Genomic DNA, 72,089 nt, shown 5'->3' on the forward strand with positions numbered 1-72,089 from the left:
GCTGCACTTTCTTTTGTGCTGGGTGGCTCTCCTTATGGGCGCACTCCTTGCGCGTGGGGCTCCCCTACGCGGGGGACACCCCTGCGTGGGGCGGGACTCCTTGCGCGCATCAGCACTGCGCAGGGCCAGCTCCACACGGGTCAAGGAGGCCCGGGGTTTGAACCACGGACCTCCCATGTGGTAGACGGACGCCCTAACCACTGGGCCAAGTCCATTTCCCGAAAAACGATATATTTTATATGATACAATTTATTTAAATTTGAAAACATATAAATCATTAAGATGAATATGTATAGCAACATAAATATATAGTAAAGGTTTAAACATATGAGTGGGAATGGAATACACCAAATTCAGGATAATTGGTCTCTCCATAATGGAATTGGAGAAAGATGCATATTAGAATTCCATATCTGTAACATTTTATCTTTCAAAAAAAAAGATCTTGAGAAAATATGACAAATATTAAATTTTACAAAGCTTAGTGTTAGGATACCAGAATTTATTAAGTTATCCTTGAAACTTTTGGCATTTTGAAATGTTCCATAATAAGAGTAGAATAGAAATCAGATGAACTTTGAAATCAAGGTGAGGTGAGTTAAAAAAAAAAAAAAAAAAAACAACAACAATAACGATGTATAAGGAATTTTGAATGCCAAGAAGTTGCAAAGTTTAAAATCAAACATCCAAACAAACAAAAAATTTAGGAATCTTCATAGTGTTCTACTGTGACCTCTAGTTCTAATCTAAATGCTGCATTTTGATTATATTCTTCTTTTCAGAATATGACCCGTCATTACTGGATTCTGGATCCCCATGCATTTTTTTTCCTCTAGGAGGCAATGGGAACTGAACAGGACTTCCCATGTGGGAGGCGGATGCTCAAATGCTTGAGCCACATCCACTCTCTTCCATGCATTTTTTTTTAATGTGCACAATTTTGTTTTTAAAAAAATCAACTGTACCATCCCTCAAATGACTGCAATGTGGTGATATGCCCCTCAATAGCTTACATTTAAACTTTCAAATGTAGTTTAAAAATATAATATCTATCAAGTGAATAAAGAAATTCAAAGGGCTATCCTTTGAAAAAAACATTGACTCAGACAATTCAGGGGAAATGTTTTGTTCTCTGTTGGAATGAAAATATACTAAACAAATTGGTGTTTGGAAAAGCATCATTATAAGTGATAAGAAAAATGAACTTTGGCATACTGAACTGGATGAAGAGACTGTGTATTTGTGCACCTGGCAAGAACCATTTGTGTGAAACTGTTCTTTGAATGCCATTTGGGATGAGACTTAGCTCTGAAGTTTTCCAAATTAAAAACAAATAAATAAATTTTAAAAAACCCGATGCCTTCTATTACTTACTAGGGAAACTTTCATTTTTGATTACATAAGTATTTTACGTTTCTTAAAGTGATTGGTTACTTGGAAAGTCAATAAATGAAGTGAATGAGGCATAAGACAAATTTAATAAGAAGTAAATTAAGTTAAAGAATACATTAAGTAGGAAATAGTTGGACTTTGTTGTTTCCAAAGATGGATTAAATTCAAGAGAAAAAGGACAGACAATCTAAATGATGCCAAAATCAGAAAACTAACAAGACAAGGGGCATGTACCAGGTACAATTAACTTCCTGTCAGATGTTTAATTCCATAGCCCTTCTGAGCTCGGTACTCAAAAACAAAACAAAACAAAACAAAACAAAAAAACATTGAGCAAATCTCAATTCATATGCAATAAGCACCCTAAAATATAGAAATACAGGGTTATCAACTGTAACTACTTCTTTTATTGTAAAAGACTGGATAAAATTATTAGCGACAGAAGGTTTGCCCCACATCCCCAGAAAATAACTCTTTAATTTTGCAGTAGGAATGCTGGAATGGAGGAATGGCAATGAGAAAACCTAAAATCTGTTCTAAGTCCCCTCTTATATTTACGCTTCGTCACTTGCTGTGAAATATATATAAAACAGTATAATCCCCTTGTATGGTATTATGAAGCTTAGATTTTAAGTGCATAAAAGGCTTTGAATAAATTCTCAATATAACTGCAACGTAATTTATTCCTTTAACAAACACTTTCACAGCACTAAAATGTGCCAGATTATGATGTAAATGATTTAAAAATATTAGTTCATTTAATTCTCATTATAATCCCTATTATGTAGGTATTGCTATCCTCATTTTAAAGAGGGGAAACCAAGGCACAATAAGGTTAAAGTAACTTGTTCATGGTCACACAACAGAACAGGCCATCTGATCCCAAGGTCCATGATCTTAACTGCTAAACTAATTGCTATCTCCTATAACAGTAATCTAAATAGCAAACCTACTGCTTGTCACTAGAATTCTGGGAAGGAGAGAGTACATGGAAGAGTGAAGGATGAAATGGGTAGAGATGTGCTAGAGAAAAGGAAAACAAAAGATAGAGACCACAGAAAGTAAAAGAAATAAGGTTTTCTTCCCTTCTGGAATTTTATTTATGGTTCAGAATAAGTAAGACAAGGGAGTAAGATATAGTTCTTGCCCAAAAGGAGTTTATGTCATAGTACATCAGAACTAATGCATAAATAAACTAGGGGAAAATTCAAGAGCAAGTAAGACATGGCCAAGTGTAAACTGTATCCATAAAGGCTGACAGAATCAGATAAATTTAGAATGAATAGGATATCTTCTTAAATCTGGGCATTGGAGGAAATTTTGGATTTGGATTGGAAGGGATATGAGGGAAGCCCATTCTAAGTAGATAGAAAGCGTGAATATGTAGACAGTTATTTGGGGTGTGACCACTGGAATTAGCCTTTCTGAGTTATAACAATACATATGTGAACTTGAATAGGTAACTTAACTACTGTTTCTCATCTTTCAAATGGAGGTAACAGTATGTACTTTAAAAGTTATTTTTATAAGTATTAAGAGATTAATTTAAAATAGAGAGCCATGAACAGTGATGGGCAAGGAAGCCATTAGCATTATTATTATTTTTTAGAGAGGAATAAACATGAAAGGAAGAAAATTATGAGATGAATTTACAAATTATTACCCCTTGATTCATGATCATTAATTTCAGTGATAGAAAACTGTATGAAGCTAGAAGAAATACAGTGATTTTAACAATGAGTAAACCTAAAATAAATCAAACAGGCCACTGAACACCCATTTAGTTCTATCCTTCATCTCCACTCCAGTTCTTTTTCTTTCAGATGGGCTGAGAATCTCAGCTCCAAGATACAGAGGAAGGAAGAGGGGGCGGATAGATAGTAAAGTCTAAATAGCTAGTAAACTTGAAGAGTGCTGAAGTGGAATATCCAAACAACTGTCAAAAGTATAAGAAGTCCTTTTTATTAACCAGATGCTACCAAGTCTGAGCAAGCACAGAACACTTGTACCCAGCACGAGGCAGGGATTTGCTTTGACAAGTCTGATTTATTAAACAGATGATTTGTTATTTATTGATCAGGGACTGATTCTATTCACGAAGTTAAGAAGAAGCCTGATAAAAGGCAATCATGCATCTCATTTGGTAACGAGTAAAAAATGCTGTCTATTGGCTTGCTGTGTCAATTGACTTTGAAGCTATGATATCCAGATGTTCAACATGTGCAAACTTCAGAAAGAAAACAAAACAAAACAAATCAAAACAGGCCTCTCTTGCCATAAAAGAGAGCAAAACATTCAAAACATGGCCCAAGGAAAAAATAATACATCAGAAATACACTATGTAGCCTGAAATATATTTTTAACTAGAAAGCAAGAAAGGTTCATTGAAATAATTGTTTAGTTTTTCATTCTCTCTTTTATTTATTTATTAATTCTATATGAAGAGTGCTTTGTGTTTAAGGTATTGTACTAAGCACTGTATTGACTTTTAAAATGTTCTTTATGCAAATGCCACTTATGTTAGCAGAGTTTCCAGGAAATAGCAAGTTCAAATAAAGTTTCATCATTATACTCAAAGCAAGTCTGATACTTTATCATCTTCTACAATATCAAAGCTCCTATTAAAAGAATTACTTTTTTACTTTTAGTATCATAACATAGTTGCCATTTACTCCTCTTATTCAGGAAATTCCTTCAGCTTTGTTGTTCTTCTCAATCATTCCAGCGGAAAGCTACATGTAACTGGGTTTTGAGATAAGATACACGACTACTTAATCAGGGAGCATGGAAGCTTTTATGTTCTGGTTTACTGTATTTTATGTATGATGAAGTTTGTACAATATCAATCATGCCTCATGGTGATTTTATATTTTTCCAGGAGCTACTAATGATCAAAAGCACTAATGTCTGCTTTGTCGCTTGCAGGATGTATGGATTTTTCCTCCTTGCCTAAATACGTTATAAAAACAGGAAAAAGAATTATCTTATCATCTGAGGTCTGGTGATTGTTTCTTTTCCAACAATTCTTCTGGGAACTACCTCATCCAAGATGGAGTGGTAAATATATTTGTTTAGCCTCTCCTAATTCATCTGGACTTGTACTGAAGCAGTTTTTCTTTTTCTTCTCACAGTTGTCTCAGAAACAGATGACATTAAGTTATCACCCTTGGCCTTTCAGTTTCACAAAACTACTTAAACTAACTTCACATCAGAGATAAATACAGTCATTATCACTATAAGAACACTAAGTTGTAAAGTTGATAGCCAGAATTTTATGCAGTTGCAATGAGCTGGCACATTTGCAATACTGTCACAATGGGGGTTGTCATCAAAAGCGAAAAATCCTGGAAACCAGAAATTCACTGGCTTGTTTGTTTTGGTTATAAAAAGCAATGTGTCTTTGTGTGTGTGTGTGTATGTGTGTGTGTGTTTGAAGTGCATGGGCTATGGAATTAGACAGACTTGGACTCTATTCTCAGTTCTGCCCCTTAACATAACATAGATGTTCTTTTCTCTCCATTTCCTATCTGTAATATTGACTGAATTGTTTTGGGTTTAGATCAGGTAATCTGACAATTTTATAACATGACTCGTACCATGTTGGCCCCTAGTACACACACACACACACACACATATATATATACACATATATACTTTCTTTTTCTCTAGTGACTTTTATATTTGTAAGATTAAGCAGATAATTCGGTAAAGTTAAAGCCATGAGAAGTTTTGGGGTGCTGTATTAAACAGCACCAGCTTTCTGGAGGAGAATACTTCCCTTTACTAGTTTACAAATTGATTGGATACAACGTGATCCACATTTCAAAATTTGATCATTTCATTGTTGGAGAGTAGGATAACACAAACAACTTTATGTCCTATGAGAAATTATTTTCTTTTATAATTTGAAATTAATTTGCTGATAAAGGTCACACTGTTGAAGACTTTTTCTTTAGTTGTTGCCACCCACTTACTCATACTTTTGTTTTAAAAACTTGAGTAACTACTTTGTGTCCAAAAATTGCATCATTTTTTGAACACCGTGAAATATTGTTTAAATTGGATGATGAACTCCAATCTCTTAATTCATTTTAATATTATTATAGCCCAAGCCTTGGAGGAAATTTTCACCCATCATGGGAAGATATTCTGTTTGCTTCTCATGTTATCTCGCTTAACCTTCACAACCCTGTAAGGCCAGTGTTACTGCTCACATTTTGCAGATAAAGACGTTAAAGCTCAGTGAGTTGGGTTGACATGACCAAGATCATAAATTTAATAAATGGCAAAGCTGACTTTGAACTCAGGTTAGGTTAAGGAATTAAATAGGATCTTGTTTTTCACCAAGCCAAGAACAGCAGTGCTTTTGCTAATGTGAGAGGAAAGTGCAGGAGGCATTGCTACTTTTTTTAGGCAGTGAGTGCCTGCATATCAGGGAATATAAAGGTAAAATAAATTAGAAAATTAGAAAATGTTTTAAACTCATTTGAAATGTTAATTCAATGAAATATATCAGTCTGCATTTTATACTCACAATTTTGCTTCTCATAATTCTCTACAGAAATGATCTTTGAAAATATGACCTTTAGTAGAGTATATCAATTTAATTATCAAATCTTCACTGACCATCTATTATCTGGAAATTCAATAAAATAAACTTCCAAGGTTTTACTAGTTGTAAATGACCGAAAAGAACTTTGGTGAAAATAAAAAGGTACACTTTTTCAGTATTGTGGATTTGAAATTTTTTTTCATTTGGAGAGCTAGTATATGGGAGTGAGTTAGAGTATAGAGTACGCTTGCAATTGTTGTTACTCCCAGTGACAGTGTATTTCATGGAGGATATTTCCAAATTTGGAATTGTTGAATTTATCTCAAATCATCCATTGTAGATGTTAAGGAAGGCTGTATATAGTAAAACACTGATTTAGGTCTAACGGAGGATTCAAAGATAGGATGGGGTGAAGGCCCTGCCCTCAGTAAGTTTATCATGTAAATGAACATTTTTATATAATGTAGACAAATGTTATTTGAACAGATATATCTTTCACTTTTCTACTTAATTTTTGGTATGGTCCCTTCTTTCTCATGTCAGTCATCTTTTTCTTCTAATGCAATCATATGTTACATGGTTATTTACCTCTTTGACTAGACTTATATTACTTTGAGGGCAGAAGTCTATCCTACCCTACCTCACCCTTCCCTGCATCCTTAATCTTCAGCATAGTGTCTAGCATCCCACAAACCTTTGTTTTGTTCCTTACATGGAGTAACAACTGTGTATATCTTCCTTTACCCTTTGATTTATGGTTTTATTGAAAATAGAGACCACCTGAATTCCATTGTATTTCATTCTAAACTTCAGATTTTAGAATAATTTACTATAAATACAGAGTGTTTAATAAATGTAATCCATTAATCACAGTTTAGGATTATTAGACTCCTAAGAACATACGATTGCCATTCTTGCTTCCCTGTGTGACCTTGAATTAATCATCTGCTATCGGTTTCTACACTCTAGTCTACTTTCTCCTGAAGGATAAAGGAGTACAAAACTGACAATTGTTTAAATTAGTAATAATTTTTAAACTTCTTATAACGAAATGATGCCTTTGACTGACCTGGGCAGTATTTTTGTGTTCCTGACATCTGAAGGAACAAAATCTGTGCCTTTGGAAAAAAAGTACCTGGAAAGATAAGTTTAGTTTTAACTCAATCGTGAATAATTGAAAGCAAATGAGAATAAAAGTCAAAAAGCCCAGAAATTTCCATTTTCCATGCCATAATGTTCTACTCACAGATAAAATGTCACAAAATGAAGCATCACATTTATATTCCTGAGAATATTACCATACAAAAAGTGATCTATTTTTAAAGTATTTGTGCATTTGATCAAAGGTAAAATTTGAAAATATCTTTCACTAAGGAAAAGGACAGAGACTGCCTCCAGTCAAAATACTCATTTTTTAAAGAACAAATTAGCAAATACTGAAGGAGTAAATAACATTTTTTGTGACACAAATTGGCATCTCTAGCAACTATTCTATATATGACTGGTGGAAAAACTTTCAAATTCCCAGGTTATTATTAAATATTACCTTAAGTGAGAATCAAGCTAATCTAAAACATACATTAGATGTCAGATTAAATCAAAACAATGCCATCACAAATTCAAAACATGGCCAGAAAAGCTTATGGCTTGGAAAGCACAATAAACCTTCATAGGGGAAAGTTTATACATAAAGCAGATCGCCAAATCTAAGGGAATAATACAAAGTACAGAGGCAGCTCGCTGACAGGTTTCTCCCATTTTAATGAAACAAGTTTCAGTTGAAAAGTTAAAAGATTAAAAACTCACAACAAAATAACTCCCATACATTTTTCTTAAGGCTCTCTCTACAGCCCAAAATGAAGCAAGGATTTGGCAAGTTTCCCATAATAGGATCAGTGGAGACACTTGAGCTAAAAGGGACACAATAGAACCTGCGTTTTCTAGATTAATTGTTTAGCTTAATCAAATAAACCATATATTAGATAAGCTTCCAGTTCATGTTATATTCAGTACACATATCCAAATCCCAACTATATTTAAGTCTGGAGTAATAATCAATTTCCAGAAACAATATACTCAGCTCCACCAACTCTTTGGCAATAAATTCCATCTTATTATATTGGAGTTATGCTGTTATTCATGGATTAAGAAAATCTATGAAGGTTATTAAAACAGTTTTTTTAATGTTGAAAATTATTCTCTTTATTGCACCCAATTCATTGATTAGCTCATTATGAAACAGTTACAATAAAATAGGACTAGGATATAAATATAGAGAGATGTTTTGCTGTGTAAAATTGTCACTGGTTAAAAAAACAACACTGATATCTTCATCACTTACTTTGTGCAGATGATAAAAAGTGAGCTTTTCAAATTTGAGAATTTTGAGTGTAAAATTTCACAATTTTTATTTAATATAATTTTTGTTTAAAAAGTAAATTAATTTTGCTCTTAAGAATTTTAATATTCCTAAGAACTTCACTTTTAAAAATGCAAATGACTCTAAAGTATTGCCCTTTTTTCTCCTTACTATAAATTTTATTTATAGAGAAGCTTTAGATTGCATAAAAGTTATGTAGAAAATATAGGGAATTCCCATATACTGCACTCCCTCCCCTTCCCACATTTTCCCCTATTAATAGCATCTTATATCATTCTGGTACATTTGTTACACTTGATGAACAAATGTTTTTCTTTTGTGGGGAGAATGGGAGAAGTCCATCATCCTTTTCTAGTTGTCTTGGTTGAGTCTGATGAACTGGATGTTATATATTGGCTGCAACTCTGCTGACATTCAAGGCTCAGCTGGCATACGAACACACTGTAGATTTAAGACTATGGGACACATATTTAGTGGCTATACTGCTAACCATAGGTTCAAATAAAAGGGACAGAAGAATCATGTGTAGGGAAATTATAAATGAGTCTAACTTGGTTACATCGAGGTAATAGATTATCATAAATTCCAAGGTAAGGCCAATAACAGGGTGCTGATTTCATGGGGTTGTGTGCCTTGCTATACTGTCCAAATGTCTCTAGAGCCATCAGGAACTCTGAGTTTTGTTTGCTGTGGCAGTTATCAAGATCTGCCTGAGATGTGCATAAGCATAACCTGTAAAAAACCCTCCTCTCTCACTTTGAAATATTGTGCATAAAAACTCTTGTGTTTAATGTTTCCCCCTTCTGCCAATGTTTTTTTCCAAATATTTTATTGGGTGGTATTTGGTATGAATCTCTCAGTGCCAGGGAGGCTCATCCCTGGGAGTCATGTCCCATGCCAGGGGTGGTGGTGGGGAAGGTACTTAATTTATTCATTGAGTTTATCTTAGAGAAAGGCCACATTTGAAAAACAAGGAGGTTTTTAGGAGATAACTCTTGGGCAATAGTTATTATCAGGCTAACGTGCTTTTTTTTTTTTTTTTTTTTTAAGATTTTTAAAAAATTTCCTAACTTTCAGTTTTACAAGATTGAGGTTCATTAATACAAGTCTTAATATAGAAGCTTGGCATATTTGCTTGTTTTCCTTTTATTCGGCACTGCCTATGTTCTGTAGAGATTCTTGCAACTCTGTTTGAGAATGTAGCATGACACCCCAGGGAGTTTAATATTTTGTTGTTTATTGTGTGGGTTTCCACGCAATGAGATAACACCCTATGACAATTTAAACACATTCATATTCCACAGAGGCAATGCCCCACATATACCCTTCCCCACACATCCCTTATCACTGACACCCCGCACTAGTGACCCTACCCTGGCTTAGATACCAAAAGAACATTTCCACAATTGTATTCTCTACCACAGTCCATGCCTCCCCAGAGTTCACCTGTCCTTCTTTCAGTTCTTCCCCCAGCTCTTTGGATGGCCCAAACACCGCCCCTGCTTACATTCATACTCCATCACACATTAACCCCACATATACCACTGCACCTCCATCATCCCTGTTCACTGCCAAAGCACCACCATCCACCTTATCATAGATTCTACCCTGAATGAGCATAAATTCAGCACTCTCTGCTCCTAATCTCCTGGTAACCTATCTTCCAGCTCTACCTTTGTAATTCTGCTCAGTATCCTTAGTTCATATCAGTGAGATCATGCAGTATTTTTCCTTTAGTGACTGACTGACTTCACTCAACCTAAGGTCTTTGAGGTTCACCCATGTTGTCACATATGTCAGTATTTCAATCCTTCTTACAGCTAAGTAATACTCCATCATATGTATATAACACATTTTGTTTATCCTCTCCTCTGTTGATGGACATTTGGGATGCTTCCAACTTTTGTCAATTATGAATAATGCCACAATGAACATTGGTGTGCATATATCTGTTTGTGTTCCTGCTTTCAATTCTCCTTGGTGTGTACCTAGGACTGGGATTGCCAGATCATATGACAATTCTATACTTAGCTTCCTGAGGAACTACCAAACTGTTCTCCACAATGACTGCGTCATTCTACATTCCCACCAGCAGTGGATGAGTGTTCCTATTCATCCACATCTTCTCCAACACTTGCAGTTTTCTGTTTTTTAAAATACCTACCAGTCTAATAGGTGTAAGATGGTATCTCATTGTAGTTTTGATTTGCATTTCCTTAATTGTTAGTGGTGTTGAGCATATCTTCATATGCTTTTTAACCTTTTCTATTTCCTCTTTGGAAAACTGTCTATTCATCTTTCTTGCCCATTTTTTTAAATGGGCTGCTTGTCTTTTTATTATTGAGATGTAAGATTTCTTTATATATGCTGGATATATTAGACCATTATCAGATAAATGGCTCCCAAATATTTTCTCTGATTGAGTAGGCTTCCTTTTCATTTTCCTGAAGAAGTCTTTTAAGAGCATTCCAAGGGTCATTTATAATTTATATTTTCATTAGTAAATACTAAATTATACAAATCAAAAGTCAATTGTGCCTATAAGGCAAAGAAAAGATACAGTGAAAAAACGGAAAAATCATTTTTGCAGAAGTTATTTCCATAAAATTTATGAAACTGGTCTTGTTACAATCACATACTTTCAACTGATCATGGACAGTGACACACATTTTAATGGCTTGCTAGAAATGAAATAAAACCCACTTAGTTAATTCTATGCTTGAACAATATATTTTCAAAACCATTTCCTTTCATTTGTCATGTGATTTCTTATCTAAAAGTGTCCATTTAGACCTATTTATGTTAATCAGTTGTGTATATGTGAGCCCTATTCATGAACAAAATACTCCAAACAGACTGTTTGTGACTTTTTGACTCAGGCTGACAAACTGAATGGCAGATAACTCATTTTATTGAATTAGAAAGGATTAAGAAATATATTTAGTGGCATGGAATGCCAGAAAGAAGAGATAGTTAAACAGAACTATGGGCTTAGGCTGTGTCATAGTCTCATCTGTTCCACAAAATAAAATTAACCTAGTCCTAAATCATTTATATCATCCTCATCATATATGATTGAATAAGTCTGTTGATAAAGCCATGAAAAACACTGGAGGCTCCAACACATACCCATTTTGAGAGGCTGGTAAATATTGATGCTACTGCTCTGTTTACACATAAAAATGCCAAATACATGTGTACACTATCCCCAAGGACATTGTTGAATCTTTCCCAAAATGATCAGGAAAATAAAGGAAACTATAGGAGAAGATGAGACAGAGAGTTTTATATAATCCCTAGAACTGTCAGCCCACTTTTTCCTCCCATTCTTTAAGGTATGTTAGAGTAAACCTGAGTAAGACTTGTGTAGGGATAAACCCATTCTTCCCACTGTTCATTAAAAATGGAGCAATTTGTTTAGAAACAAATTATGTTTAGTACATGTTCTAATTGAATTTATCTGATTTGTACAAAGCAATGTCTTGGCTGACAACTCAGAAAAAGAAATGCCTTCTAGGAAGATGCTATTGATACTGCTGAAATACAGTAGAGTGTGAAGGAGTTGTGACTAGTCATTGAGATCCCGTATGGAATCCTCTGCCCAAGTGATGGAAGGAGTTGGGAGTCACTTCAATTTTGAAAAAGAAAAGGAAGATTAGAAGTGGCATAGGGGTCAAAATGGAAGAAATATTTTGAGAGAAGGAAGAAAGAGGAATCCAACATGTCAAATCATGCAAGAAATTTCATCAGGATCAGAATCAAAAGGAATTCATGGATTTATTATCTCGACAGTCAAGAAGTATCTGTTTTAATCAATGCCACTATTCTCTTGTTATTCACACTTCATTTTGACACCCTACAATGCATAAACTTTTTCCTTCTGCAAATTTCCAGTAAAAATTAAGCAGAAGTCTCCTCTGCACTCATATTATTTATATATTCTGCAATGTCTTTCAAAGTCTGGCATGATATAAGGATTGAAAATAGTATGAGAATTTTAATTACATTTCCTGAGGAACTGCCAAACTGTCCTCCACAACGGCTGCACCATTTTCCATTCCCACCAGCAAGGAATTAGTGCTTCTATTTCTCCATATCCTCTCCAACACTTGTAGTTTTCTGATTTTTTGATAGTGGCCATCCCAGTAGGTGTAAAATGATATTGCATTGTAGTTTTGTGTTTCCCTAATAGCTAGTGATATCGAGCATCTTCGCATGTGTTTTTTAGTCATTTGTATTTCCTCTTTGGAGAAATGTTTATTCAAGTCTTTTGCCTATTTTTAAATTGTGTTTTTTGTCTTTATATTAGTTGAGTTGTAGGAATTCTTTATATATCCTGGACATTAAACCCTTATTGGATGTGTAGTTTCCAAAAATTCTCTCCCACTGAGTAAGTCACTTTTTAGCTTTCTTGACAAAGTCCTTCAGTAAACAAACGTTTTTAATTTTGAGGAGTTCCTATTTATTTTTTATTCTTTTGTTGCTTGTGCTTTGTTGTAAAGTCTAAGAAACCATTGCCTAGCGCAGTATCTTGAAGATGCTTCCTTACATTTTTTTCTAGGAGTTTTATGGTCCTGGCTCTTATTTAATATTTTGGGTTAATTTTTGTGAGGTGTTAGATAGGGATCCTCTTTCATTCTTGCATATGAATAACCAACCAGTTCTCCCAACTCAGTTTAGTGTACTTGGTAGCCTTATCAGATATCAATTGACCATATATGTGTGGATCTATCTCTGAATTCTTGATTTGATTCCGTCGTTCAATATATCTGTCTTAATGCCAGTACCAAGCTGTTTTCACCACTTAGCTTTGTAATATGCTTTAAAGTAAGAAAATGTGAGTCTTCCAACTTTGCTCCTTTTCAAGGTATTTTGGCTATTCAGGGCCCCTTAGCCTTTCAAATAAATTTGGTTATTGTTTTTTCCATTTCTGGAAGTAGGCAGTCTTTCACCATTAAGTACCATATTAACTGTGGGTTTTTCATATATGCCCTTTATCATGTTGAGTATTTTTCCTTCTTTTCCTATTTTTCAAAGTGTTTTTTAAGTCAATAAATGATGCTGAATTTTGTCAAATGCCTTTTCTGCATCAATCAAGATGATCATGTGGTTCTTCCCCTTCATTTGTTACTGTGGTATATTACATTAATTGATTTTCTTGTGCTGAACTGCTCTTGCACACTGGGAATAAAACCCAATTGATCATCTGTTTATTTATTTAATGTACTATTGGATTCAATTTGCAAGTATTTTCTTGAGGATTTTTACATCTATAGTCATAAGAGAAATTGGTGTGTTAATATCTTTTCTTGTAGTGTCTTTATCAGGCTTTGGTATTAGAGTGATGTTGGCCTCATAAAATGAGTTAGGTATTGTTTCTTTCTCTTCAATTTTTAAAAATAGTTTGAGCAAGATTGGTATTAATTCTCAGAAAGATTGATAGAATTCAGCTGTGAATTTATGTGGTAATGGGATTTTCTTTTTTGGAAGGTTTTTAATGAATGATTCCATTTCTCTACTTATAATTGTTTTGTTGAGGTCTTCTATTTCTTCTAGAGTCAGTTTAGGAATTTGTCCACTTCATCTAGGTTGTCTAACTTGCTGCCATATAGTTGTTCATAGTAGCCTTGTATGATTCTTTTATTTCAGAAGTGTCACTAGTAATGTCTCCCCTCTCATTGCTGATTTTATTTATTTGCATATTCTCTCTTTTTTTCTTTGTCTGTCAAGTAAGAGTTTGTCACTTATTTTGGTGTTCTCAAATACACAAGTTTTCATTTTTTTAATTGTCTCAATTTTTCTATTCTCAATTTTATTTATATCTGTTCAAATTTTTATTAATTCTTTTTTTCTGCTTGATTTGGGAGAAGTTTGCTGTTTTTTTCTAGTTCATCCAAATGTGTAGTTAGGTCTTTGACCTTGGCTTATTCTTCTTTCTAAATTTAAGGGTGTAGTGCTATCAATTTCCCTCACAACATTGCCTTTGCTGCATCCCATAAGTTTTGATACGTGTTATATTTTCATTTGTCTCAAGACATTTACTAATTTCCATTGCAATTTCTTCTTTAACCTACTGATTATTTAAGAGTATGTTAATTTCCATATATTTGTGAATTTTCCTGTTCCCAACTGCTATTGATTTCCAGTTTCATCCCTATGTTCAGAGAAAGTGCTCTGTATCATTTCAATCCTTTTAAATTAATTGAGACAGATTTTGTGACCCAATATGTAGACTCTACTGGAGAGTGATCCATGTGCACTTGAGAAGAATATATATTCTGCTGTTTTGTGGTGAAATATTCAGTATATGTCTGTTAGGTTGAGGTCATTTTATCATATTACTCAAGTTCTGTGTTTCCTTATCAATCCTCTGACTAGATGTTGAATCTATTGGTGAGAGTGATTTATTGAAGTCTCCATCTATTATTGTAGAGGCATCTATTTCTCCTGTCAGTTTTGCCAGTGTGTGCCTGATGTACTTTGGGTCATTCTGGTTACTTATATTTGTTATTTCTTCTTTGTGGATTGCCCCTTTTATTTATATATGGTGTCCTCTTCTGTCTCTTATAATAGTTTTGCATTTAAATTCTATTTTGTACAATAATTGTATAGCTACTGTAGCTCTTCTTTGGTTACTACTTGCATGTAATATTTTCTTCCAGTATTTACTTCAACCTATTTTTGTCTTTGGGTCTAAGGTGAGTCTCTTATAAACAGCATATAGTTGGATCATGCTTTTTTATCCTTTCTGCCAATTGGTGTCTTCCAAAAGCTGTGTTTTCCTGGCTTGCCCAGAAAATACAGCCCTTGAGCTAACGGATCCCCACAGTGTGAGGGAGCCGCTGTGTCTTTATATCTCTACTGCCAGTGCCTTTGTCTAGCACATTGAAACAATAGCCTAGAGCCAAGTCCCAGTGATCCTAATTCACTAATCAAAAGCCATGATCAATGATTAACTGTGTCCACCCTTTTCTTGAGGAAAATACCGGTGTCGGGATCCCAACATGATCTACCACAAGATTGGGTGATGAGCTCCAGTAGCTGCCATGCTGTAAGAGCAACTCACTGTTTTGCCATCACAGTTTAACAGTCTCTTCCTTCCATTCTTTCCTGGTCGCCGTATAACATTCTTCTGGCCTCCAGAGCCCCAGACCTGTCGTCTCATTCAGATCCTGCCTGTTCAACAGCTGTTTTGGTGGAAGGACTGAGTCCCAGTGCTCCCATCTCTGCCATCTTCCTTGGAAGTCTATCTCAGTTACTGAAATTTAAATAAGAAAATGAATGAGTTTTGCCAGGGGTATGGTAGAGAAGATTTTTGTGTTGAGCAAATATGTATCTTTCAGATCACTTTCTTACTCTAAGACACTATAAGAAATTTATTGTAGTAAAATTCACCATAGTATTTTTAGGAAACTCTAGGGAAAATTTTGAGAAATTACAAGTTATAGTGATTTGAGAAATGAATTTTTTTACTAACTTACAATTTATTAATTCGTTCATTTAACAATTATATAGTTAGCACCTACTATAAAAAAGGTCTTGTTTTATTACCTGGGAACACAACAATATACAAAATAGAGAGAGTTCCTATCCTCAAGAAACTCATAGTTAAGAAGAAAAAAAACATGTCCTTTGCATTTTACCAGTAGCCCTTATAAGAAATAAATCTTTGGAAATATATAAGTTATGCTGTGTGCCAGATACATACTGCCCAATTATTTACTGACCAGTTGGAAAATCCTGTGTGTATCAAAACATGAGGATGCAAAAAGCAAAACTAGAAATTGCAAAATGATTATTGCCTTTTTGAAGAGACACATAGAAATGATGTGCGTCAGTCATAGTGCCTTCATTGTTCTAGATAAAAACTAAAATTTTATTATCTTACTTTGTTCTGTTTTGTTTCTTTTTTTATCTTACAAACAACTATGTGAAGTGTGCAGTGATATTAAGTGACTCGACTAACGTTTTATCCCTACCAAATTTTGGAGTCAGAAAATATAATTCAGATTTTTTTCCTTCAGACACAATATACTCTACCAACTTTTATTTGGATTTATGCACAGATTTTTTTTGTTGTTAAGTCCACAGATTGTAAAAAACAACAGGGCCAATATGCAAAAAAATTTCTCATCCTTATATTTAATTCTTATGTTTAAAATAATAGGATAATCATATATTGGGAACTAAAAATAAATCAGATGTCTGGAAGGACCTTTGAGATCATCAAGTTTAATGGTTCTTAGAGTATGTTATGGAATACTTGGGGATATGATTGACTGTTTCAGAACACTGACAAAACTATTTTAATAATAGTGCCAAATTGTTATTTTTACTCTCATTCCCTAATATGTGTGCAGTCAATTTTCCAGAGGCTACATATGTGTGATAGCACAACAGAGTGAATGCAAAATGTATCAGAACACAGCTGTCTTCTATTAAGTCAGATATTCAAGAGATTTGCAAAAATATGAAACAATGTCATTCTCACTAAGTTTAAAAATTATAAATATTTTTGAAGAATCTTTTATTTATTATTTTTATGTTTAAATGAATTTATAAGTAAAATATTAAAAATTTTCCATTTTATTTTGCAATGGGGTAAATATCAATAGATATAACCCACATAAGCAAAAGGTTTTTGGGATCTTCAATTATATTTATTATAAACTTGAAAAAGCTTGAGAACTCCTGTCCTAGTAAAATATCTTTATCTGATGAATTCTGAGTATCATTCCTTAAGTGGTTTTCTCTTCCATATGGGAATATCATCTTTCCCTAAAGCAGAGCTATCCTATTTTCAGGTACAATAATTTATATTTTCTCATTTTGAATAAAATTCTGTTCCTTATAGTTTCAACAAATGTTTCATGCCTTAGTTTGGGAAGCAAAGAGGGTTAGTTTAATTATTAATAAATATTAACTGAATGAAACTTTTTTTGTACTTGTGTACAAGTACATTACTATCTACTATTAAGCCATTTGGTCACTTTCCTTCACTTCATTCATTCATTTATGCAATTAGATTTTTGAAATCACAAGTAAGATTCTGTATTTTGTTTTCCAATATCCTTTTATTGAGTAAACTCCTTCATTCTAGCATGAAGTCACGATATCTAAATGTGCAGTAACCATGATTTGAACTTATATTTCCTCTCAATGCCACTAAAAAAAAGTTCAAATAATTTTGCCAAGAAATAAATTTAAAGTAGTTTGACCATCTCAATGAGATTGAGACTGGCCAAAGGCCAAGTAGTTATCAAATGGATATTGGTGCTAGATAAAACTTTAAATCTCTTGTTATTTTTGTTCTAGCCGTGACATAAATATTATATGTATTTTCTCTGCTAAATGCAAAGATTTTAAGAACGAATCATTATTTGTAGGTTGAAAATAATGGGTCATCAAAACTAAAACAATTCTTCATTATCAAACAACTATTTTCCAATTTAAATTAGTCTTATTATTAATTATTAATGGATTAGATAGCTAACTCCTTCTCTACTGACTAAAACAATGTTTTTAAAAAATGAAAGAATTTTCTTAATCTGTACTGTTTTCACTTATTTTTCTTACATTAGATATCTGTAAATGTTATGGTGAGCTTAAGAAATACATGGCTTTCAGGGCTAAAAATTAGAGAAAGTACATATAGCATGACATTACTTTCCTGTTTCAGTGAGACTCCTGAAATTCAAAGTAGAAACCTCACAGGGCAACCACAGGAGGGAACACCTTCCTGGATCAATATTTGTGCATCAGATGTTATAAAGAATATTTTGTAAGATTCGTAAATAAAGAGCTTTCTTTTTTTTCCCTCAGACTTAGAAAACGAAATTAAGAGGAATTTGGCTGTCAAGTGACTTTATTTTCTAGAGCAAATAACCAACGAAGGTAAGGCTTTTAAATTAGTCAATTAAAGACAAATGTGCAGTGGAAAAGAATATCAGAAATATTCCTTTTTTGAGGGGATTTTTCCCAGTCAATTGGTGATTTCATAAAGATGTGTCAGGCCAAATAAAATAAAATCCTCAGACATTTATCGACTATCAAGTTCAGTTCTATTCCATTTAACAACATTTATTAAACACTTACTGTTTATAACCAGGATTGCACAAGGACCTGGATTTAAAACCATAAATCAAATATATGCCTGTCCCTCTAGGAGCTTACAGTCTTGTGAGGAAGCCAAATAACAGCAAAAAAAAGTCTTCATAATTCGATAATTTGTAGGCCTACTAGAGGCAACAATGCCTGGACTGAGTGTTGCAGAATAAGAAAGGATCAAGGTGAGTGAAGCACAGAGGGAAGAGCATTTTAGATAGAGGAAATAACTTAAAATACAATGTTTTTGATCACGTGATGCTCTCCGAGGACAATAAGAACCTAAAACTAGCCATGATAGGAAGATATACTGAGGAGCTAGTAAAGGGCCAATTACAGATAGCCAAATTCAGTAAGGATTGTGAGCTACAGCACAGTTTTGAGCAGGTAGTCATACAATCAGGCTAAATATTTAATATAAAGATTGCCTCTAGCGCACTCACCTGGTCTCTAGATAAGATTTCAGGCCTGCCATATCAGGTAACTTAAGGAAAGATTGAGTTCCCCAATGAAGAGAGCTTGACAATTGGACTGGGCCTCATTTATTTGCTTCTAGCATATTCTAAACTGCTTTGTTAAGTGGTTTTTCAGATTATATCATGTTAAATAATAGAATTATAATACTTTATAATGAGATGGGAATGACTTTGAAAATCTATTGAATTCAAAAAAGCTTTATTATCTCATTGCAAAGTACCTCAAAGGACCTGTTGAATATGACCAAGTGAAATTTATTTCAAGAGTGCAAAGGTTGTTCAACATTAGGATATCAGTTAATATCAATCATAGTTTAACAGGACAAAGGCAAAATATTACCATCACAAAAGATGCCAAAATTGCGTTTAACAAAATTCAACACCAATTTATTTAAACACCCACTAAAGCCAGAATTGAAGAATTCAGGTACACCTCAACTACAAAGCCAAATTCTTACTTAGTGAGCAAACACTAGAAGCTTTCTCACTAAAATAAAAAAAGTGACCTGGATGCTCACTCTTTCCCATTAGCATTGGAAATTAACTTTGTATTAGCTAGTAACTTTGTATTGGGGTTACTAGCCAATGAGAGTTGACAAGAGAAAGCATTTAGAACCATAAGATTTGGAAGGGAAAATTTAACTTTATTTTCTGACTTTATATATATATACACATGTATTCATGTTTATTTTTAGGAAAGTCAAAGAATCAATGGAAAAACTCTTACGAACAATAAAATAATTTAGTAAAGTGGCATGATACTTCCCTTCACAGAACTCAGAGTTTAATAGTGAGAAAAGTAAATAAGCAATAATAGCCATGCATTTCTTTTCATGGTTTCTTTATCTGCTTAAATAGAGGGACATTTTACTCTGCTCTACTTAATTCACTCAAACTCAGGACCATCCTATTAGATCCAGAAATTGTTCTTCTGTACAAATTTTAACATTCTTTTCCAATTCTTTGACATTCACTAACCTTTTGCATTCTTTCATGCCAATTAACATTCTCTTAGATCCATGGAAACATTCAGTTTGTTGACTGCCTCATTTCCTCCCAGTTTCTCTGCTTCCTCTTGGCTTTTCTTACTTCTCTATCCATCCTGGACTGCATGGATTATCAATTAAATCACACTCTCATTAGCATGAATCATGAATCCTTAAGCCTACTTACCTTGAGAAAAAACAACAAAAAAGCTGGAATTCTAATTCATCGTGAACTCTGCTATCTCTATGCATGAAGCTCTGTGCTGTAACAAGACTTCACACCACTATGCTAATTTTTGTTGGGGCAAATCAAGCTATTTAATTTTAGCTGGCCTGGCTGCACACCTCACCAATCACAGTGTGGTGACATCATATTTGTATATTAGTGTTCTTTCTATAGTTCCTTTACCTTGTCTTTTTCCATAATAAGCCAGAGCACAAAAAAGGAAGCCACCATGTTTGATCCTGACATGTAAGAGAGGACTGCAGGATCACTTAAGCACAAAGCTCCAAGAGGCTGGGCCAATGGAGCAGCTCAGGAAGAGAGGGTGGGCCTTGGGCAGAAGGCTGAGACCTCAGCAGAGATCAGAGGCCATCTTGCTTTACCATGGGGCAACACGCTGGAATCACCAGTAGCTGACTTTGGTGAGAAAGCATCTCTGATGGTGTCCGTTTGGACTTTTCATGGCCCTGGAACTGGAACTGTAAGCTTAAATACTGTTGTAAAATCCATCCCATTTCTGGTACTTTACATCGTCAGCTCAGTGGCAAACTAAAACAAACACCAAGACTTATGATTTGTAAAAGTTTTAGTGTAAGAGTTTTAGTAAGATGACAACCACCAAAAATAATTTGCAAATAAAAAAGAAAATTCAGTCAAAGCCTGTCAAATTACTTTAGCATACTTAGTTGATCAGGAAGAAAACAGGTGAAGAGTTTTGTTTACCCAGTCACAACAGTGTGCAGTGTGAGGATGGCTGTGGCTTGTGCTGAGGAGATATGGTAGCTATCCTATTGTGCTCTAGTGAAGACACCATATCAATTGCCTACTGCCTATCTCCTCTCTGGTGTGTCACAGGCATCTGCGCTGCAAGGCTTCCTCAGTTCACCCAAATACTGTGTGTATGGAAAACCCCCTCTTTCAATCTCATAATGATGTGGGCTATGGGTGGGAGGCTGTTCATCTCTTCGTAGATAACCTGAGCTGTATGTGTCCTGAGTTGTGCCTGTGGGACAGTGAGAAACTGCAGCCCAGCCCTTGGTGACCATGGCAATGACTCCAGTCCTGGAAAAACAATTTAGCAAGGCAAACTCTATAAACTTTAAATATTCAGGGAAACAGATTTGGCCCAAGGGATAGGGCATCCGCCTACCACATGAGAGGTCCACGGTTCAAACCCAGGTCCTCCTGACCCATGTGATGAGCTGGCCCATGAGCAGTGCTGATGCATGCAAGGAGTACCGTGCCACACAGGGATGTCCCCCATGTGCAGGGGGAGCCCCATGCACAAGGAGTGCACCCCGTAAGGAGAGGTGCCCAGCGCCAAAAAAGTGCAGCCTGCCCAGGAATGGTGCCGCACACGCGGAGAGCTGACTCAGCAAGATGACACAACAAAAAGAGACACAGATTCTGGGTTCCACTGACAAGAATAGAAGCGGGCACAGAAGAACACACAGTGACTGGACACAGAGAGCAGACAACTGGGGCAGGGCGGGGGAGTGGGATGAGGAAGGGGAGAGAAATTTTTTTAAAAACTCAGGGCAAATGCAAACCAAATGTGCTAATTGCTTACATGGAATGCTTGGTGTCCATGCTAAAAGCTTACATGGAATGTAAAAATACATGTTAATTTGGCCCTTCCTCTGTATTAAAAAAAAAAAACTTGAAAATCTTATTTGAGGCTAAGATTTTGAATGAGAAGCTCCAAGCCCAGCCAGTTGTAAATAAATCCTTTCCTCCTTCCCAAAATTATGCCTGAGTCTTGGCCTTTCTATACACAAATAGTTGAACCTCTCTCAACTTCTACAATAGTAACACCTATTTGTAACAAGACTCAGTAAGAGGGTCTTTAGACAGCCAGGCCCAGCAGAGTAACATAAAAGGGAAAGCCTCTAGCACTTTGTCACTGTATGGAATAAATGTAACCAGTTCAAAATTTCCTTTTTGGTCCAGGAGGGGGGGCAGGAAAATCCAGATTATAACTACTCTATCATAAGTCTTGGCACATCATAAGCAGCCAACAAATATCTGTTCAATGAATGCAAATATTAGAAGACATGAAAATATAATGGATGGTTAGTTTTAGAACACAATATTGAAGGGAACAGACAGATTTTCGGGAGATGAACAGGATGAAGAGGGTTGCAAGGACTAAAACTGTAGAGCACAAAGTGAAAGGGGAAGGGTTGTATCCAATAATGGAGGAATAAGTGCTTTGGAATTAATAACTGTCAGTCAGTTAATGATATAGAGTGAACATATATAATAGCTATCTCTAGGTAACACCAAGGGATCATTAATTGGTCCAACAGTTGTGGGTGGAGGGAAGGTAATGAAGAAAGAAGAGGGCATGAAGTACGTATTTGTTTTTGTTTTTGTTTTAAAGATTTATTTATTTATTTCTCTCTCCTCCCCCCTGCCACTCCAGCTGTCTGTTCTCTGTGTCTATTTGCTGTGTCTTCTTTGTCCACTTCTGTTGTTGTAGGCAGCACGGGAATCTGTATTTCTTTTTGTTGCATCATCTTGCTGTGTCAGCTCTCTGTGTGTGTGGCGCCATTCCTGGGCAGGCTGCACTTTCTTTGGCACTGGGCAGCTCTCCTTATGGGGTGCACTCCCTGCGTGTGGGGCTCCCCTACGCGGGGACACCCCTGTGTGGCACAGCACTCCTTGCGCACATAAGCACTGCCCATGGGCCGGCTCCACAGAGGTCAAGGAGGCCCGGGATTTGAACTGCCGACCTCCCATGTGGTAGACAGACGCCCTAACTGCTGGGCCAAGTCTGCTTCCCTGAAGTATGTATTTGTTCATTCTATAAACATATATTGGATACTTAATTCACTGCAGGCATTGCGTTAGGCTCTGGGAAATGGCAATAAACCAAAGAGGTGTGGTTTCTGCCCTCTTGGGATTTGCCATCTGTTGGGGAAAACTAATATTAAATGAATAAGGACAATTTATATATGTGCATAATATAAATTGTGAAAGCCTTGGTAAAGAAGGGGAACAGAAAGCTATTTGAAAGAATCGTAAGGAACTCAAGGAAGAAATCTTTAAACAAAGGGCCTATAAGCTCAAGCTAAAGGAAGGGAAAGGAGTTAACTAGGCAAAGATAGTTCAGTATTCTTTTGATTTTTCTGTATCAAGTTTAAAAAGATAATGTGCTGGCAAGTAGAAAACAAGCTGAAGGCACCTGTATCAAAGTACATATATGTGTGTGTGCATGTGTGTGAGTGTACATATATAGGTATATGTATAAATATATGCACACATACATAAATATACATAACTGGATATATGTGCACATGTACATACATATATGTGTGTACATGCATATGTGTATTTAAACTCATATATAGGTATGGATATGTGAATTTTCTATGAGGATTTGTTCTTATGCAATTGTGGGATCTGATTTAACAGTTTATGAGACATTGTTGTCTTCGTGTCTCATGCAGGGCATGCATAAGTGAACAGCAGCAAGGACAAACTGTAAGCCATAAAAATGAGCTCACGATTTTTGAAAAGAGCCTATGTCAGTCTCTCACTTCTTGCATGCCTCCACCTTGTGTGATGTGGGTGTCCTTTAGAATTTAGTTCACATACACATGGAGATAAACATGAACTTGACCCAGGAGTCAGATAAACTGAGGATGATCAGATGGGAGGGGGAAGAGAAATAGGCATGGCTGCTGCCCACACCAAAAAGGTAAGCAAGAAGATGAGTGAGAATGTGCTTGAGTTACAACAGAGTTTAATGCCCTTACAAATGTACAATGAATATGGCTGCAGCTTTACATGTCCACTTCTAAAACCTCTGCATATCCACAGATATTCAGGGAAGGGAATTCTATAAAATATAATAATTGTAGGTTCGTTAAGTTGACACAGTACAAATCCACCACAGTACTGGGTCCTTATTATTTTTTTTTAAATCTTTTCCTGGAGGTCTTTAAGTGTAGGAGAGATAACTGAAAGCCTTTGATTATTTTTGAACTGAAGGCAGAAAGATGAAAGACCTGGCTTCATGTCCTGGTGTTGTACCGAGGATGGGTTCAGGTACAAGACAAACAGGGAAAGAACATTGAAGGTTCAGGAACAAACGAGAAGGGAGGAGAGCTCTGCAGTCCAAATTCTTGTTGGTATGGGGTATTCAGTTAATAGAGTCATGGCCAGGCTGTTCCCCAAAGAAAATGGGAAGGCAGGGCAATAAAACAACCATAATCACACCAACTTAATAAAGAGTTCATTTGGGGAATATAGCAAAGTTGTGGAAGATGGTTTTACAACCAGATACTGGTTCCCATAGCCAAGCCAAAAGAATTCATGCATTCATGAAACTATCTGCAAATTAACCCCATCTGGCTTCCTTTAGCGTCAATCTCCCAAAATTTCTTCCTGTCTACTTCCCTGAATACTGACCACTTACATAAATGTCTCTTTACACTTGTGGGCTTCCACCTGGCAGATGTTTCTGTCACTTGAGTTTAAAATTTTATAAGTCCATTTTCTCAGCTTAGTGGGACTGTAAGTTCTTTAAGAGGAGCACTGAGTTTCTTGCTCCCTTTGTAATACTCTTGGGCATTGCCCATACCCTCCACATGTGGGTCACTCAGTAAATGCTGCTGACGTACTCAGTGACTGACTACAATATTGTCCTACTTTGATGACTGCTCATACAACTTGAGCAATCTAAAGAGGTCTGACTTACAAACATCTGAACAATGAAATCATAGTTATTCCCCAGAATTCAAAAATTTCTATGTGAGAAATCCATTAGTTCCAAACTGACTTTTTAAAAGTCCACATTTTCATTATCATATTCTCTTCTTCAGAGTTTACCAAAAAGTTTTTTGTAAGCTTTATAAGAAGAAAACTGCCTGAAGTACTTCCACAAAGTCTTAATTTTGGTTTAATGCTGGATTCTAGGCCAACCGCAACTTTCTGTAAAATCTTCCTCCCTTCCCAATCAGAAATTACCTTCCCTTTCTTTGACCTCACAGAATATTTTATAAATATATCTCCACTGAACTTATTGTCTTCCACTCTGCATTAAGATTCTTGCTGATAACTTTTCCATATGGTAAACAGGGCCACCATATTTGAGATCCCATTTGTTGAATGAAGGTATATTGTCAACCACCAACAATCTAAGATATATACACTTACCTCTGTATACAGAGCCATGAAATAACGTAGTGCTTGCACATAGTGGACCATCAATCATTCTTTTATTTTTTCTTTTTTTCTTTTCTTCCTTTCCTTGCTTTCTCCATTCCTTTTCTTTCTTTAGTGAATAACAATGAATGGACAATAAAATAAACTGGATCCTGGGAAAACAAATGTACTCAGACTTTTGCACACCAAGATTTAAATGGTGTTTCATCAACATTTAATTGGTATACCAACATTTAATTGGTATATCACCTTGTACATATTAATTTGACTCACTGAGCTTCATTTTCTTTCTGTTTAAAATAGTGATGTTGATAACAAGATCATAATGGTGTTGTAATGAATATATAAACTATCATATGAAATATCCAGAACAGCACAAAGCACTTATGCACCAAATGTATAAATATTATTTCTACTGATGATGCCCTTTTATTTTCTGTTTTCAGACAAGCAAGTGTTATTTATTTCTTTTTTTTTTTCAGCCTTAGTGAATTTTATTCAAAGCATTTATTCAAAATATCAAGAAAGGGAAATTTTGGCAATACCAAGCATAAGGATAGATTTATTTATTTATTTTTCCACTCTAATCCATGTTTTATTCCTCCATCCTGAGGACCCTGGGATGGTGATGTCCACTCCACCTCTACATTGAGAAGGGGCTTAGATCCCACATGCCTGGTGGATGGGATTCTCCTGCTTGCAGCTGTAGACTCTCTCAGTTCCTTGGTGTGGAGATTGACCATCCTCACCTCCTTGTTAGCTGACCTGGCTAAGTTAAATGAACTGGAGAGTAGGTGTTTCAACTCTGCTGAGGCTCAGGGCCCAGCTGGCACATGGACAGTTTGAAATTCAAGTCTCCTGGACATACAGTAATCACAGCACCAACCACAAGTTCAGTAAAAGTGACAGAAGAGGCATGTGTAGAGAAGCCACATCTGATTCCAACTCCATCACACTCAGGAGCACAAATTCCAATGTATGGCCCACTGGTGAGGCACTGAACTCCAGAGTCATTTGCCATGACTGTAGGACCTGGGTGTCTCTGTAGCCTTCAGGAGCACCACTATCTAGGGTTGTATCTCCTTTGACTGTCTCTAGGATCCTGCTGAGACATGTGTAACCATGACCCATCTGATGACCTCCTGATCCATTTTGAAGTCTCTTAGCCATATAAACTCATTTGTCTTTACCATTCCCCCTTTTATTCAAGGTCTTTTTCTGGTTGCATCACCCACTGGTGCTTGGTAGTAATCCTTTGGCACCAGGGAGGCTCATCCCTAGGAGTCATGTCCCATGCTGGGGGGAAGGCAATGCATTTACATGCTGAGTTTGGCTTAGAGTGTGGCCACATTTGAACAACATGGAGGGTCTCAGGAGGTAACTCTTAGGCACCCTGCAGCTCTAGGCCTAGTTGAAATTTCAAGCACACAGACTCATAAGCATAGTCATCAGTGTTAAGGGCCCATCATTGTACCATCCTTCTTCACTGGTCTTTGCCCTTAAATGCTATTTCTAACAGCCCAGCTCAAATTCCACTTTGTCCTGGAATTCATCCTCATAAACACTCATGATTTCTCTTTTCTTTATATTTTGCATGTACTTATTGTGTATCTCAATGTGTTTCAATTTTTTTATGTTGAAAGTTGTATTAATTGCCATGCAGTATTTGCATTAATAATCCATTGATTGTGTCAATGTATATTGATCAAAAACCAATTAACATTATCATTAATTATAAAACATCATTATAATAAAAGAAAAAGCTCTTTGTATACATATAGAATTGTGTACATAATCTGTAGGCATGCCTAGAGCAAATGAGGATTTATTGACTCACGAATAACTCTAAGTATTTGTCTTACTGTGCCAAGGCTGCAGAAACAAAAATACAACAAACTGGTTGGCTTAAACAAAATGATTTACTGGCTACCAGTTTGAAGGCTAGAACTACAAAATCAAGGTATCAACAAGCTATACCTTCTCCAAAGTCTATAGTGCCTGGTGGTGACTTGCTGGTGATCAGTCTGTCTCTGTCTCATGAGAATCTGTCGCTTTCTGTCTCCTCCTGTGGTTTTTGTTCCTTTGTCCAAATTTCCTTTGCTTATAAGTTTTCCAGTCATACTTGATTAAGGCTCATCCTGATTCAATTTCACCTCATCAAAATAGTATCTTTGAAGATCCCATCTACAAAAGTGTTCATATCCACAGGCCTGGGGATTAAGACTTGAACGTGTCTTTACGGGGAACATGATTCAATTGATCACAGCAACCTTTAGACTGCCCCATTTCTTCATCTCAACCTCCCTTTTACCACTCTTCAGTCCTGCATTTGTGCTTATGCTATTGGACCCACGATTTGTTAGGACCTGGACTATAGTATACCATCAATTTGTATCTACAAGCTGTATCTATTATATATGCTCCGTTTGTTCCAACAATATTTAAAGGACACTGAATAAAGGATCTTAAGATAACATTGAATTTGTATAGTTTACTTCATCTATTCACCATTACCCACATGCTGTAGAAGCATTTAATAAATATTTATTAAATGACGAATGAATGTCAAATGTGCATAATTCTAAGTACAGGAAATAGAAGGTTTCATTAATTATTGCTCTTGGCATCAAGAAGGTTATATTCTAGTTTAGAGGAGGTGGATGGGAGTTGGGAAGTATGTTAATTTTGGCACTTTGAGAAAAAAATGCCAAGATGGGATTACTTGTACAAAGCTTTTATTAGGGGAAGTGTGAAATATCTATCAAAGAAAATAAGGGACTCACAAAAGGCTAGGAAAGCTGTCAGATTAGAGTGCTCTTCCAAAAGAAGGAGCAAGGGAAGGAAAGTTATGTGGAAACATTTTAGATTGCTATGCAGAATAAGAAAGGTTCTGCAAGGCAATTTGGAGGGGTCCTCAAGTGCAAGCTGGATGTCAGTGGAGTCCCATGTCTCCCAGGAGTGGGCCTGCCTTAGTATATCTGGTACATGCAATCACTGACTGGGAGCAGGCTGAGGGAAACGTGGCTTTGGCACAAATGTGGCAATACATTTCTGAGTGTAGTCTCTGGGGTCCCCTCATGTCTACCACAGGTGGTTTATAGAGGAACACAAACTCAATAAAACCATATAATTCATTTCCATAAAAGTAGTTTACGTAATAAGTTCTTTTATTTTCTTTGTATTTGCACCTGTTTCAAAAATCAAATTGACATGCATTTTGGGTTGTAGATATGGGCGGTTGTCAATTTTTTGCGTCACCTTCCCATTATTATTTTCATTTTCAATTCTAACTGGTCTGCTCATGCTTCCAGTCATAAAATTTTCTCTGAGCCCAAGTTCCTCCATGTGCAAAATTAGAAATAAGTCTGATTATCTTCAAAATTCCTCCTCACTTCTAATGAAAGAAAGGGACTAACATTTTTGAGTACAGGTTCTGTACTGTGATGTTTCTCATACATTATCTCATTTAATTCTTAAAAAAAACATTCATGTACATGTTGCCAGTATTGTAATCTTCATTTGCCCATCTGAGAATTCAAACTGGCCCAACGTCATAAGGTAGTGCAGGATCTGAGGTTCAAACCAAAGTCTGAATGAATCATTTTCATTCACGGTTTGAGTTAAAAAGAGAAAAACAAAATTACATCCCAGACCCATTCTATTAATCAAGAATATTCACAGCTACAGTAGTAGTTCACAGATTTAAGGTTACATAAGAACATTCAGGGTGCTTATAGAAAATGCATTACTGACCTGACCTTCCAGTAAATTTCAGGTGGACCTATGAATCAGCATTTGAAGAAATCATGGATATGCTAATTCTAGCTAACAACCTATATTTCATATGTTAAAAAATGCATCAATTTTTTAACGGTGGTTACTCATGAATGACAGCATTCTAGGATTTTTTATTTCTTTGTTTGAAACTTGCTGTGATTTCAAAATACTCAATAATGTACACATATTACCTTTGTATTCCAAAAAATTTTCTTTGAAAAAATTGCTTAACTTAAATTCAACAATTTCTCTGAGAATTTGAAATGTACAATATCCGAACTTTAAAGCAGCAAACTTGATAGAAAATTTCACTGACACACATATAGTAAGACAAAGGCATTACTCCAATTTATGAAATAAATAAATCAAACAGTGACATTGATTTCTACAATGCTTTTGAAAATGAATCCATTTTTCTTCTATGATATACTCGGATTTAATGAATATTTAACTATGTGTTACAAATACAACTAATTATAGGAATTTTCCTATAAAGTTATTAAAATACTAACTGAAGTATCTTGAGAGACTTCTCAATATCCATTTCTGCATCAAATACCTTTTTCTATCATTGTTTTCCAAAAAGCCAGGCTTGTTTTGAGATATGGTAAAAAATTTTCTCAGTGGGGAAAAAAATGGCAGATATCATTATTTTGATGCTTCCTTTTTAATTTGCATCCTTAAAGAAGTGTTACTTTATCCCAATTCATGAGTTTACTCGTTTGCATTTAGTTCAATGTGTCTAGAATTTCATGACAGTCCATTTAAACTATTCAGTCACATCTACCTCTTCTGGGAAATTTTGACATCTTTCTGTAGTGTGCTTGTAAATTTTTTGTGGTTTTCCCTTTCAAATTCAGTGGTAGATCATCAAGCCTTTGAATATGGTAGCTCTGGCAGTTGTCAAAGTAAAAACCCATATATATTTTCAAATATAATTGATGTTCTTCCAGTGAAGTGAAAACTTCTATATAATGAAGAGTAAAGTAATCAAATTATTTTTTCTATATTCTAGAGAAGTAAATTACTACAATTAAATTATTCATGTAGATTAGGTTTAAACAGCAACAACTATAATATTCAGAAATATGTATGAAAACTTAAAGTCCTAGAGATAGAATCGAGAAGCATCTTCCCACAAGAAAACACATGAGCACTATATGAGATAAGAGTACTTCTAAATGACAGAATTCTAACCTGAACATTTCCAGCATATGAATAGTAATGCATTGGAAAGTGAGTTAATGATTTTTATTTCTTATCCACTCATGAGAGTTTTCCTTCATTACTTAATATTTTTACTAAATTAGGTCTATATCAATTGTATGTACTATTATTATAACCATTTTGGAGCACCTGGGGATTAGTGCAAACAACCCTGAAACATAGAATTACAAACTGGAAATATTATACGGTTTTTTAGTTGTTTTAACATTTTTAGTCTCCCCACACCCTCCCCTACCTTTTTTTCTTGTTTTCAGAAAGAGGAGCGCTTTCTGTTTTAGAATAAGATAGACTTAGACCTAGATGGTGTTTTCTTTCCTTTTATTTAGCATATGGATTTGGACATGCTACTTAACTAAGTCTAATTTCCTCATCTACAAAAGATGGCTAAGAGTATCTATTTACTGAGTTATTGAGAGGATTAAATTTAAAAACTGTTACCCATGCATGTAAAATGTTATGCAAAAGGATCATGGATTATTTAGTGTATCATCTTTTGTATTAGTAAAGATTATGCATAGCCCAAATATCCATTAGTAGAAAATCAGTAAAGTAAAAAAAGGAAGTATTATGCAGCCACAAAAATGAAAGGATAAATTCTTTATGTATTGCTAAGAAATGATCTCCAATATATCATATTCAATGAAAATAATGTGTTAGAAAAGTGTATATGGTATACTAAAACAGAAATCTTTATACAAGAAATCTGTTCTTATTCTATTTTTCTTGGGTAAAATTTACATTATATTAAAATGTATTCATTTCTCTAAGGCTTTTTCTAAGAGTTTTTAAAAATTAGAAATGTATCACAAGTCCATATTGCATTAAAATATAGACTTTACATAAATAGTGCTTATCCTCTTTCACAATCATTTCAGTTTATTGTCTGTATATTCTTATGCAAATATGTGTCTTGGGACTTTTGAAAATTAGCATTATCATATAACTGCAAATTTGGGAATGTATAAAATATAATTGTACATTGCTTATGTAGAGACTTCTACAAATTGTTTACTTGATAGAGTGAAACCATTCTTATCTGTCATGTAAAAGCAAACTTAAGATCCTTTTAGAGAATACATTAAGAAGAATGGCAATTTAAGAGGTAATTTTGGGAATCGTGGAGGTTAGTTGTTCATATTAGTTAAGTATATACACTTAAAGTATATTTAAATTGGTTAGATAATTAGAAAAATCTAGCTACATTTCAAAATTTTCAGATCTCAACCTATTCAATATATAAAGTGAATTCTAGGGGATTATTTCATGGCAAAACAAACAAACAAATGAGCAAACAAAAGACCATGAATAATGCAGGGAAGAATAGAGTTGAGGGTGTTGCTGATTTAAGGTGGAAATGGAATATTTCCTAGTAGTTTAGCATTTAACACAAACTTTTAAATTAAACCCTGCAAATGTACTAACATACATTTACCTTCCCATTTTTGGAAAATTTAAAGATTTCATATTTTAAACACAACTGTAACTTCTAACTTTACTTGCCATATTAAAAAAGAAAGGAAAACTATCTTTTCTTATACTTTAATTTTCTCTTTTTATCTCATATATCAGCTTTTTGGGTAGTTCAGGAAATTAAACTTCTTGTGAACAAAATTGGAATTATATATGTGTATTTTCAAACTCAAGTAGCACCTTTATTAAATGAAATTATTTTACCACGTTTTAGACAGACATGCCTCACTTAAAAAATGTTCTAGACATAAAATGCCAAATGTGCACAAGAAATAATCCAGATATGATTTAGTCATTACACAGCAGGAGTTAATTTTATAATATAATGTTCAACATACGATGACTTTGGCTATTGTGCTGCTTCAGCATATTTGAAATAAAATTTATGACGCAAATTTTACATACTTACCTTTACTAAACACATAAATAAATGATCATGGCGTTTATTTTAAGAAGGAAAATGCTATTGTTTTACCTAACATATTAATCAAACTTATGTATTAATATTATATATGCATATGTACACTTTCATTTTACATATGCCTGGACATTTGAGGTAGAATTTATTAATCAGTTACAAAAACAGGTACTGGCCACTCTACCCGAAGACATCATTCAAATCAAATAAAAATCAGGTAATGGTTCTAATGAGCATTTTAATTCAGTCTGTGTTCTGTTTAATCTTTTTGCATGTGTGTTTTTGAGTGTGTGTATGAATTTCCTGGATATCTAAGTGGACTCGATATTCACAGTATATATTGAAGTTGTAACTAAAGAAGTATTTCAGGTAATTCTTTGGGAAAATTTCTTACTTTTTATAAGCAAAAATAATTTTACTAAAAATATCTCTGCAAAATTCTCAATTTTAAAATTCATTTTGATAGAGAATGAACATTGAGAAAGACATTTACCCATAGGAAAACCAGTTCTACTGAGAAGCCTACACATGTTTTCTGCACTTATAAATAAAACTAATAAGTAATTTGAAAAATGGGTATTGGTAGATGGTCTGCACTAGGATTGAGGAAGGAAATAAACATTTCGAGGCCAACTGACCTTTTGAAAGACTCTGCAAAACTGGATAAACCTTTCATCGATTTTAAATATATAATTTATATAGAGATAAATTGTGATCACAGTCCCTTAAAATTAGGAGATGCTTTTTTAGGAATACTCGTTCATGTTAATATTAATCTAATAAAAAACATAATGAAAATCATGTACTAGACTTCAAATTATCTGTAACTCCACAGCAGACAACTGAAAAGTTATGGTGCAGTTGGGTATCTCAGAGTAATCACAACTATCCTAGCTCTCCTAATTGAGGTATCCAGGCGATTCCCTTGAGAAATTGTTAATTGTGAAGGATGTATAGACTGGAGGGTGCATTTTACAAACTCATCCTTAGAGACCATCTACGGTATTTTACAATATAATTGATTGTAATAAACTATATTTCAAACATGTTGCAAAATCCAAGGGAATGCTTTAGTAGTCATAACAGAAACATTATTTCAAGAAAAACTAATCCTCAGACATGTTTCATATGAAGGCACTATAAAACAGATCCGTCTAATTTCTCAAATATCTAGAAATTCAAAATCCCATAAGGCTTCTTAAGAGTTGCAAAGAAAAGCCATCAGCTTTCATTTCTTTTCAAGACTACATATTTGTGTAGGTCACGTTTTAATTTAAACTGCTTACCTAACCTATAAAATGCAGTTAAACCAAGCAATTGTTATCAATCCTGACTCTACAAATGTAAACTTTAATTGTATTTTTAGGATTTGTTCAAAATCTAAAATTTTATTAAAATGTCACATTTTCCCAGCACTCCTTTTCATAAAAAGAAAAGCTGTTTACTAAATTGTATGAAAATGGTCCATTAATGCTCATTATTGTTGAAACTGTGGAAAGCTTTACCCTAAATTTCAAAATGCTTGGTAGGTAGGTTTCTCTTGTCTGTTTATCCACAACATGAGACCAATCCATGTTATTTTCCTTCAGTGGAAACCATTGTCATAATAACTTATGACTTAATTTTAAAATAGTAATTAATAAAATATTTGCAGAATATATGTTAATGCCATAATACTGCACTGTTTTCCTGAGGCATATGCATAAATGTGATAGAGATATGTTTTTACTTTATGAGTACATATTTTTCAAATATCATGACTGTAAAAGCCTGATATTATAGAAATAATATATTTCTATAAAGAAAGCATAATTACATATGTAAATCCAGAATTATTCACATGCTTAATCTAATAAAATATTTCAGAACTTAAAGAAATACTCAAACAGCATAAATATCGATTACAAGGTGGAAAGAAACACAAACAGAATATTCTAAGAGATTAAAAAAAGAAAACAACTCTCAAAATTATTTTTATGTGCCACAACCAGATAGAGGAAAGTGAAATTTCAGAAAATATGTGACATTGAGTGAAGAGATTTTAAGAAATATAGAGTATGCTGAAGATACCTAAAACTAGTAAAAAGGATGTTCTCCTTAGAATATACAATTTGAAATTTCTTGTCAAGACTGACAACTTCACTACAATATACATTTTAAAATCAAATCAAAAGGTTCATTTTTGGTCATCTTTCCTAACTTTTTATAAAAATCCATTTGATTTTTTAAAAAATCTTATAGTTCCACCATGGAGACTCTATCTACACTGAAGGAAAAAAAGGTTTAATTTCTTCAAAATAAGTACAAAAAGATTTACCAATTATGGGCTATTAGTTGAGGAAATTCTCTGTTGTTCAGTTTATAGATTATTCAGAAATCTTCCCCCTCTGACTAAGCTCCTTTTCTTTTAACACATTTTTATTAAAAGCCTACAGTGGTCCAGATACTTCCTTGGTATTTCAAAGTCCACAATGAATGAATAAAATTCCTACTTTAAGGTATTCTATCAGGGAAAAGGCATGGGAAATGTTGGGGGTGAGTTGGTCTTTAGGACTTGCCTCATGAGAAAATCATATATATTTGAGTAAAGATCTGCCAGAAGGAGGGACCTGAAAGGCATCTGGTCAGATGGAACAGCTAGTGCAAAGGCCCTGGAGCAGAGGTTGACTAGTGTTGGGAGAAAAGCAATGAGGTCAGTGTGGCTGGAGCTGAGTAAGAGAGAGAGAGAGAACTGTAGGAGGCAAAGTCGAGGGGGCCGCTTTGCCGAGTGCTTCACGGGCTCTTGGAAGCCTTGTGCTTTTACTCTGAGACAAGAAGCTACTGAAGAGTATTGAGCAGAGGAGTAAGAAAATACACCTTCATTTTGGAAGGATTGCTTGGGGTGCTGGGTTGAGAATAGATGGGCAAGGGACAAAGTGTTGAGCAGAAAGATAATTTAGGAAATGTGAACTAATCCAGGTAAGAGCCAACAGAAACTTGGACCTGGATAAATAGCAGAAGAATATTGTAAAGTAGTTGAATTCTTGACATCTTTTGAAGATGGGACCAATAGGATCTCAGATGGTACTCATGTGTAAAAGAGAGGAGTAAAGAAAAGCAGCATGGTTTTAGAGTGGGACAAATGAAATAATGGTGCCAACATTTACTAAGAGAAAAGACTGGGGAAGCAGATGTGGCTCAACTGATAGAGCGCCCGCCTACCATATGGGAGAGTCCTGGGTTCCATACCCAGGGCCTCTGACCTGTGTGATGAGCTGGCCCATGCGCAGAGCTGCTGTGCCAGGCAGGGGCGCCGCTGCATGCGCAAGGAGTGCATCCTGCAAGGAGAGCTACCCCGAGTGGAAAAAAAAAGTGCAGCCCGCCTAGGAGTGGTGCCACACAGAAGGAGAGTTGATCCAGCAAGATGACATAAAAAAGAGAAGCAGTTTCCTGGTGCCACTGAGGGTAGAATTGGACACAGTAGAACACACAGCGAGTAGACACAGGGAGCAGACAACTGGGGGGGGGGGGGGGGGTAGGAAGGGAGAAAAATAAAATAAATTTTTAAAATAAAAAAAGAAAGAACTATTTTTCAAAAAGAGAAAAGACTGGAGAATGAGCTGGTTTGGGAGGAAATATCATTTGATAAATACGTAACATACTAGGTTTAAAATACCTATAACACATGCAAGTAGAATGTCAATTAGACAGTACAATACACAGATCTGGAATCCAAGCAAGAGATTTTTTTCTGGGGGGAGGGAATCATTTGTATACAGATTATATGTAAATTCATGAGAATTGATGAAATAACCAAATGAGTTAATGTAAGAGAAAAGAGAAGTTGTTCAAAAGACTAAGACTTGCTTATTTCTTTGTAGGTTCAAGAAGGTAAGGTGGAAAGAAAAAGGATAAAATTACTTGATCATTTTGACTCCTGATGAGAGTATAGTTCATAATTTAGTTTATCTAAGGAATAATTGATGAATCATTTTTTTAGTTCAGTTATTTATTTGAATAAGTTAACCAAATGGGAAACTTATACTTTTTGATGAGAAGCAATGCTAGTTTATTGGGGGATAGACAAGTAAATTTATAATATGATTTCAGTATGGTGTAGAGAGAGCTCTGCTTTAAGTTTGAACAATGTGTGGGTAAATAGAAAGGTGTTTACCTTAGTCAGATTAGAGATTTATAGTAAGCTATATTTGATGAAGTTGATTTCGACTGTTTTAAAAGAGTTACCTGGAAGCGGATGTGACTCAAGCAATTGAGTGCCTGCCTCCCACATGGGAGGTCCTGGGTTTGGTTCCCTGTCCTTCCTAAAGAAAACAAACAAGCAAAGAACTAGCAAAACAATGAGCAAAGAGTTGAGGGAGCCAATTCAGGGGAGCCAATGTGGCTCACTGGCTGAGTGCCAGCCTCCACATATGAGGTCTTGGGTTCAATGCCTGGTCCTGGTACCTCAAGAAAAAAATAACAAATAGAGAGTTATCTGTGTAGAACGGGAACATCATATTTCAGGAGACAGTAACACCATGTGTGGAAGATCAGAAGCCCAAGACTGTTGATCTATATTTTGCTGCAACATATGCCTATAAGGGAAGATGGGGAAATGAGACTAAAAGGTACAATAGTCTGGCATGTGGTAGTAGATACAATGTTTGCCAGAGCTTTATCCTTAAAGCTATGATGACTCCACAGTGGCATTTAAAAATATCATAGTCTGCAGGATGGGAAATGGATACCAGCGATTAGCCTTCAGTAAGATCAACAGTTCAAAAGTTTTACAGCATTTCAGGCAAGAAATATAGAGTGTCTGAACTAAGGAAATAGAAGCAGAATTGGAGAGAAGTGTATCAATGCAGAAAGATATTAACATGGTAGAATCTGCACATCTGGGAAGTTACAGGACATAGAATGAAAGGAATACAGAGGAGTTCAGGAGAATAATTAGGTTTTCATTGGAATGGATAGAATTTGCATGGGGGGAGGAGAAGTTTTGGGGGAGTGAAAGACACACTGAATCATGTGTCATTTCTATGACATCTAAATAAAATTTTGTGGTAGACAGTACTTACTGGGTCAGGAGTGAAGAGAGTTCCAGGTTAGAGATCTATTTTTTGCAGTTTTCATATAACTGGCATTAAAACATTGGGTTTAGACAGGGTTGTCTAAGTTGAGAAGAAGGTAAAAAGAGAACAAAGGACAAAAGAAACCTGAGAATGTACTAATAGGAAAAAGGCTTCTTTCTCAAATGATAATGTTTCTATTCTCAGGTATTGAATTAAAAAGTGGTGAATCCCTCACCAATGAGAATGAAAGCTTTTTCCACATGTTCATTCATTCTTCAGTCCCGTGCTACCTCCAGATTTTCCCTAAAGATGTACAGATCCTTTTTTGTGTGTCTCAAAAATAATTTTTATTATTCTGCAACAATTACTGAATTTCTGCCCTTCCACACTTCCTCTCCTCATTTATTATAGCTATGGCAAAGATTGCATAGTTGTTTACCATATGACAGCCCCTTCATTGTGTGAATCTTAAGAAAGTACAGCTTAGAGCCTAAGTACATGGAGATAGTCCCCTGCAACCTCTTATAACCTAAGCACACACACGGAAGGGGAAACAGCAAAATGGCACTAATTATGTCTTGGGTTAGTCTTTCGGTTACCTCCTTCATTGAATCTATGTATGTCTTATATGTGGTTTTTATAATTTTCAATATGTTTCAATAAAATAACTATTGTAATACAAATAAGAATCACGTAAAACAAACAGAACACTATTCTCATGCTGAACCAACCATGGGTAATTTAACTTGCACTTTCAGTATTACATAGATATACTTTGCTGGCCTATTGTTCATGGACTATAAATGGCTTACATCAGACATCCTGGTCTTCCTATAGTCCTTTTCTAAAATTAGGTTTGGGTGTTCTGGGCAATTCCCTGTGACAATTTTATCTGAAAGCTTAGACTGACAGAGCTCATCATCTCTGCTCCCAAATTTACTTTGAGGTTTACCATACAGTGATTCCATTCACACTAAATACTCAGACCTGCCACTTTAAAATACATGTGTGACTGTTCTGCTTTCCTGCTGTGATGGAATGGAAGCCTTCTATCAGAATGGAAGTAGTCAAACACTGGCACATTTTAAAGTGACAGGTCTGTAGCCAAACTTTGTGGTCTTAATGAAATCTTTATTTCCAGAACTGAAATGTTTAACTCCACTGGGATCTCCAGCCTCTCTTTGTTAATCATTTCCAAATCAAATTCATGGGCAGAAGTAACATCTCCAAGGGCCTCCCAAGAAATGGCTCAACTCAGCAGTCAAAGGAAACAGGCACCTGTGAACACACTGAAGAACGTTTTCAACTTTTGCAGTTTCAGTTTCTGCTTTTACAAAGGAAGAAAGAGAGGAAGTTGGTTTGCAAGGAGCAGTTTTCCAAGGTGCTTGCCATCACTAAACCAGAAGTAATGTTCGGTGTGGAGCCTGGTGTGTATTTATGTAATGCTTACATTTTGGCATGCTGCCATTGGTTGGTTGTGAAAGACCTTGGTCAGTAACAACAGACAATTGCAGGTCGATATCGTGATTCACTGCCAGAGATGCCTGGATGCTGTCTGCATATTTCTTGGAGCCAGTCCAGGTAGTTGGTTCCTGAAATTTACTTGAAGGATGCTCCCCCTCAAATTAACCTCATCATTTTAAAACTGTGATAATAAAAATGGTTACTCACAGTCTTCCCCTGTTGTCTGAACCTCAGCCAGTTGTTGACTACAAAGCTTCCTCTTTGCTTGCTGACAGGTGATCACATGCAGGGTAAGCAACGATAAATGGCCAGGTACATTCTGGAGTGGAAACCTAAATTTCTGAAGAAGCTATAAAACTAATCAAAGTACAGAAACAGTGTGTCACCAGGGTCAGGCATTTTAGTATAGTCAACTTGCCATTAGAGTACAATCTTTTGAGTTTACTTTCCTACCTTCAGTCTGGGGGATAGATGCTGGACTGTCACTGATGATTAATGCCCAGAAGAGGGAGACACAAGTTGAATCATTAGAAGATTGCAAAGGTCTCCAAAGGCCTTTACCCATCTTTGTTGGTTTGTATAATATTCCTGTAATAATAATACATATTTCATTAAAATTAAGAAGCATTCGCTTAGAGAGGTGTTGTACAAGGGAGTTTAAGCACATGTGTAGTAGAGGCAGACTGCCTTGGGTTGGATTTCAGTTTCCCTACTTTCTAATTGTATGATCATGATCAAGTTACTTCCTGTGCCTCAGTTTCTCTGTTTGTAAAATAGGATCATAGTATGGCACTAAATGTAAAAGCACTTAGAACGGTGCCTACTGCACTGTAAGTTCCGTATAAGTAATAGTTGTTATTGTTGTTGTTATTTTTTAAGGATCATTTCTGTTTGTTTCTCACAACCCCATAAAAGGAAAGGCAAACCTACATGGCCTGGAAGAATAGAACTAGACTAAATAGTAAGATCTAGAGCTTGGTAAGAAATATATTTAATTATAATAGAATAGCAGCAACAAAGTCATAGAACTTTAGAGTCAGAAGGAATGCTAGAGAACACCCACCTTAACTTACAACTCAAAAAATGCCTCCCCAATGCAATTCTCTCCTCCTTCATGAAGCAGTCCATTAAAGTAGAAATATTTTTTAAATATTCCCAAATCATTCCTTCAATTTACCAAAATAGTTAATTACTATTTTTCAGCTCATTGTTTCAAATTCTACCGTAATAATTCTCTCAGAATACTCCAAGTCATCTTCTGTATCATGTCCAAATTCTACTTTATACCCCATCACATTTTTTTTCCTCCAGGTTTTAAATATTAAATATTAAACCTCCAGGTTTAATATTTCTAGTTTCTTTTACTATTTCAGATAATCTTGTCTTGAGCTGTTTCTTCCTTCTCACTGAATGTATTCCACCTTGACTAATTTTCTAAAATGTAATACTTAATGGAATATAATATTCCATATGTAATTCTTTTCAGTTCATGAAAAAGGGAAATATTATTTCTTGGACACAATATTTCCATTATGTAGCCTAAGATCAAATTAGCATTCTTGGCAGATGAATCAGAGTCTTGACTACTTGACAAGCTTATCGTCAAGATGCTTCTAAATATCTTTCCTACAAATTGCTCTTGTTTTTTTCCATTTTGCAGCTGGGCTTTAGAACTGAAATGTAGTGCTTTGCATTTATCCCTAATAATTTCCAATCTGTTAATTTTAACCCATTGTTCCCCCGACTATATTTTTTCAGATACTTATAGTTAACCCTTCCAGGTTTTTACTATCCACGAATTGTGAGAACTCTACCATCAATGATATCATTGAAGTCACTAGAGCATTGAAGGTGACAAAGTCAATTGTTAATTTCAGTCTTTAAATGGTACTTTTTTAGTATGATCATTTACCAATTATAAACCCTCTGAGTATTTTAACACCTAGCTCAGTTGTACTCAAAGGTACTATGAAAACACTGGTCAAATAGTTGTGGCTGTGACATTCCTCTAATTTATCATCAGTTACCTTATTATTAAAATAAATAAAAACAAAATAACCATATTTTAGTGGTACCTGTACTATATAGCCTTCATCTAGGAATCTGGAGAAATGCCCTATGAGATGGTTCAGTGCATCTCACTTTTCAGTGGTCTGGTTTTAAAAGGGAAAATGAAGACATTCACTTTACTCTCTGTTATCATAGATGAACTCAAGTAAAGATTCCCTGGGGATCTTCACAAAATGACACATTTCCTTCCCTTTAGAGTTACGTTTTTACTGTAACCTACAAGGAGCAACACTGACATCTATTCTAACATCTGGTAAGGTGACAAATATCTCAAACTAGCTTTCGTGTGTTTTTCTAAATTTCTGAAAAAGAGGTTGAGTATCCCTTTTCTGTTCACACACAAGAAAGTCACTTCAAATATTTTCTATTTTAAACATGGAGGTATCACTCAACTGACATGTATATATGGAGTGCTCAGTACATACCTATATTTTATGTTGGGCATAAGGGATATGCGAATTTTTAAAACTATAATACCTTTGAGGAGCTGAAAATCTAACCAGGAATACAAACCTATTAACAATGAAATATAAGTAAATGTAGTAAATACTGTATAAAAGAACAGATATAAGGGACTAATTAAGCATAGCAGAACTTATAGCACATACTTGGAATATAACAGAAAACCACATGAAAGAGACAATATTCAATCTGAGTATTGAAGAATGGAGGCATATTTGGCAGAGTTTTGAAGGAGATATGCATGTTTTAAAAACATGCAATGTTCCCGATCAAATACATACATACACGTCCAATAATACACTTAGTTTTCTACCAGCCTGGTCCTTTTGTCCAGCATCAACTTTCCCCCAGATCATTTCAATAGGTTAATTATTCTCCCCACTCTTGCCCTCTCCCCTTAACAGTCTATTCTGGCTATAGTAGACAAAGGGATTCTTGTAAAATCTAGTCAGATCATGTCACTAATTTGTTAAAATTCTCCCAATGATTCCAGTCTACCACAGAGTAAAATTAAAGTCCTAAAAATGGCCCTGCTGGCTCTAAAAGACCTTCAATTCCTCGCTTTATCAATAATCTGACCACATATCTTTTGATGACTGTCTTCGATACTAGTCGCCTTGCTGATTTTCAAGCACTCAAAGCAGCCTTCCATGTGTGGACCTCTGCCTTTGTGGTTTCTTCTCCCAAGAACACTCTTCCTACAGAGAGCCATATGTCTTACTTCTTCCCTTATGTTAGGCCTCTGCTCAGTTGTCATCTTATCCAAAAGGCCCTTACTCACCAATTCTTATAGGATCCTGCCCTCACATTGACATTCTCCATCTCTTTCATGCTGCTTTAGATTTTCCATAGCACTTAGGTCATTTTATATATGTGCTTATTTGTGCATTATCTATTTCTCCCTCCTAGAATGTAAGCTCTATGAAGGTATGGGTTTTGTATTTTGTTCTCTACTACAGCCCCCATTATTTCACAGAATTGAAGTGTAAAATGCAGAATCAAAGGAGGAAGAGTTGCATTGGTGCTATTTTATGAAGGACATGGTGTGATGTAGCAGGAAGTGTGGACTTTATCTTTTAGGCAGAGGGAAACTGTTGAATGATATGGAATCATTTGGAAACCAGGAGCAAAATTTTTGAACTTTATGGACCCTTAGGGTCAACCACTTTTCATTTCAGGTTAAACTGCATGCCAATCTTATTCCTAGGTATGGATGCCACAAAAGGAATCTCTGCTCCTAATAACTGGGGTTACAAAGACTTAATATTATATAATAATGTCCAACATAACCTAATAGAAACTTTTACTGGCTGCTAAGAAACCACTGAAACATATGAAATTGTGATCATTGCTATTTAAATTTGAATCAAGAGTGAGAAATTAAAAGAGTCACAAACTAACAATTTTTAAATGAAGCAAGACTTTTTTGTCAGTGCTGAAAGACATCAAAAAGGAATTTATGCATTAAAAGAATAGCAGGCTATAATAGGCTGTACAGTAAACTTCTGATGTCAGCACAGAGATTTTTGAAAAAACAATAATGAACACATAATTTTAGTTATAATGCTGACTTTGTGGTGTATGTTATATAATATATGTGAAAACTAAAGTCTGCAAACAGGAATGTGTGTGGGTTTCTTACAGCAACAAAGGAGTATGTCAAGTATATTGTGAATTGCAGTTGTAGCCCAGCAGGCAACTAAATTCAAGGCTGAATTCTAGAAAGAGACATTTGTCCTTTCTAGGAGCTGAGAGAAATGAGTTGTTAGAATTATGAAAATATTAAGGTGGTTTCAGAAGATACCAAATTATAAGACATACTCTCAAAGTGTGTTGATAAAATTTCTAAGTTATTTGGCTTCATAATTTTGAAGGTCAATATTGGGTGATCAAGTCATGTTGTCTTATGAATTGCTTACTCATTTAGCAAATATTCAGTCAGAGAGGTACATCACTTAGATTATAAAGAAGGAAGATAAAAGTGATTTGTCATGAAGAGCTACAATATGACTTGGATAACTAATTTCTTCATAATCTTAGCCAACCACAAAAGGCAATATATTTGATCCTCACATTTCCTTTCACTCCAGTAAAAATAACAATTTAATTCAATTATTTCCTATTAGAAGGATGAATTATGCAAAAGGAAAAGAAACCAAGAGAACTACAAAAAAATTAATGTAGAAAACATTATATTCAAATTTTGTTTAAGACACATGAATAAATGAGTATGCTTTTAGAATATATATATATGTGTGCGTGTATATATATATATATATATAAATACTTCCTCACTTATTTGTGGTAGTTTGGACATGGTGAGGAAGTAAGGGACTAATATTTATTGCATACCGTCATACTTGATTTCATATTATCCTCTCAACATCTCTAACGTTTAAGTAATAATATCTTTATTTTAAAGATGAAGAAACAGGAATTAGGAGAGCTTAAGTGACTTATTCAAGGTCACAAAGCCAAGTAAGAAACAAAGTCCGTACCTGAAGCCATGTCTGTCTGTCTTTAATAACTTTGAGTTCTCTAAAATTGAAGGAGACACTGTTAGATGTGCACTTTTGAGATGAACAGATCAATGATATTCATCATAGTTTATATGACTAAGAGACTTCAAAATGAGTCAGGAAGTCATCAGAGGGGTCGCCCTTGCTCACGTCTCAGTGGAGTCTCAGAGATAGCCAAAGTAGATACAACCCCAGGTAGTGGTGCTCCTGAGAGCTATGGAGACACCCACGTCCTACGGTCATGGCAGATGTCTCTGGAGTTCAGTGTCTTGCCAGTGGGTCCTACATTGGAATTTGTGCTCCTGAGTGTGATGGAGTTGGACTCAGATGTGACCTTTCTACACATGACTCTTCTGTCACTTTTACTGAAACTGTAGTTGGCACTGTGGTTGGTGTACACTCAGGAGACTTGAATCTCTGGACAATCCATGTGCCAGTTGGACCCTGAGCCTCAGCAGAGTTGAAACACCTATTCTCCAGTTCATTGAACTTACCCAGATGAGCTAATAAGGAAGTGAGGATGGTCAGCCACCACACCAGGGAACTGGGAGTCCACAACCACATGCGGGAGAATCCTATCCATCAGTCATGTGGGATGTAAGCCCCCTCTCAATTTAGAGGTGGAGTGGGCATCACCATCCCAGGGTCCTCAGCTAGAAGGAATAAAATATGGATTAGAGTGGACTTACGGTATTCTACTATAGAAATATTGTGATTCTAGCAATAGAAGAAATTTTATCCTTAATGTGAATACAGTCACCACAGGAGTTGCTGAAGGCAGGGAGAGGGAAAAAGAGGTGTGATATTGGGGCATTTTCGGGACTTGCAGGGACAGGTGCAGGACACTGTACATTCTGCCATAACCCACTGAATGGACTGGGAGAGAGTATAAACTACAACATAAACGATAATCCATGCTGTGTAGCACTACTCCAAAATGTATTCATCAAATGCAATGAATGTACCACAGTAATGAAGGAAGTTGTTGATGTGGGAGGAGTGGGGGGTTGGCGAGTGGGGTACATGGGAACCTCTTATATTTTTTAATGTAACATTTTATGTGATTTATATATCTTTAAAATAATAATAATTAAAAAGTCAGTATAAGTAGGAAAAAAAGGCATATAGTGTGCATCTATTCTGACTGATCGAGTGTCCATTCTTATTTTTCCAGTGTCTGTTCTGATTTGTGCTTGCCTTCACCATGACCATGGAAAACTATTTTGAAAATTGAACGTTTTCCAAATATTAAACACTGTAAACACCTTTCCATAATACAAAATCATGTCCAGTCACTCTCATCTAGCAGCCTACCATAACCATGGGTAACACTGAAGGACTTCATGGTTCCTTCATGGGATCACTTGTTACTTCAATGTGCACTTGAAAGAACACAGAGTGGGGAAGCAGATGTGGCTCAATTGACAGGGCTCCCATCTACTATACAGGAGGTCCAGGGTTCAAGTCCAGGATCCTCCTGGTGGGGGCACACTGACCTGCATGGAAAGTGGAGTGCTGGCCTGTGCAGGAGTGCTGACTCGCATGGCAAGCTGGTCCCAATAAAGAGCTGGTGCAGCAAGATGACATGACAAAAAGAGACACAGAGGACAGACAATAAGAGACCCAGCAGACTGAGGAGCTGAGGTGGTGCAAGTGATTGAGCACCTACTCCAGAATGTCCCAGGATTGGTTCCCGGTACCTCCTAGAGAGAAGACAAACAGACACAAAGGAGAACACAGGAATGAATGCAGAGAGCAGACAATGGGGAGTGGGGGGGAGTTGGGGAAAGAAATAAATATAAATTATAAAAAATAAAAAGACCACTTTCTATATCTGTCCCAAGTGACACATGGCACTCCTAAGAAAAGTATGTGTACTTCCCAATAGTCAGCATTTTTTTCTGAACACCAAGATTGTTTCTTAAATGGAAAAAATAAATGAGATGAGGAAAGGTAAATATTATTGCAAAAAATATACCTTAATCACTAGAGACTATAAAATTGAAAGAGATAAATGGGTGAAGCAGACTTGGCCCAATGGATAGGGCATCCGCCTACCACATGGGAGGTCTGTGGTCCATGACCTGTGTGGAGCTGGCCCATGCACAGTGCTGATGCATGCAAGGAGTGCCCTGCCACGCAGGGATGTCCCCCGTGTAGGGGATCCCCACGTGCAAGAAGTGCGCACCATAAGGAGAGCCGCCCAGTGTGAAAGAAAGTGCAGCCTGCCCAAGAATGATGCCACACACACGGTGAGCTGATGCAGCAAGAAGATGCAACAAAAAGAAACACAGATTCCCAGTGCCATTGATAAGGACAGAAGCAGTCACAGAAGAACACACAGCAAATGGACACAGAGAGCAGACAACAGGAGAGGGAAGGTTTGGGGGAGAGGGGAGAGAAATAAATAAAAAATTAATCTTTAAAATAAAAAAAAGGGAATAAATGATATCACACCAGGAGATAATTTTGAAATATTTATACCTCAGCCTACCAAAAGTGATGTGCCAACAGCATCACTCAGTGCATTCTGGTTGGGATCAGCACCTTTTAAAGTTCCTTTACTGTTTTCTTACCATAAAGGGAGTTTTCTTCCTTTTCTTTCCTCCATCTTCCATTGTTGTAGAAATCAAGTAAAGTTATCTTACCTAAATATGAGACAGAGAAAGGAGGAAAATATCAATATAAAAACATTGTCTCTTAAATTTAATTAGAATGTACAAGATTGTAGCAGGTTGATATAGTTATGAATTCCAAAAATAGATATTGAATTATATTTGTAAACTGGTCTGTACCTGGGCATGATTAAATTATGATCAAGGCTTTGACTGGGCCATGTCAGTAGGGTGTTGAGTCCCCACCTACCAAGGGATGGGGACTCACAGATAAAAGATATGGCAAAGGATTGAGTTAGAGATTTTGATGTTGGAGTTTTGCTGTTGGAGTTTTGATGCTGGAGTTTTGAACTGGAGCCTGGGAAGTGAATACAGAGGAATAGAGACAGCTCCTTAGACAGAGCAGAAGCCTTGGGGAGAGAGACAGAGCCATTTGCCTGATAGTCTACAGGGGACCTTCTGGGGAAAACAGAGGAGCTGAGCTCAGACAGGAATGAACCTCAGAAAGAGAGGAATCTAGGAAGCCTGAACCCTCACAGACATTGGCAGCCATCTTGCTCCAATACATGGCAAAAGACTTTGGTGAGGGTAATAACTTATACTAATTGGCCTGGTAACTGTAAGCTTCTACCCCAAATAAATACCCTTTATAAAAACCAACCAATTTCTGGTATTTTGCATCAGCATCCCTTTGGCTAACTATACTTTTGTTGAGGCCTGAAATTCTACAGTTTTTAAGTCATCCTTTTGAGTAAAGAATTGTCTTCATCAGGTGATCTACTCTTCTCAATTTCTCTCTCTCATATTGCTTTATTTCTTTCATTCTTTCTTGTCCTTTCCCTTCTCTTCATTTCACTTCCTTTCCCTTCCTTCCCCTGGTTTTATAGATTGATTTGTGTACCCCAATTTAGATATGATCTTAATCTTGATCCTCATTCCTGTGGGTTTGAATCCATTGTAAATAGGATCTTTTGAATACATCATTTTTAGTTAAGGCATGGCCAACTGAAATAGCCTAGGCCTTAATTCAGATTACTGAAATTCTTTGCAACCAGAAGAAATCCAAGACATAGCTAAAGCCACAGGGAGGAACTGGAAGCTGGAAGTCAAGGAAACCCAGAAGAGAAAGGAGAGGGCAATGGCCTGTGAATACTAGAAACAGAAATATAGTCCAAGGAACCCCAAAGATCTCAGGCAGCCATCACCAGAATTCTATCAACCCTGGGAGGAAGTAAGCCTTCCTATAGTTTAAGTGAACTCATTATGTGGTATTTGTCATAGCAGCTTGACAAACTACGGCAACTTTCTTTTCTTTCTTTGCCCCCAAACATAATGGTCATTTAGTCCCCAAACACCAGGATAAGTATTGTCCTCCTTATACAGATGAAAATATGGAAACCAGACAGTTTAAATATCTTACCCAAGATCATATACTTTAAGTGTCAGAGCTAGGATTTTAACAGGTGGTCTTTTAAAATAAAATTACCTTGTGGAAATCATTTAGGAGGAATGAAAATAGCCACATTTGCCACTAGCTCCTTAACATGAATTGACTTTTTCTTTAAAAGATGATAGGAGCCTAGAAAATGTAAGAACAAATACTGAAAAGAGGGAAAGTCAAAGGTTTCACAGAGTAAACTCTCACTCATTTCCCAGGGCCAGATCATTGTATGCCAGTGTATGAAGAGTATTTGATAAAAGATCATTATCAGATACTTGCCATCTTTGTTAAACAAGGCAGTAATATAACAGAAGTTTCTCTACTTGTAAAGTCAAATTGTAGTTTACCACTAAAAACTACTTAGAGATGTCTTGGGATCTCCTTCCTCTGGGTTCTTGAAGTATTTATTCCCCATGAGATTATTTAGGATTGTCTAAGCAAATAGGAATTTCAATATGATTATATTCTAAGGACTCTTTTGTTATTATCTTTCTAAATCCACCTCTAAATTCCTGGTCTAAATAAGAAGCTTGCAGGTAAATAATAATAGCAATATCTATTAAGAAACTCATATTCTAAGTGCTCTCCATTTGTTATCCTATTCAGTCTTCAGAATAACTCTGTGATGTAAATACAATGAAACAATTATTATTACGATTTTACAAATAAGTAAATTGAGACTAATTGGAGTAAAATTACTGTCTCAATATCACAGATCTAGAGAGAAGAGAAATAAGGACCTTACTTGTTAATCTTATCCCCAAACTCGTTTTCCTAAACACACCACCATATTGTCAAAGAGCCAGTTTAAATTTAAAAGTTAAATCAGTCTTTAAAATATTAAATCATATTATTTGTTTAAGCATATATGACAGAAACATACCAGTTTTATAAACTATTCAAAACCCTGTCAAAGTTTCTTTTTTGAATTTCTGTGCAAGTGTTAGATTCATATACAAAACATATATATGTGCATGTGTGTGTTTGTGTGTGGGGGGGATGCTGGAAAAAAGGAAGGGGAAATGTTAAAAACTTGGAAAAGGCAAAACTAGAGGAGATAGAGGCATTAAATTTCACTTTATTCACAGGGGAAAGGTCTCTGTGAACAAGTGAATGGAAATTTACATGACAAAGCATCTGTATTTAAAGTTTTCACCATTGAATAAGTTATTAATTAGTAAAATATTCCCAATTTTTTAAGAGTACTGTACAGTTTTGCCTTAGAAAAGTTTATATTCACATTAGACTATTAATATACATTTATGGAAATAAATTGAAATAAAGTTGGATTCCCACTTGTTCAACCCTCCTAAAAATAAAACCTCATAATTGCCAATACTATTCTTATCTCACTTCCATTTAGAATATTTTCTTTGAATCTAAGGATTTACCATGGACTTATTTTCTCATTTGTTTGTTACACAAATAACAAAGAGATTATACTTTTAATATTATTTAAGAAAATACTGACTTCTGAATATTTAGTGAGACGAGTGGTATAATCTCTGTTACACCTCACTTTCAAATATTCAGTTCCCTATTTGTGCTAGCTAATTTACTATGGCAAAACATCCATCACAGCTAATAAAGGGCTAGTTTAGAAAATATACTTCTTGTGAATGAGAGGGGTCTAATTGAATTATCAAAATTGAAAAATGACTTTTGTGTGTGTGTGGGAGGAGAGACTTTACTACTCAAATGCCCAGAAAAGACACATACAGTGGAAAACTAGTCAAAGCCAAATTAAGAAGTTTGTTCCTATGTGAGCAAGGACTTAGATGGTGTAATATACTTTTCATTCGGTCTTTTAGCCCAGGAGCCTAAAATCACGTGATTAACTAGAACTAATGTTTACTGTCTACTCCTTTCTGCAATACTTAGCTAAGAATAGTATCAAACACTTAGTTATGGTCATTTTCTCTAATTAATCAAATAGTCATAGTAATAATAAAATCTAAGTAACTTCTATAGTCTAGTAGTGTGTTAGACCATGAGAGATAAAAAATATACAAAATGCATTCATTGGTGAAAAAGGAGCTTATGTTTGTTTCCTTTGACCTTCTTGGGTTCTCTGGTGAGTGCTAGTTCCAAAGATCTCCCTCAATCTCTTGGCCCCTTGCATAAAGTGTTTTCTTGCCCATGGGCACCCTGCCCCATATTCGGCATCCCTGAGCTGGGTTGCTTATGCCCACATCCTTTCTCAGGATCTGCATTTCTATCTGTCTTTATTTTCTGTCTTTTCCTCCTCTAACTTGTAAGATTTTCAAGCATACAATTCCCGGCAAATGAGGCTGCATCTTCAGCTCATCTTGGGTAACCACCATTAGTTTGTGAATCACCCATAAACTAAAAAAGCTCTTTTTTTTACGTCACAGATTTATTTCCAAATGTCCTTAGCTCTCATAGTCATGGGCAACGAACCCTTTCTTTTTGAAGGACCACCATAGAGTAGTATTTCGGATTCTTGCATTATCTCTACTTAAATCTTTAAAATATGTAACATCTCATATTTGTATTTTTTAATAATGTACCTTTTCCAGACTTTGGTTATTCCTCTACTCTATAGTGTATTTGGGGGAAGATTTTTCTATAAGAAACCATGCATATAAGTATGTCTGATTCTCCACCCCCTCTCCCCCCCAAAAAAACTAAAAGCCTCTTTTTTAATTGCTCAAAGAAGAATATGGCTGCCATGTATTGATACCCTTTAGTACGCCAGGCACATTCCTAGGACACCATCCTCCCAATAACCTTAAATAGCAGTTCTTATTATCCTTATATTTCACAGGTTATTAAGCAACTTGCCTGAGGTCACACAGCTAGTAAGTTGCAGAAACAAGATTTTTACCTAGATTTAATTGACTCTAAAGATAATATGCTTTCTGCCTTACATGTGCCTACAACCTTTGATACAATATTACCATCAAGCCTGAAAATTTCCTAATTTCGAAATTGCCACTCAGTGAGCAATTTCCTCATCTGGTAAAACTCTAGTTAATAGGAAAGTCAGAAGGCCTGGAGGAAAAACCATACCTTAATTTCTTTCTCTTGTCTAAAGAGCAGGCCAAAATCGCCAGCCCTGGGCTTAGAGACATTCCATTGATAGTTTTATTTGGCTTAAAATCTCATTGAAAAATGTCCTCCAGCCTTGGAAGAAATTAAACTTGTTAGCTTATCTCACTGAGAAAAATCCTTCAGAGAGTGTAACAGAAAAAAATATTCCAGAATTTCTTTATTGGCATAGTTAGCATGGTAAACACACACTAGTCAAAAATAATAAAAGGCAAAAATATCATCATGTATAACCTCTTCAAACTAAAGGTTAATTTTATATAAATTCCAACTTGTAAGCATTATTCCATGGAGAACTGGCTTTGTATTTTCTTATCTTTTGATATATTATTCCAATAATGAGATATGCATAAGACAAGATGTTATTATTTTAGATTAAAAAACCTACACAGAAAGCACATATAATAATTAAATCTGTTTTCACAGAAGGGAAACACCACAAAAGGCACATTTTCTTCCTAGTAATGTACAGGTATTCAGGACTTTCAGTTTTAGAGGGGTTTTTCTAATAAAGTATCTGGTTTTATTTATATTTGGATTTTTCTTTTTGTTTGCTTTATATTTGCTTACTGATTTCTTTTTTTTTAATCCCTTGGTTCTCATTAACTAACATTTAAGCTTCTTGAGAGTAGACAGTTAGATGTTTTGTTTCTTCAAAGTTCCATTCCAAAAAACCAACCATTTGCTGAGAATATACAATATTATTACCTAGTAGTACTGTATGGATGCATATATTTAAGGAAATGAGTATTGTAAGGAAATGTGAAAGTTACTCAGTTAATTAAATAAAACACTCTAACCTGACTTACACAGACAAATAAGTAAGGTCATGGTTTTTTGTAGAAAAATCACAAAACATTTCAGGTCTTTGGTATATAAACTGGCAACCTAAATTGCTCAAATTTGTCAAACATTGTAACCAAAATCAGAGCAGAACATTTATAACTGCAATTTTCCAATTTTCTGAAGAATGGCAAACATTATATAATACTTTTCAGCCTATGTTAATGCTTAATTCAAAATTAATTTTTAAGGATCTCTGTTTTCAAGACTACAATTATGACTTATGTATCCTTTCATCTTTTTATTGGAGAAAAAAGAATTTTGGATAGGATATCTATTAAATCAATATGGAAAATTTATGGTTAATACCATAGACACTTAGATGTGCTCAAACCAAAATGAATGAGAAGGGAAGAATGAACCTATTTCACAGGGTGCATTTGCAGACTGTGAAGTATGCCTGGAGGAGGTCCATAGTTCAAATTATTTTCCAAGAATTTTCTGGATGAATCGAACATCTTGATACATATGATAGTCTAAAATCATTTTGTTGATGAAACAAAACTTTGCTTTGAGGAAGTAAATAGTGATGTTGCAGTATATTCCACACTATCATAGAAATGATCAGCAAGCTTTTTATGAAAATTTAATTAAATATAATTAGTCAATAGTGGTACTTTGAAATATTTTAAGCTGAAAATTAAGAGAAGCCATGTACCTGGGCATCTGACTGACATTATTTTTATTTAATATATTGCCAATCAAGTTCCATTGAGATGTTCATAATGGCGTTTATTTACATTTAATTAGCACCTCTCTGGATTAACTCCTCATTCTATAAACCTAATGTAACCTTAATACTGGAAGGTATGAATCCAATATGATAACAACATGTACCTGGTTGTTTTAATTAATCTGTCTAAACTGAACATGCCACTTCAAATTCATAAAGATCAAGCTTTATGCTACCCTTAGACTTCCCATCATGTTAATTGGCTGCTCTGCTAGAAAATGATCTTTATATTATCTGACTCTGTGGCAGGTAATATAATTCTAGTTCATTATGAGAAGCATAGAGAATAAACATATAATCTTTATTTTAGGTATTTATTTAGACCAAGGAAAGGAAAAGTGTTAGCATGGAGTAATTTTTAGTTGTGGGGATATGAATGATTAAAAAGACTTTCTGTATTTTCAGAAGTTTTTGTAATAAGCATATATTATTTTATTTATACTGATATTAAAATTAGATGTAAAATCTAATATATTTTATTAAAAGTTTTATTAAAATGATATTAGATTACATCATATATCACATGATGTGATACATCATACATGTTATATAGATGTAATATAAAGTATACAATGATGTAATATAAACTACATATATATAAATATATATGTGAATCTATGCTTTGGAATCCAGGATAACCATGTTCATCATATGTATTTTCTGCTCATAGCTGACGTAATTTCAGTATTAATGAAGGTAAAGGTGAGAAGCAGGTCAAGCAATATAAGACAACATCTACCTTAATGGTTGGGATATTAAGTGTATATGAATGAATAAATGAATGCATGATGTTACAACAGTATTTCTCTTGGGGAAAGTATCTGGGATCTCAAAAAGAGTGGAGATAAGTTGCCAAAATGAATTTTTTTAACTGAAGGTTTTTCTTCATTTAACTGTTCCCACTGGATTGTCGTGGCATATAGTAAAAATTGTCAACAGAAGATATACAAGTAAAATTTAACATTTTTTCAGATTCAAGATACATTTACCATCGTATTCTAAGATTAGAGTCAATTATATTGAGGAAAAGTTATCTCAGAGGCACATTCTACTAATTTTTGATTAGCAACTAGCCATATACAGGTTAAGAAGAAAGAGAAACAATCTAGTTAGGGAGTCAAAACATTCAAAATATTTAGCAATATATCAACAAAGAGAAATTAAGAGCCAAAGGAATGTCATACAATCCTTTGCGGATTGGAAATTCTAGAAAATAGAGTTCACAATGTATTCTATTTAATTCTTTAAGTTGGAACTGATGCCAAAGCCAAACAGAATTAATGACAAAAGAGCCTAACATATAACATAAACAGTTTCTTATAATGATATTCTCTCTGCTCTAAGAATTTAAAGATTAATTTCATCATATTATAGGAATAATCGTTGCCTTGTCATATGTGATAATACGGCTTGTAAAATTTCAGCATTATTGTGAGAAAAAGCAGAGACATTTTTAAATTTCAAAGTTTATTTTTAAGTGAAACTTGTAGTTGTATGTGAGAGAATATAGGATTTTAGGTTTCTATCATCCTTTTCTTGATTGCCCTGGTGATATCTCTCACAGCATTCCTTTTCCTAATCTGTAGCTGTCTTCTTTAATTATATCCTATCGCTAAAATAAACTTTTGTAGTTTGCAACTACAGGCGGGAAGTCAGAGACAAATTGTTCTCTGGAGAAAGAGGGAGGTAAGCAATGTTTAAGTAAATATAAGAGCGACTGGAACAAAGTGAATAAATCTTCGTAAAATGTTCACTAACCAACACTCCTTTTACTCCAACATTTGATAACAAAATTTTTCCAACTTTGTCAAGTATAAATAAAAACTGAGCATATACCCATATTAAATGAGTGTTCTGAGTTCAGTGGGATTAAATGGGAGATAGCAGTATTGCAACCAGACTGACAACCAGGAGACTCAGATTCTAGCTCTGGTTCTCTATCTGCTCAGTTCTATGACTTTGGATAAAGTGTAACTTCTTGAACCATTACAAAACTCATTTGTAAAGGTTTAATTATTCTGTAGGATTTTGGCATTTCCTTATTTTTTCTGTTTGCTACATTTCATTACATATAATATATAATAATTTTACAGCAAAGTATATATATACAAACTCATATATATGCAGTTTTGAGGGGTTTGAATTGAGTAAACCTACTTAAAGACAAACCTGAACTCTATGTTTACAAAATTACATATTATGATCCATGGACTCACTTTTCATCATACCTTATTCTGTTGATTATCATTAACAGGCATTGTTAATTTATTCTTTTCAATAGGGTTCAATATTATTATTTGTATGTTTGCAAACTACAGTCTGCACCATCGCACAAATAACAAAGTAGAATCCTTAATATTTTTCAGAAACTAGTGTCATTTGATGAATTACCACTTTTTAAAAGAAAGAGAAAACAGAGTTCTGTGAATTAGTCTAGTTTGGTACAAGCAATGTGTGGATTGCTGAATATTGCTAACATACTATTTTCAAGCTAAAACTCTCTTTGTGACAGTGCCAATCCTATATTATCCTGGGAATTTGAAATTTCTCCAAGGAAGATAGAAGTATATTACCCAACAATGATAGTCCCTTTCAGTCAAAGCATTAAAGTGTCCTATTTGGTAGTAGCACAGCATGGTGATTAAGACCAAAGACTTGCTGTGGAACTTAATGTTGATGTGAACTTGACAGCTGACTAGACTTTCTCAGGTTCAGTTTTATCTTCCAGAAAGCAGGGATAATAATATCCACTTCATAGTGTTGTGGTAGTTACTAAGAGAGACTGAGCATGTATATAAGGTGCCTATCATCATGGTGACTCTTACAGGCTTTATGTAAATGAGGATAGCCAAGGAATGCATTGGAACCTAGGGAATCTAATGGAGTTTCCCCAGGTGGTTATGTGTGTTTTTTTAAACTTTATTAATATAATTCATATACAATGAAATTCATCGGTTTAAGGTATATAATTCAGTGGATTTTAGTATATCCACATATCTGTGTAACCATCACCACTATTTAATTTTAGAACATTTTCTCCATCTTCCCCTGAAAACCCATATACATTAGAGGTCATTCCCCATTCCCCATCCCCACTGCTCCAACCCAAGGCAGGGGCTAATCTGCTTTCTCTCTCTATACTTGTACCGAGTTTGGACATTTCATCTATATGAAATACTCTATGTTGTTGTTTGTGACTGGATTCTTTCACTTGGCGTAATATTTTCAATTTTCATCCTTGTTTACATAAGTGTAGATACCTCATTTCATTTTATTGTAAATAATATACATTCATGTGGGTATGTCACTTTTTGTTTACACATTCATTGTCTGATATTTGGAATGTTTCCACTTGGCAATTAAGCATAATGCTGCTGTGAATATTCATGTATAAATTTTTGGGTGGATATGTATTTTCATTTCTCTTAGGTATATACCTAGGAGTGAAATTATAGAATCATATGGTAAATGCAGGTTTAAAATTTTGAGGAACTGATTAATTGTATTCAAAACAGTTGCATGATTTTGCAATTTCATGAGCAATATATGAGGGTTCCAATTTATCCATATCTTAGACAACCCTCTTTAGACAAATCTCTTTTGTCATCTTAGTGGGTGTAAAATGGCATTTCTTTGTGCTATTGATATGCATTTTCCCAATGACTTATGATGTTAAGCATCTTTTCCTGTGGTTATTGGCCTTTTTTATATATATATATCTTCTTTGTAGAAATAGCTCAACATTTTTTCCAATTTTAATTGGATTATTTAACATTTCATAGTTGAGTTCTAAGAGTCATTTATATATTCTAGATACAAGTCCCTTATCAGATATCTGACTTGAGAATATGTTTTCCTGTTCTATGGACTGTCTTTTCACTTTCTTGATCATGTTCTTTGAAGCATAAAAATATTCAATTTGGTGATGTGCAATTAATCTATTTTTTTCTTTCATTGCTTGTGATTTGGTATTATATCTAGAAATCATTCCTAACCCAATGTCAAATAATTTACTTCTAAGTTTTTTTCTTGGAAGTTTACTATTTTACCTGTCATATGTAGGTCCATGACTCATTTTTTTTTCTTGAAAGTAATTTTTTAAATCTTTTATTATCTTTTTAAAAAAGATACATAGATCACACAAAATGTTACATTAAAAAATATGAGGTTCCCATATATACCCCACTCCCCACCCCACACCATAACTCATTTTGAGTCAATTTTAGTATATGGTGTGAGGAAAGGATCCAATCTCATTCTTTTACATGTGGATATCCAGTTATTCCAGGACCATATTGGAAAGACTATTCCTTCTCCACTGAATTGTCTTGCACCATTGTCAAAATCAATGCACCATAAATGCAAAGGTTTAGTTTTAGACTCTTAATTCTGTTTTATTAATACATATGTCTATTCTAATTTCAATACACACTATTTTGATTACTGCAGTAAATTCTGAAATTGGGAAGTATCAAGTCCTGCAACATTGTTCTTTTTCAACATTATTTTTGTTATGCTGGGTGACTTGCATTTCCATATAGATTGTAAGATCAGTTTGCTTGTTTCTGTAAAAGCCATCTGGGATTTTGGTATGGAATATATTGAATCTGTAGATCAATATGGAAAATATTAACAATCTCAGTCTTCTGATCCTTGGCCATGAAATATCTTTCCAATTATTTGGTCTTCAATTTCTTCCAACCAAGTTTTATAGTTTTCAGAGTCCAAGTTTTACACTTCCTTTGTTAAATTTATTTCTAAGTTTTTAAAAAACTTATTTTTGGTGCTGCTGCCATTGGAATTGTTTTCTTAATTTTATTTGCATATTGTTCATTGCTATAGAAATGTAATTGATTTGTATATTGAACTTGTATCCTGCAATATCACTGAATTCCTGTATTATTCCTAATAGTTTTTTAGTGAATTCCTTAGGATTTTCTATATATGATACCATGCCATCTGTGAATAGAAATAGTTTTACTTCTCTCATTCCTATCTGGATGCCTTTTGTTTCTTTTTCTTTTCAAACAGGCCTGGCTAGAACTTTCAGAACAATGTTGAATAGAAGTAGCAAGAGCAGATATCCTTGTCTTACTCCTGACCTTAGAAGGAAGTATTTATTCTTTCATCATTAAGTATAGTGTTAGCCTTTTATTAAGCTGAAGGAAACTCCCTTATGTTTCTAGTTGATACAGAAACTTTTTTTCATGAAAGGTTTTTGGATTTTGCCAAATGCTTTTTCCTCTATTGAGATGATCATGTGGCTTTTGTCCTTTATTTTATTAATATGGTATAAAACATTGATTGATTTCCAGATGTTAAAACAACCTTGTATTTCTAGGATAAATCACACCTGCGTATTATGTGTAAGTCTTTACATATAGCTGGATTTGGTTTGCTAATTTTTGTTGAAGATTTTTGCATCTAGATTCATAAAGGATATTGGTCTGTCATTTTCCTTTCTTGTGATTTCTTTGTCTGGTTTTGGTATCAGGGTAATACTGCTCTCATAGAATGAATTGGATGTGCATCTCCCAGTTTTTTGAAAAGCTTGTGAAGAATTGAACTGATTTTTTTTTAGTTTTACTCACAGGTATGATTTATTAACACAAAAGATAGAAAAATCAGCAAGGGGAAATGGCATATGGGGCAAAGCATGGAGGAAAACAGATGCAACCTTCAGAAAGCCCTATCTCAGTGCAGTCACAAAAGATAGTTTGTGAAGAATTGAAACTGATTTTCAATGCTTGTTAGAATTCCCCAGTGAAAGAATCTGGACATAGACTTTTTCTTTATGGGATGTTTCAAAATTATCTATTCGGTCTATTTATTATTATAGGTCTATTCAGATTTTCTATTCCTTGAGTCAGTTTCAGTTATGTGTCTTTCTAGGGTTTTGTCCATTTCATTTAAGTTATCTAATTTTTGACATACATTGTTTCATAGTATTTCCTTATAATCCTTTTTATTTCTGCATTGTTGATAGTAGGATCCCCTCTCTCATTCCTGATTTTACTAATCTGAGTCTTTACTATTTTCCTATGTAAGTCTTCTTGAAGATTTTTCAATATTTTAGAATTTATCTCAAAGAAATAACTTCGTTTTTGTTAATTTTCTCCATTGTATCTCTCTTCTCTATTTCATTAATTCCTGCTCTAATCTTCAGTATTTCCTTCACCCTACTTCTTTTTGGTTTAGTTTGTTCTCCTTTTTCCAGTTTTTAAAGATAGATTATTGGGTTGTTGATTTGGTCTTTTTTTTTTAAATAAAGGTGTTTATAACTGTGACTTTTACCCATAAGCACTGGCTTTAATTGCATCCCATACATTTTGCTATGTTGTGTTTTCATTTTCATTCATTTCAAAATATTTTCTAAACTCCCTTGTAATTGTTTCTTTGACCCACTCGTCATGTAGAAGCATGTTGTTTAATTTCCACATACTTGTGAGTTTCCTGTTTCCTTCTGATATAAATTTCTAATTTCATTCCTTCATAGTAGAGAACATAGTTTGTATAATTTAAATTCTTTAATATTTATTAAAGTCTGTTTTATGGCCAAGTGTATGGTCTTTTGGTCTATGCTAGAGAATGTTCTATGTGTGCTTGAGAAGAAAGTATATTTTGCTGTTTTGGGGTGGAGTGTTCTAGAAATATCTGTTAAGTTTATAGTGCCATTCAAGTCTTATATATCTATGCTTTTCTTCAGTCTCTTGTACTATTCGGAATTGAAAGTAGTGTACTAAAGTCCCCAACTACTATATTTGAATTTTTTATTTCTCCTTTCAATTCTGTCAATTATTTCTTCATGTATTTTAGGGCTCTGTTGTTAGATGCTTCTATGTTTATAATTGTTATATTTGTCTGATGGTGCTTTAGTATGCTAAAAGCTGCTGAGAGCAATATACCAAAAATGTGTTGGCTTTTATAATTTATTAGGTTGAAAGCTTACAGTTCCAAGGCTGGGAAAAATGTTCAAATCAAGGTATCATGTGAAGTTCTCTCCCCAAAGGTCTTGGTGAGCCCGGACTCCTGCCATGTGGCAGGGCACAGTGTGACTCTGCCCATCCCTGCCTCTTCTTCTGGTCTGCATTGCTTTCAGTTTCTTGTGCTCTTGGCATTCTTTCTGCTTAACAGGTTCCTCTCTTTCTCTGCAGTTTTTTCCCTGCATCTACAGCTCTTTATTCCTCCCATCATAAAAGACTGCAGTAAGAGGATTAAGACCCACCTTGGATCATGCCCTACTGAAGCGATCTAATCAAAAGGTCCCATCTAAGATAGGCTTACATGCACAGGAATGGATTGGCTTTAGGAACAGGATTTTCTGGGATCCATCAGCTTCAAACCATCACAGATGGAGTGAATCTTTACCATTATAAAATGACCCTCTCTATTTACATATATTTTTTGTTTTAAAGACTTCTTTGTCAGATATTAGTATAGCCACTGCAGTCCTCCCATGGTTGCTGTTTATAAGGTATATGTTTTTCAGACCTTTTACCTTGAACCTATTTGAATCTACAGTGTATCTGTTAACCTTGATTATTTATTAGTTGATTGCTTTCTTGTTTTCAGCAATACCCTGGAGCATATATTGCCCCACAGTCTGATTGAACTCATTTCTGACTCTTTTGCAGAGGTAGTATTTAAGGCCAGTCTTTGAGTTTGCTTGGGCCTCAGGAGGGTTCTTCCTAGCTATCTATGTCCCTGATTCTCTCTGTTAAAAATTTCTAGTTCCTCTACCATTTCCCTTTTGCGATCATGAAGCTACCAACCTATCCTTAATTGTTCAACATCAAAATATCCATTATTTTTTATATTGCCTTTAGGCATGTTCTAAAGGTAGTCAGCTCCTTAAAGAGCATTAAAGAGCTCTCGTTCTTAGGGTTTGCCTCTCCCTCTTAGCAGAGTCTCTGAATCACTGCTCTGAAACTGTAGTGGGAACATATACCCATGTCCCTCAGAGTGACAGTACTGTAATAACTTCTGGACTTCTTGGCTTGCCTTTCCAGGCATGGGAACTGCTAGATAAGTAAGTTGGAGAAAGATAAATGGACTCTTCTGTTCTCAGCATGTCATGCTTAAGAGTTTCTGCCTTACCAGTTGCTGCTGGGTGGAGGAAGGGAGACCTAAACCTGTTAGTTGTGTTTGCTTTGAATAGAGTTTCTACAACATGGGGCTCGGCAGGGATGAGAAATACTGGTGGTATTCCTCTCCTGAGGAGAAACTACAGCCATAGACTGGGAGTTGAGGGAGAAGGAGTCCATGTTCTTGGCCACACCTATCTAGAGTAGAGCTTCCACCATACTGAGCTGCAGGGTGGGAGGGGAGCTGTTAAGGTTAAATGACATAAACTTTCACTGTTCTTACTGAGATTTGCACAATTCTCTATTAGGTTAGGACAGTTTCTACAGAATTTTAATGTTCTTTTTAAAATTTTTCTTTCAATTTGTTATCGTTATTTTGCTGGAGAGAGGGTCCACAGAGTTCCTTATGCTGTTTCTGGAAGTGTTTCTCCTCTCGGGATGTTTTAAATTTAAATTATTGTTTGTATTTTTCTGTGCAATTATAAGGAAAAGATTTTTTCTAGAATCATTTTTGTCTTCAACAAACATTTGCTGGCCACACAGGCTGTGAGAATGTTCAGTCAGCATCACAATGACCTCAAATCCCAGAGCAGCCTCAAAGCTGTGCGTATATAGATGAGAGTGGACTTTGAGAAGCTGCTTCTTCAGGACTTCTTCAGCAGATGGCTATCTCTTTACGTCCTAATTTATATTTTGAGGGAAGAGAGAGGGGAAGAGTATTATTTCATTGAAGTTTTTCTTTGGTTCAGGACCCAAATAGATGGAATCTTAGGAAAAGTGATATTTACTTTCCATTGTTCATCTGCATCAGAACAATGAGGGTGGACTTAAAGTCCTACATTCCAAAAAGCCATTTGATGAGAAGGACCTGATCCTTTATATATAGTTCAACTGTTTCTATGTTCTCTGCTAAATCCCTGTCTTTCTGTGCTCTGCTCTGTCTTACAGTGGCCGGAAACTCACAAAGTAAATTTCTCAGACTCCCTCACCTTCTGTTTAGGTTCTGTCAAATGAGAGGTGCTAGTTGGAGATTGGAAGGAAGAGAGGAGTGATTACCTTCATCTTGTCAGTTTCCAGGGGCGTCTTCAGCAGTAGTGGAGCAGGATTTACATTAACGATTGCAGATGCAGCAGCAGAGATTTTGGAAGGTAGACCCTAAGTTCTTCGGTTCTAACAGCAAGAAATTCATAGTCATATAGGAGCTGAAAAATTTCTGCTTTCTCTTGTGTTCCTCAAGCTCTGGGATAATAATGGTTTCATAGTTGCTAATACTCAATTAAACTCCCTTTCCTCTCTTTTTTTCCTCTATCCTTTTCAATATCCTTGTAACCAATTCTGAATTAAATCTTTTCTGTTTGAAATTACTAAGGTGAGTTTTCCTTTCTGAAAAGACTCTAACTCATACAAAACATTTATCTAAAACTTTCCATCTAGATTAGGAGGGTAAGAGGGAAAAATGGAGTCAAGTATTTACAAAAGAGTTAAGGGTACTGTGGTTTGTGGATAATGCCTAGCATACAAATAGCATCCACCTAGCATGCAACTCGTTGCTAAATGTAACATTTTAGTCAGGTAAAAAAAATAAAAGCTAAAATTATACAGCTTCCAAAAGAAAATATCTAGAGGATATCTTTGTGACCTGGGAGTAGGTAGGATTTTGTAGATGGGTCATAGAAAGCAAAAACCATAAAAGAAAAATATTGATAAATTAGAATTCGTCAACATTGAAAGTCTCTACTCACTGAAAGGCACCATTAAGGAAATGAATAAGCTAGCAACAAAAAATATTTGAAAAATACATATATCTGATGAAGGACTTGTATTTAGAAAATATAAAGAACTTCTAAAACTCCATAATAAAAAGAAAACTCTCACCCATTAAAAAAAAGCTAAAGTGCAAAAGACTAGAGCAGATGCTACAAAAGGAAAATACACAATGATCAATGAGCACACAAAAAAGTCCTCAACATCATTAGCCACTGGAGGAATACAAATTAAATCCCCAATGAAATGACATCAAATATCTACTAGAATGGCTAAAATTAGAAGATTGACAACTGGCAACATCAAGTGTTAACAAAGATGTGTAACAACCAGAACATACATACTTTGCTGGTGAGTGTAAAATGTTTTGGTAGTTTCTTATAAAGATGCTTATACACCCATCACTTGACTCAACAATTCTACAGCAGAGTATTTACTCAAAATAAATGAAAAGATGTGTTCTCATATGTACCTTATTCTTAAAAGCCCCAAAGTGAAAGCAATCCAAATTCTATACCAGGAGAACAGAAAACAGTCATGCTATATTCTTACAACAGAATGTTATTCAGCAATAAAAATGAATGAACTACTACTTTAAGTAACATTATAAATGAATATTTCAGACATTATGCTGCATGAAGGAAGCAAGGTAGAGAATAATACTTAATGTGGGATTCCATTTATTTAATTTTTAGAATAAACAAACTAATATATAATGAAATAAATAGCCTATGTTTGCCTTGGAGATTTCCAGGGGATTGCTAAGGAAGGGCATGTAAGAAATTTCCGAGGCGTATGGGTTAAATGGTTGTATATATTTGCCAAAACTCTCCTTTAAAATTTACTTAAAATTTGTGCATTTTACTTTATATTAATTTTCCACAAAAATTAAAAAAAAATTGTATATATAAAGAGTCAGATATTCCAACAGTCCACTACTGGACCTTTGCCAACCTTCTTACTTCAGAGGTAAGGTTTCATTCTCTCTGGTGTAACAAGTTTTATTCTTGTCTGTGAAACGTCTTTGGAAATTTTGTAATTTGGTTCCAAATCTATGGATACAAAGTCTGTTTACTGCCAAGACACTTCTGCTAGTTCAAATTATTTGTTTATTATCATTCTTTCATTAGAAATAAGTAAGTAAATAAACAAATAAATAAATAAAGGAAAGGAAAGTTACATAGCTAAAACCCTGACCTCCTGGGTAAATCCTTGCAATAAATATGTAAGACTTTGGTTTCCTGACATATTAAAGTTCTATATATAGAAAAGTTGCCATTTGGATAACATTTTTATTAGATCATAACTAAACCAGTTACACTATATCAAGTATAGCATGAGGTTTAAGGGCACACATTTTGCAATAACCTACAAATGAATTCAAATTTCAGCTCAACACCTTAAGAGCTGTATAACCTCCAAGCACTTAAAAATTTTTTTTTAAAATTTATTATCAGAATTTATTGGAAGGGTTTTCAAGTTGCTTCCACGCAGGTAAGTGGGGATACAGATCACTTTTTTAACCTCTTTGAGCTTCAATGTCCTCATCTGTAAAATTCAAATAATGCAAATAGGATTAGATGAGAAGATTTCATAGGATTAAATGTGAACTAACTTAATACCTGACATAACCATTAAGTTTCATTGTCAAGATAGACTCAAAAAGTGACTTTACATAGTTCAGATATCTATTTTTATTACAACCAAAGTTTATTTGAATCAAACTTTAGTGATTTTCAAGACAAATTGTAAAAAGACAATGTAAGGACAAACTATGCACTGATTCTCTTCATCTAAATCATGAAGGATTTTTAAATTTCAGATTATTTCATTAGTAGACTGACAAACTCCTGCTTTGAGTAGACTGGTGGAGGTTCTACCTCATTTCTATTTAGGCTCTTTTCCCCACTTCTCTCTCGCCCTGGTCATGGCTTTTGCTGATCCTCACCCATACTAAGGATCTCAGAAACCTTTTATTCTGTCTGTCTGATTATTATTCATTCACTCATTAACAAATACTTAATAATTTCTCATTTTTTTTCAAGATATGATGGTAAGCACTAATATCATTAACATTGGCTGAAGACGATAGATAAAACCCCTGCCCTCAAAAGGAATTATGTTAAGAAACTTTGAATAACTTATTAGACTATCATTTAACTAAGTTTCAATTAGCCATCCAACAGAGAAGTACGTTTTGATATTATGTTGGCAAGTGTTAGAGGTTTGGGTAGGCACAAATTCCTGAAGAAAGTGGCGTTAAATTGGGATCTGAAGGTGAAAAGGTGTTTGTAAGTGCAACATGAACAAAACTCTTTAAGTGAAAGTCATGTGATGCTTAAAGATACTTTTAAAGAAAGCTTATGTGATTGGAGCTCGGAGAGAAAGGAATGAATGGCTCAAGGTAAGACTTTGCTGCAGCTAGATGATCGAAGTCTTTTCAGACCAGGATAGATATGCTCTATTTCTTTATAAGAACTTGTTTTTAAGGGCATGTTTATCCTAGTTGTGAAAGGTTTGCTGTTAATTCCGCAATGTGCTGCCTTTGTCGACTCTTGTCAATTTGTGTACACCTTTGAGCTCCCCGGTGATATATAATCAATCGGCTCTACAGGCTGGACTTTCTCTTCAGTTCCCTGTGCCTTAGGCTATAACTCATGATTTCTAGACCCCTAAGATTTCTCACTTTTAGTTCTCAGGTTTATGGCATCACTGGATCCAAGCCTTGTCCCCAGGTCAGCGTCCTCTGCCAGTCTATTCTCTCAACCAGGACCAGGCGCTCACCCACCATCAACTCTTCTTGGGGAGGCTAAATATTGATCTGTGGTGAGGATTCCACTTTCAGCCTGGCCTCAACCCACCCTCAAGTCTCCATTCTCCATAGCAAGTGCTGCTTCAGCCAAGTTAATCTTTATTAGATTTTTAGATGTGCCCAGAATTTAATACATTTTACTTATTTTCTTTTCTGTATCTGCAAGGTGAGGATGCTTAGCCTCTGTTCACTAATGAGAAATGCAAGCATTGTGAAAGTTTACTCCTTCACCCAAAGTTGCCAAAGTTACACAGTTGAGTACAAAGTACCAAGATCTGAGCTCAAACCTCTCTGATTCAAGAGAAAAACAATAGCAACAACAAAAGCCATTCCAATTATTTTGCCCCTTATAGAGGAAGAAAAACCCTAATTTCAGGGATATGAACATGAAGTAGAATAAAGAATACCTTCAAAAGCAATAGCCCTAAAAGCATGAGACACCTTTCTTCTTGTTTTTATTTTATTTTTATCTTATTTAACTATTTTCATGTCTCTCTGCTTATGGATTAAGCCTCCATTCATTTCAAGAGTCATGCAGTACTTTGAAAATTCTTTCTCACTCTTCTCTCTCACTATTTACCACTCAGCACTACAAGTTGTTTCCAAACACACAATAATTTCTCAAAAATAAACCACCAGAGCATCAAATCCAAATTTTAATTCTAAATTGGACAGGTCCTGTCATTTGCTGACACATTTCCCTAGTAAGTTTCCAAATTTCTTTCAGCAAAGGTAGCAAAATTAAGTGAAGTGGAAGATAAAACAATTTGTAAGGTGGAAAAGCACAGTGTACTATGAGTGTCCTTTTTTCAGAATCCTGATGTAGACCTACCGCAATGTAAAGGAAACAGATTACTTGAAGGAGAAAAACATGAACAGTATCAATAAACTAAATGTGAGATGAAGTAAAAGCGAAAAAAAGAAGCTATTTGTAAAATCTTCACAGGAAAATTGTCCTTAGTAAACTACAAGTAGACTGTAGAATCACCATAATCTTCAGCAAATACTTTTATACCTGCCTTTATTTTTTTAATCTAAAAACACTTCAGGGCAGCGGACTTGGCCCAGTGGCTGGGGCGTCCCTCTGTCGCATGGGGGAGGGGGGGTCCGCCGTTCCGCCCAGGGGCCTCCTTGACCCGTGTGGGGCTGGCCCATGCGCGGTGCCACATGGGGGTGTCCCCAGCGTGGGGGAACCCCACGCGTGGGGAGTGCGATCCGTGGGGAGAGCCGCCCAGCGCAAAGGAGGGTGCAGCCTGCCCAGGAATGGTGCCCTGCAGGGGAGAGCTGACAGGGCAGGATGGCGCAACAAAGGAAAGCGCAGATTCCCGTGCTGCTGACGGCAACAGAGGCGGACAGGGAAGATGCAGGGGATAGACACAGAGAACAGACAACTGGGGTGGCGGGGTGGGGGGAAAGGGGAGAGAAATAATAAATAAATAAATCTTTAAAAAAAAACACTTCAGGAAATATTTACTAAAAAAAATTACTATGTATTTGATGTTAATTTTTACATTTTTAGTAAAGTGTAAACTTGCACTATATATTATACATTGTCAAATATAAACAATTGACAATAAAACAATAGTGCGTTAAATATAGGAACTCTGTGTTATATAAGGCAATATCTCACTCTTACCCTTCAAAATATCATAAAAAATATAAGACAGTTGGGACCAGATCTTAAGGAACAATATGGCTTTTAATTTCAGACTATAAATTGGAGAATTGTTGAATAGTTTGTGAGATATGGGTTGATTTTGATAGGCTGTTGTAATTTATATTGCATTTCATTTGGGGCTTCTCTGTATTCAAAATTGACTCTTTATTGAAACTTTTCGTATGAACAGCATCCTTTCTGGAACATTCATTCTGTAACAATTAATATGTCCTTTTGGCACTTAAAATATCATCTATATAGGTTTTTTTTTGTTTGCTTGGGGATGCGGGAAAGGGTTAGTTTAAACCAAGGAGGAGCTACAATAAACACTGAACTCATTTTCATCGAACTGCCAAGAGACACCACTATAGAGAAGCATCCACTGTTACGATAAGCAAGACATGCATCTCAAATCCCATTCAGGGTGCTGAAAATTCCACCCTTCATATATTTGTAAATACATTGTCATAAAATCAAACTCCTTGCCTGATGTTGATGCTATATCACTTGGAAATTGTGCAGGGGACCTGAATCTAGAAAATGTAATTTCCCTGTTGCTTATCTTGTGAAAACCTCTATTTTTAATATCAACTGGATATGAAGTAGAAGGATTGTGACAACCTCATCTCTAGTGCAACCAGAATTGTGTTTATTTTACTGTTTTGCTTATAGAAAATGCAGAAATACCATATAGAAAAACATATACTACTTCATGGTACTGATACTGATGATTTTGACTAAACAATCAATCTTCTGGCTAGAGGTAGAATATGGAAACACTGACCAAAATGCAAAATATTTTCACTTTTTGGGATATTCGAGTCAACAAAAGTCTAGTGTAGACAATTTTTTTTTGTTATGCAATTAAATGCAATTCATTTAAATAAAGGTATTGTATATATTTCATATGCAAATAAATATGCAATTTAAAAATTCCTGTTTTCTCTCACCCTTTGCTTAATAGATATAATGTTGAAGCACAATGGGTATACAGATGTAATTATTGCCATTCAAATGTAAAATTATTTTGACCTGTGTGGTATATCTTATTGTTTCCTTTATAAAAATTGATGAATATCCTATGTGTATATCCTGTCTTAATCAACCAAAGTAACATTACTTACCACAATGTACATAATACATTTAAGCATTATTTATTACCATTCACTACATTTCAGTTAGAAACTATTTTAAAATGCCCAGTGGGAATATTTGTCTCTTGAGTGATTTTTATATTTTTACCTTGTCATGTATTTTACTTGGAAATTACGTACTTTCAAATTTATATTATTTTCAGGCACTTTGAAAACTACAAAATTAGCTACATTAACAGTTATTTATTTAGTTTATTATTAAAATTCCCTCCAAGACAATTTTGCTCTACTTGGTGAATATCTTTAATGTAATACTTCACTGGTAATGGGAAGTTAACAAATTATTTTTTCTTTCGATAGAGCTTTAGATTTTCTGTAGATTGTTGGAAACTGAGGCACAGTGGCAGACGTGCTGTCTCCATGCTAGTGCTGTCTCCGTGGCTACGCTTGCAACCTAAGGAATGCGGTAATTAAGAGTTCCCGGCAAATGGGATGAATCTGTTAAAGGCTGAAAGAAAAGATGAGCACATACCTTTTGTAGGGAATAGAACACTTAGACTTTGTACCTGGAGATAAGATTTTTAAAAATTCCTTAGATTATGGGTAATGCTGATAGTTAATACGTGTTGCTGCTTGATGACACATAGGCTATGTGTTTATGCTTATTGGCACATAGGTTACGTATGCCTGCTTCTTGTCACGTACACTGGAGTATATATATATATATATATAGAGCCCCTTGTAAACAATAAAGTTGTCTGAGGAGTTATTACTCGCAGACCCCCTGATCCCAGCTCTCTCATTCTTTCTTTTTCTTTCTCTTTCTTTCATTCCCGATACTCTTTGGGTCCAAATCTCCAACAGTAGATGAGAGTGTAGGCATTGGAGGCCCATTTGCCCTCTGTTGCAAATCAAATGAAGACTTTTTACATACTGTTATAGTCTTAGTTCCTCCTAACTGAACAAGGCCTCATCTTATTTCTTTTTACTGACTCTGTGCTACTTCCAAAATATTTCCAGTCTCATTCTAATGGCATTTATGTCCCAGTACCCTTGTTAGGGCCTGATGGAGTCTGGTCTTCACTTCACCCCGTTTTAGCTCTCTTTCTCAGGAATTAAAATTATACCCTTCAAAAGATGAGTTGGAAGAGGTCACGTGATCTTTCCTTCTGTGGTAAGCAGCCAGCAACTTCAAGGTCACCTAAGGTTAAAATCTTTCCTTCATGTGTGGTGTTCCCTGTACCATTCTTTGTAATGTTCCCTGAAATAATAAAAACTAGCCCTCGTCCTTACACTTCCGAGAATCTCAGCTAAAATCCTCACTCAACAGTCATGAGGTTCTCAATGGCCCTGGCCTACTATATTTGTTACGTCATTAGGACAGGTTTATGGGGTCTTAGCAAGTTAGACTCCAAAACTATAACTTACCAATAACTTAAAAATAAAATAGTCTCTAACTTAAAAATAGGTGGATTCTTTGAGGAACAGCTAGAGATATCTAAAAGGAAAGAAAGAAAATAAGGAGGAAAAGGTATAAAAAGTGTTAAATTTGAAAAATGGGAATTCATGGCATATATATCAGCCTCTAACCAACCATTGTCCTAGTTGTATTCAAGGCCCAAATGTAGTTTTTCTTCGGTTGTATGAGATACTTGAACATTCACAAAATAAATTCCCTAATTTTCTTAACTAGGTCAAGGTTTGTTTTTCTTTTCCCATTACTTATAACTGAAAGGGTATTAAATCAAGCCTTCTCCCTTCTTCCTTCCCTTTCTTCTTTCTTCCCTTCCTTTCTTCCATTCTTTCTTTCTTTCTTTTTTTTTAAAGATTTATTTATTTATTAATTTCTCTCCCCTTCCCCCCCACACCCCGGTTGTCTGTTCTCTATGTCTATTTGCTGCATCTTCTTTGTCTGCTTCTGTTGTTGTCAGCAGCACAGGAATCTGTGTTTTCTTCTTGTTGCATCATCTTGTTGTGTCAGCTCTCCCTGTGTGCGGCACCACTCCTGGGCAGGCTGCACTTTCTTTCACGCTGGGTGGTTCTCCTTATGGGAGGCACTCCTTGCGCATGGGGCTCCCCTAAGCTGGGGACACCCTTGTGTGGCAGGGCACTCCTTGCGTGCATCAGCACTGCGCATGGGCCAGCTCCACGCCGCTCAAGGAGGCCCGGGGTTTGAACCGTGGACCTCCCATGTGGTAGACGGACACCCTAACCACTGGGCCAAGTCCGATGCCCTCTTCCATTCTTTCTTTCTTTAAAACTTCCATTGAACCATTCACCTCCTTGCCTATCTATTATCTATTTAAATCACTTATCCTTAGATTAAAGGTTTTATTTTAAAATGAGTAACCAATAATAAATTTTCAGTTTCCGGTATACTGGGTCCCCTGCTATGGACATGAAGTAACCAGGGTCATAGAATGAGAAGAAGTTTTAGTCTCTCAAATATGATTACCTATTTGCATTGATACATTCCCAGGGGCTAAATATAGAAGAATAACACAATTAACAGAAATGTTTTCTTAATAAATTGTTTTCTTTCCATTAAGTCTAAATACTATATGTTTCTTGACAGCATGATTAATGCAATTATTATCCCTAAGTACCAATTATTGAAGTAAGAGAGCACACAATTCATAGTCTGAAACTGCCAGGATGCACCTGGGTCAAAATGTCTGAAAATCTTTAAGTTCAAAACTCACTCAGGATTTGTAGCAGTGACCATCTTTTCTAAACTCTGACCCTGAAGGTCATTTAATCTTAATAAAAATTATCTTTTCAGTTTGAGGATCTCAGCCTTTAAGGTGATATTGTGAAGACATTTTAAAGAAAAAAGTGGAGGATTATTTAAGTGAATGTGATTTAAAAATATTTATATACCTCTTAATACATATAATTGACATATAGTCATTAATAATAGTAATGATTGCCACCACTCACAGTGCTTACTATGTGCCAGGCACTTCTAAAAGAGCTTTATACATATTGAATTATGTTATTTGCATACCACTCCCTGAGGAAGGTATCATTATAACCCCCATTTTATAGTTAAGTAAACTTTAAGGCAAAGACGTTAAATAACTTGCCAATTTTACTGATAATGTATTCACCCCAATTTATTTGAGTTCTAGCAAATTTAGAGGATAGGTTTCTACATATCCAAAAATTGCTCATTAGAGACTGAACTGACTAAACAGCAAAATTTTCCAAAAGTCTCCCTAGAATCCACAGTTCTTCCTTTTCAGGTGATCTGCTTTTCATTGATGCACCATTAGATGCATTTACATGTGTTAAAGTAAAATGAAGAATGAGTTTGAATATTACACAAAGAAAAATAAAAAATATTCCAGCCTTGAAAAACAGGACAATTGAATAAAAATATTTTTGGGCTCTTTATTTGAAAAACCACCATTTCCCTTATCTTTAGAGTAAGTGGGTCCTAATGCTTTAAAGTGGAAGTTTGGAGTCAGAGGCCTATATTCTAGTCCTTGCCTTTAGTACTTCCTACCTGTGTGAACTTGAGCATGGCATATTACTTTAAAAACATCAGATGGCTCATCTTTAAAATGGAAGTAAGGTTCATGTCCTACCTACCTTGAGTGATTTTTAGTAGAACAAAAAGACAACTTATTTGAAATATTCTATAAGTTGTGAAGTCCAAAGAAACATTACAAAGATAAGGCATTATTATATTGAGGTTCTAGGCTTTTTCATGTTAAATCTCCGAAATGCCAATCCATCCTACCCAAACTCACTATGTGATGTTATCTTTATTTATATTGACATAAAATATTTATTTGCTTTAAAATCCCCATTGAAACGCATCATATTAGATTTAAAATATCTTTTATTAGAATTATTGTTCTAGTAGCCACAAAGAGTCTTGGAAATATGTTAAAATTCATGATTTTAAATAAATCTAAATATGCCTATTGGTATTCTGAAGATTTTCTCTTATTTTAATCATGAGTAATATTACTAGAATCACATTTCTCAATTGATTTCTTATTAGACCAATAAAGAATATCATCAGGCAATTGGCCTTCACATTTATCTAAGAGCAAAGGTGGAAATGAAAGTGATGGCATCATTAAAACATTTGGTCCTTATTAATTTTCTTATTCATCTGATATATATTACTAATTAGAATCTGATTTATCGAGAGGGAGTCTTTCCTCAGAAATGAATATAACTTCCTTTAAGAATATTGACATTCATTAATATATTT

This window comes from Dasypus novemcinctus, chromosome 9 (assembly GCF_030445035.2).
Source record: "Dasypus novemcinctus isolate mDasNov1 chromosome 9, mDasNov1.1.hap2, whole genome shotgun sequence".
In the NCBI taxonomy this organism is placed as follows: Eukaryota; Metazoa; Chordata; class Mammalia; order Cingulata; family Dasypodidae; genus Dasypus; species Dasypus novemcinctus.